At 41.1% G+C, this 72,089-nt stretch overlaps 4 protein-coding genes across 4 annotated transcripts in view; 2 read left to right on the top strand and 2 right to left on the bottom strand.

Annotated features, from left to right (window-relative positions):
- LOC124121144 overlaps positions 1 to 2,355 on the top strand; it is a 4,664-nt gene extending 2,309 nt beyond the window's left edge. Inside the window, exon 4 of the mRNA XM_048401035.1 lies at positions 1,493 to 2,355. Within this exon, the coding sequence (XP_048256992.1) occupies positions 1,493 to 2,293 (801 nt within the window). The 3' untranslated portion in view covers positions 2,294 to 2,355. The remainder of the gene's footprint in view (positions 1 to 1,492) is intronic.
- Positions 2,356 to 2,362: 7 nt separating this feature from the next.
- On the bottom strand, positions 2,363 to 3,812 carry LOC124121143 (the record flags this gene model as incomplete). The annotated part of the gene is made up of 3 exons (XM_046484125.2): positions 3,435 to 3,812; positions 3,052 to 3,176; positions 2,363 to 2,396 (listed from the first exon to the last, which is right to left on the bottom strand). Coding segments are annotated over exons 1-3 (360 nt in total), but the record flags the coding sequence as incomplete, so codon positions are not given.
- A 12,131-nt stretch (positions 3,813 to 15,943) lies between these two features.
- On the bottom strand, positions 15,944 to 16,885 carry LOC124110881 (trace amine-associated receptor 1-like). The gene has a single exon (XM_046470348.2). It carries the CDS (start codon positions 16,883 to 16,885, stop codon positions 15,944 to 15,946), a length of 942 nt encoding a protein of 313 aa, XP_046326304.2.
- Positions 16,886 to 36,664: 19,779 nt separating this feature from the next.
- Positions 36,665 to 70,957, top strand: LOC124110876 (the record flags this gene model as incomplete). Its single annotated transcript, XM_048401034.1, has 20 exons — positions 36,665 to 36,775; positions 38,766 to 39,064; positions 41,461 to 41,688; positions 44,061 to 44,252; positions 46,084 to 46,308; positions 48,916 to 49,134; positions 49,434 to 49,997; positions 51,417 to 51,472; positions 51,712 to 51,855; positions 52,315 to 52,397; positions 53,302 to 53,470; positions 55,606 to 55,798; positions 57,819 to 58,025; positions 60,157 to 60,378; positions 62,534 to 62,754; positions 67,055 to 67,131; positions 67,606 to 67,801; positions 68,500 to 68,635; positions 69,282 to 69,512; positions 70,712 to 70,957. Coding segments are annotated over exons 1-20 (3,940 nt in total), but the record flags the coding sequence as incomplete, so codon positions are not given.
- Between the last annotated feature and the right edge of the window lie 1,132 nt (positions 70,958 to 72,089).

Genomic DNA, 72,089 nt, shown 5'->3' with positions numbered 1-72,089 from the left:
ACTCGTGATGTGTGCGAAATACGCATCAGTCGGAAAGCGCACGGTAAATCTCAAAAGTAACTAACTAACAAACTAACTTGTGATGTCCGTGTGCGAAATACGCTACAGTCGGAAAGCGCACGTTAAATCTTCTATATCAGTCAGACTTGAGATGTGTTTCATTCCCGGTCGCCTTATACACGGAGTATAGGATTTTGGGTTGATTTTTAAGGCGTGTACAGGGGGGTCGTCTTATACGTGGGGTCGCCTTATACACAGCGATATACGGTACATGTACTGTGTCTCAATTTACTTCTTTCTGATACAAGGAGGCATGAAATTTGTCAGAAAAGAGCAAACATACCAAATTTGATCAATTGCAGACATCATTGATAGCTGAATGCGGCCACTGAGAATCTTGAAACTTTTGATTCTGCGTATAGCTCTTTCGACATGTACTCTGTGCCCAGCAATCTTCTGAGTGAAGATGACATCTTTTTGGCTCATCTGTACACCAGACTTAGCAAATGGTGGTATATTCAGTCGAAGCCCTGTTTTCTCTACTTCTGCTTCAATATCAAACCCCTTATCTGCCATAATTCCATCTCCCTCCTCCAGATAACCAATCTCAAGAAGATCAATCAGTGTTGACTGAAAACCTGACTGCTTAAATATTTCTTTGTCTGACATTGCCCCTGAGAACAGCATAGAAATAAAAATAACTGAGCCTCTCGGATCTACAGCCACTAATGCCTTCAATGTGTTAGTGGACTTGTAATTGCTGTACGTTTGAGTTTGGGTATTTAGTGAAGATGGTTTTTCAATTCTAATTTCTGTGCAGTCAACAATAGGAAATGTACTTGGAAAATCTTTCCTATAGTCCTCTGGCATCCTTTCATACAAGACATCTCTGTGGGGCCAGATGCCTAACTCCCCAAACCTGAGAAACATGTAATTTATCCAGGAATTGAAGATAACACCTGCAACTTGCTGAGTAATTGCAAATCTAAAAGCCAAATCCTGCAAGTGAAAATTATTCCTCAGTTTGCAAAGCGTCAAAAACAACTGATTTTCAAGGGAAAGTTTCCTAATTTTGGACAATTTTCCTTTCCCAAGATACCTAAGAGGACATGATGGAGGATCTGGAACTAAATACCTAAATATGGCAATGAAGGTTTCTTTGTTAAAGCCTGTGTAGTACCGAATAAGCTTAGCATCTTCCAACATAACATCAATTGAAAAAGTAAATGTTTTTTGCTTTTTTAAATGTTCACATTCCTCTTCAGTATCTTTCAGCTTTCTCTTGACATCTATAAGCTCCAAACTGCATTTTGACAGATCTCTCTTCAGGCTCTCATTCTCTGCAATAAGTACTATCATATCCATTGGGTCGATCCCTGAAACATTTAAAAGTAAAAGGAAATCAATTCTGCCAAATACAAATTGATGTTATAATGTAATGACAAACAAACATTGTTAATTTGATCTCATGTCAGTTTGCTTTTTATTTCAGGCAAAGTTTTTTGAGACTGAGCCAATAAAATCTGTTGGCACTAGATGTGGCAATCTAGCTTTTCCCCAGGCCGCCACAGTGACCCTTGGAGCAGAGTACCACATCGAGGATATGACACAGGAGCAATGTGAGCAGTTAGAGCAACAAACAAGGGACCAGACCAACAGTCAGATGTGGTTTCAAGCCAGGAAACACAGGCTGACAGCATCCACATTTGGGATCATACTCAAAAGAAAAACCATCACAGAAAAGTTCATCAACAACATCATAAATGAAAAGGCTTTCACATCTGTTGCAACCAGCTATGGCAAAAGTAATGAAAGACAAGCTATTGAAAAATACATTAAGCAGTCAGGTAATCATGTTCATGATTGTGGTCTTGTAGTGAACAGAAAGTTTCCATTTCTAGGAGCTACACCAGATGGGAAGGTGTGTGAAGATGGTATTACAGGCATCATAGAAGTAAAATGTCCATACTCAGCCCGAGACATGTCCATTAGTGATGCCTGCTGTTTATTGCCAAAGTTCTGCTTGCAAAATACAGATGGGATAATTTCAATCAAGAAAGCTCCCCATTATCATGAATATTTTTATCAAGTTCAAGGACAACTCATGATTTCAGGTGCTGCCTTTTGTGACTTTGTTGTTTTCACAAAAAAAGACCTTTTCATACAAAGAATTTTTCCTCTTCCTGTGTTTATGCAACAAATGTTGGATGAATTGAGTGCTTTTTACTTTCAGCATGTTAAACCAGTACTGTGTTTGCCAAGTTCTCATAATGTGTGTACACTTACAGCATGAGTCAGTCTGACAATCAGTTGTCACGGTTGAACTTGTATGCACAGCAGTGGCAGAAGGTAAAGATGGATTGTCAGATTTAGCTATCTTTTCTGTTGGCTCCAATCTGCAACAATATTTGAAACTATAAACTTTTACAAAGTTACTATTGATTGTTGTTTGAGAAGATAAAATTAAACCAATATCAAATATTTGTGTGTCTGTTATTTGAGTTCATACAGTATAATGTGCATGAGTGTCATATAACAATGTTTAATAGCAAAAGAGGATAAAGTGTGACCCATATAGGTGCTGACTGGATTCATACATTACCTTATCAAACAATTTCACATCATACTGGGTGTTAACGAGAACTAAAGACACTCAACAAATCTAATAAATTTCCACGTGTGCTATCTCAACTTGTATTACCTTCCAATCTCTCCAACTTTTTTGCTAACACTGAATTTTCACATTAGCCAATATCGTTATCAAACTTTTATTAAATGAACAAACAATTTAAAGAACAAAAGCCATACCTACCTACCCTATTTATTGTTTGTTACATGCAGAACTCATTTATTTTTATTTCATCCAAATTAACAACATACATTTCCCCTGGGCAGTATTCATTACAAGATGAGAAAATCTTATTTATGAACTTATGTGAACAAGATGGAACAACTGAATCAACTGTAGAAATTTTACAAAGTATTTGATCATGTAAATGGATAATCAACTTGTAATGTACCAATCAATGGCTTCTTACAGTGTACACAAACCTCTGAGTTCCATCATGGGTGGGCTTTCTTTTTGTAGGGGGCTTCCTACTTAGTCCAGCCTTGTCAAAGTGATTGGCAGGTAATGGGTCTGGATGTTGCTCACATGGAAAATTGTTGACGAAGTGCTGAAAATCAAATTTAACACAATAACCTCTATTATGTGGATAAACCGATGTATAATGTATATAAACACAATGAATTCAAAAGTTTTCAATAAGTTTGTGAAATCTTTATATATACATAGATCTATATGTTCGACGATTACCAACCCAGGTAATTTATATTCACTACTTGGCCAATGGTAATAGGAAAACTGATCGCTGCCAAACAAAACTTAATGACGTATCCATCTATAAAATTGATTAAATGTACGGGAAATGTACCTTTGTGCAAACATATCTATTGCAGTTGATGTTTGACGGATTGAGCTGATTATGCGGTCGTCCACAAAGTTTTATCCACCGTAGGCACTTCTCGTAGTCAGTCTTCGGTTTTGGAAACGGTATGAACTTGACACCGCCTCCTAGTCGTTCAGGGTACCTGTCATCACTATTGCACAGACCGTGACTGCACCTCTTTACCATTTTTGCTGGATAAGTTGGCCGATAGAAACGATTGCGTAAAGCGCGCCAGCCAAACTTAGACAAGCTTGTTTGTCTAAGGAAGTGACTGCAGTCAAAGTATGCGTGCGCATACTGTCAGAGCGACTCGCTGATTGGTCAAGTCAGCTGTCAATAAAATTCGACGGAGAGGTCAATTATTAAATAATTCTAACATCCTAAGCTTTTGTGGCCAATAGCACTGCATCTTCTGCGTACAGTAATACAAATATTGTGATAATATTTTCGAATCGATCATAGAATTCATCTGGTTTAAATTGAACACCTTTACATAATTCATCTGGTTTAAATTGAACACCTTTACACATTCATCTGGTTTAAATTGAACACCTCTACATAATTCATCTGGTTTAAATTGAACACCTTTACACTGTTTGGGCCAAAGTTCTGATCGCCAAACTGTTTCAAATGCTTTTTGAAAATCTACAAACGCACAAAATAATTTCTTTTTCCTAGCTTTTCATATCTCCATGAGGTTATATAGAGCAACAATGTGATCACTGGTAGAATAACCCTTTCTGAAACCTGCCTGAGATTCCGACAATATGGAGTTCGTTTCGATGAGAGTTTGCAAGCGGTTATTTTAAAACTGCTGTAAATAGTTTACCCAAACAGCCTAGCAGGTTGATAGGGGTGTAAATTTCGGGGTTTTGTGGGTCACCTTTACCCTTAAATGGGTTTGATTACACCTACAAACCATATCAAGAACCATGTTAAAATGTTTGATATAAATATCTATAAAGACACCAATGATGTTTGAAATGTATTCTTTAATTATATTATCAGGACCAGCAGCTTTGTTATTTTTTAAATTCTGCACACAGTTTATAATTTCACCTCTTGTTATAGTTGCATTAAGTATTGTGTTTTCTAAAATGTTCACTTCACGGAGATTATCAATACCAAGGTCGTCATCTCCCGAAACTTCATTTAAAGATTTAAAAAGCTGAATAATTATTCACTACCTGGTAGGTTTTCATCACCAGACTGCCTTTGCTTAAGAAGTTTCCAAAATGAACGTGGGTCATTTCTTTCAACATTATATAAATTGCCTTGAAGTTTTTTTAAATGCATATTTGAAAATTTATTAATGCAGTTTTTATAATTTTTACTTGCATTAACTAGTCGTTGTTTATTTTGGAATGTTTGACTTTTGAAATATCTCTTGGCCTCAGAAATATCCCCTTTTTCCACGGGCGATTTTACAATGTTTACCAAACTAAATTTTAGAGCGCTTGTGGGATGTTGATTTTCTCTGACTCTTTTAACAAATCCGAACACTTTGCCAGCTGTATGAAGAAGCGCATCACTCATTTACGTTTGTTATCACATCAATTGGATTACAATAATCACCCCAAAGCAGCTCAGATTCAATGGATTGTTTAACTTCTTTGTCAGTTTAGTCGACATATTCAGAAGCAAGCGTCCTGTTTCATTTTTAGGTGGGGGTTTGTGTCGTTCTCTTCTCTTAACGCTTGGGGTGAAAAAGGCTTATCGATGATTTTTGTTAGTGTTACAGCGCCAGGTGAGTAGATATCTGAGAACAATGGTTCAAAATCTAGGACCTCGAAATCTTCTTTTGTTGGGAAAACATTAGCACTCGCTACAGCTTAATCAACCAAGACTACTCCTTTACAAGTAACTTTGCCATGCCCAACTCGGCCATTGACAATGTATATATTATTGCTTTTACATAAATCAACTAGCTTATAACCATGTGAGGTTGGATTCCCCACGTGGAGATGGAAGGAAGCTCGGCATGTCCCTGCAGCTTCATTATCGTAATTGTAATATCACCAAGCATTGTTCAGTGTGATTATTCAGTTAACAAAGGTCTGGTCAGACAAAGGCTGCATTTCCTTCAATAATCACAGCTGGTGACTTTCTAATCTCCTTTTGAATAATGCAATTATTAGGCCTACTAACGAACGCGCACTTGTTTGTCAGATAGATAGAGAGAGCTAGTTTATTTACGTGACAGGTGTTATAATTGTCGTGATTAATAAACTAATAGGTTGATTACATACAAATGTACCGCCCAGCTTTTATTCACTCAAACTCATACCGGAACTTCCGGAAGCAAAGGCAGACGTCCTATCACACTCGCTAAGTGCACTTCCAGCCATCAGTGGCAGAAACTCAAACTCCAGACCAAATACAGTCAACAATATTCTATACGAATATACAGCTGAACTATCGGACCAAGGGCAACATGTGGAGGTGTGTTGGATCCCCTCTCACATAGATATTCATAAAAATGAAAAAGCAGACTCACTGGCGAAGCTGTGATAAAAATCACTGGATTTTCTGGTCTGGACTCAATTATTTACAGACCGCCGTCAGATAGTTGAAATATTGCTGAGAGCGGCGTTAAACAACAAACAAACAAAACAAATCAAATCAAATCATATTGTTCTATGCCGTAAACATTACAATAAGTGCTCCCTTTTCTGCACAGCAGTAGAGCACAGGTCGATGTTACCGTCATATGCATATGTGTAGAGTGACTGAAATATTCAAGGCAGTAAACAAAACGCCAAAATATTTCAGTAGATTTACAATTAGGTTTTCGTCTGATTAAGTTATTAAAACTTAAATAGGGCTTTAAAACATCGCAATAATTCTCGGATTAGAAGCAAAGAATATGTAAAGAATATACATTGACTTTCGTTTTCTTTCCTCTCATTTTCAGTCACTGGGTGATGAAATAGATCATAAAAAAGTTTGCAATTCGTTATCATAATATAATAAAGGGAAAAATAATTGTAAAATGACAGAATTATTTTCGCGTTTGTAAGATGCCAACGTGAAAATTTACGTCATATTTCCACATTGACTGTAACATACATATGTTCACGATTCCTGCATTCAATCAGTAAATAAAGATCTGTCAACACGTTTATTTGTATGTTTGTTTGTTGTTTAACGCTGCACTCAGCAATATAACAGTTATTTGACGGCGGTCTGAAAATAATCGAGTCTGGACCAGACAATCAAAAGATTTACATCATGAGCATCGATCCATGTAATTGGCATACTAGGGCATGCATCAGTGAGTGAGAAGGTTTGATTTTACGCCGCTTTTAGCAAAATTCCAGCAATATCACGGCGGGGGACACCAGAAATGTGCTTCATACATTGTATCCTCGTCGGGAATCGAAACCTGGTCTGACGTGCGAACGCTTTAACCACTAGGCTACCCGACCGCCTCGTGACATGCATCATCAACCAAGTCAGCGAGCCTGACCACCCGATCCCGTTAGTCACCTCTTACGACAAGAATAATCGCCTTTAACGTTAGAGACGTTCATGCATGCACGCTGAAACAGATTTGGGTAATTGCGCAGTGTTGTCGAACTATTGTTGTTGTTCCATTTGCGCATTTGTACCGAGGCAAATAAAAATTAGTTGAAAAACTAAGAATTGAAGCGTTTCATGGTTTTTTTTCCAAGCCTTTGAATACACATGCTTTAGAAATATCGAAAAATATTATTTTAAACGCTTTACTTGCGAAAACAACAATTTATGCCAGAAATATATAAACCGCATTCTCAAAATTAACATGAACGAATGAGTATGGTTTTACGGCGCTTTTAGCAATATTCGAGCAATATCACGGCGGGGGACCCCAGAAATGGGTTTCACACATTGAACCCATGCCTGGAATCGAACCCGGATCTTCAGTGTGACGAGCCAACGCTTTAACTCCCTCTCCCACGCTTGGATCAAATATATAAAAACGCACGAAATCAACGAAAACGATGTTGATGAAATTTTTATGCAAATGTAAATTTCCGATTTGATTATTATAAATTGGTGTACAAGGGGTATTTGCCATGTAAAGGTGAGGTGAAATGGGGTTTACCGTCGCGTCCAAGATTATTGCACTTATATAGCGACGTGCATGTACGTGTGTGTGTTTGTGTGGCTGTTTTTACTAGTCCGGACTGATGCCGATTTATAGTGCTAGCTCACTCAGATACCATTCCGCAGTTTAACATGAATACCCCACTCAGACAGTATACTGACTCCGAGCCGACCAGTCTTTGTTTTAGCCCGTAATGCCGAACGCCAGACAGGGTAACAACAAGTACCATCTTTTAACTTCTTTTGGTATGACGCGGTCTGGGATCGAACCCCGGACCTTCCGCTCTCCGGGCGGACGCTCTACCACTAGACCACGGAGGCGGTCTTGCCATGTAAAGGATTTACGTGACTCGAACGGCCGGCCATCCTAAGCCATGGAAAGATCTTGTGCACGATGCAAATAATCTAAACACAATGCCATTGAACATATCGTCTCCATGGCTTGATTTACTTAATACAAGGGGCGTTCGGGTAGCCTAGTGGTTAAAGCGTTCGCTCGTCACGCCGAAGACCCGGGTTCGATTCCCGACATGGGTACAATGTGTGAAGCCCATTTCTGGTGTCCCCCGCCGTGATATTATTGGAATATTGCCAAAAGTGGCGTAAAATCATACTCACTCACTAAATACAAACATAGGTTCTAGTATATTATGATAACTTTATTTTATCATCTAACTTTCCAGAAATCTGTGAGAAGTTGGAACACGAATCAAACAATCAAATTCATTGGAAATATGTATTTTTACAATGAAGAAAATCTACAATAAATATAAAACGATTAACATTCAAATTCAAATTCCTACACAAAATTATATACACTAAAAAGGAATTGTTAACGATGAACTTGGTTGACAACAACCTATGTTCATTTGGCAATTAAGACAGTGAAAACATCGCTCATGTATATTTAAAATGTTCTTGTGTTAAAGAATTCTTGGACGAATTTAATACCTTCATAAATGTTATTTTCTGTCATGTTATTATTACAAAACAAGCTATCTATTTTGGAGGTACAAACAGCATATTAAATCACATATTGATATTTGCAAAAAGACACATTTACGTAACACATATTAAAGGAACAAAACCATGTTTTAAGTCATATAGAAATATACTGAAAGATATTAACCATGTCGAGTTGTTCCATGCAAAAAGGGGCGGTCGGGTAGCCTAGTGGTTAAAGCGTTCGCTCGTCACGCCGAAGACCCGGGTTCGATTCCCGACATGGGTACAATGTGTGAAGCCCATTTCTGGTGTCCCCCGCCGTGATATTGCTGGAATATTGCTAAAAGCGGCGTAAAACCATACTCACTCACTCACTCACTCACTCACTCACTCACTCACTCACTCACTCACTCACTCACTCACTCACTCACTCACTCCTTGCAAAAAGAAACGGAACAATAATTTCTTTCACAAAAAATGGAGCAAAATGAGGAAAACCATAACGGAGACGGATTAGCTTCCTTAATCTATATCTCTTACAATTATTATACTGTATCAAAGGTGAACTTACTTCGTGTACATTTTCTCATGATATTTACCATGTTATTGGATGCCTCTTATGATACGAGGACTACGTACCCTCTGGAATGAATAAAAACGATTTAAAAAAAATAAACATCAACCAAGTCAGTAAATCTGACCACCCGATCACGTTAGTCGCCTCTTACGACAAGCATAGTCACCTTTTACGGAAAGCATGGGTTGCTGAAGACCTATTCTACCCCGGATCTTCACGGGTCGGGTGTAAATCGCTACACGGCTTTGTGTGGTGGGTCCCTTAGGTGCATGAATGCCAACATCTTCAGAATGTTTGCACGTCCATTTCACTTAGATTTGCATAACAGTGGGTTTTGTTCTAACACACAATTATGTAAAAATTGTTAAATTCAAGCTCACGTACTCTCCATTGCCGTATGCATGACGATTATACAAATCAATATAATCTGCATTTTTATATGCAAACGTGTTTGCGACCAGTGACAACCGGTTCTGTCCGGAATATAGAGGCAGGGTTTGGGCCTGATTTTGTCTTGTTTAGGAAAGGGAAATAACTCGTGTACAAATATTCCACGGTGGATCTTGTGGAGGCTAAGGTGAGGTGAGGTGAGGTGAAATGGGGTTTAACGTCGCATTCAGGATTATTGCTCTAATATAGCGTATATGTGGGTGAGGGGGGGCGGTGGTGCTTCTACTAGCTCGGTTTTATAGTGCTAGCCCACTGAGATACCATGCCGCAGTCATAACATGAATACTCCACCCAGACAAAGACTCCGAGCCGACCAGTCCTTGTTTTATCCCCTAAATGCCGAGCACCAGGAAGGGTAACGACAAGTACAATACATTAACGTATTTTAGTATGACGCAGCCGGGTATCAAACCACAAACCTTTCGCTGTTCGGGCAGACGCTCTATCCACGAGACCATGGAGCCAGTCGTTATATATCTGAGAAAACACTTTCCCTCGGTTTTGGTAGACAGAGCATGCCCTGGGGAGAGGGAAAAACCCAGGGGGCGAAGCATGTGTGTGTCTGTTTTTTCCCCGGAATAATCTTTCTTTGAAAGATGACCCTTAAAAATTTACGGAACCGTAGTAGGGCCACGGTGCAACATTTTTTGTCTAAGTATCTCCTACGTAGATCTTACTATCTCCTACGTAGGATACTATTTCCTACGTAGAAGATAGTAAGTCCTACGTAAGAGATAGTAAGTCCTACGAAGGAGATAGTAAGTCCTACGTGGAGGTAGTAAGTCCTACGTAGGAGATAGTAAGTCCTCCGTAGGAGATACCAAGTCCTACGTAGGAGATAGTAATTCTAGGCCATACTAAGTCCTACGTAGGAGATAGTAAGTCCTACGTAGAAGATACTAAGTCCTACGTAGGAGATACTTAGACCAAAAAAATCACCGTGGCCCCACTACGCTTCCGTAGGAATTACTTCGTGATTCGTTACATCAACATGCATCAAAATGCATCCAGCACCATAGGCATTGAGTTACAATTGTTTTGGTTGCAAAGCTCTCATTACAGTAGAGTATAATTGGGTATTTTATATAGGACCTGAAGCATATGCTGTGAGCTTGGCTCACACGGGTGCTATAGATGTCCCCGGCTACCATTTTTCAGACAACGTCCACTAGACCACAGAGGCGATCGTTGTGGAAGGAATAGATCATCCCGGCTCTTCTTGTGTCCGTGAGTGGATATATAAGACGTCCACTAGACCATAGAGGCGAGCGTTGTGGAAGGAATAGATCATCCCGGCTCTTCTTGTGTCCGTGAGTGGATATATAAGACGTCCACTAGACCATAGAGGCGAGCGTTGTGGAAGGAATAGATCATCCCGGCTCTTCTTGTGTCCGTGAGTGGATATATAAGACGTCCACTAGACCACAGAGGCGAGCGTTGTGGAAGGAATAGATCATCCCGGCTCTTCTTGTGTCCGTGAGTGGATATATAAGACGTCCACTAGACCACAGAGGCGAGCGTTGTGGAAGGAATAGATCATCCCGGCTCTTCTTGTGTCCGTGAGTGGATATATAAGACGTCCACTAGACCACAGAGGCGATCGTTGTGGAAGGAATAGATCATCCCGGCTCTTCTTGTGTCCGTGAGTGGATATATAAGACGTCCACTAGACCACAGAGGCGAGCGTTGTGGAAGGAATAGATCATCCCGGCTCTTCTTGTGTCCGTGAGTGGATATATAAAACGTCCACTAGACCACAGAGGCGAGCGTTGTGGAAGGAATAGATCAGCCCGGCTCTTCTTGTGTCCGTGAGTGGATATATAAGACGTCCACTAGACCACAGAGGCGAGCGTTGTGGAAGGAATAGATCAGCCCGGCTCTTCTTGTGTCCGTGAGTGGATATATAAGACGTCCACTAGACCACAGAGGCGAGCGTTGTGGAAGGAATAGATCAGCCCGGCTCTTCTTGTGTCCGTGAGTGGATATATAAGACGTCCACTAGACCACAGAGGCGAGCGTTGTGGAAGGAATAGATCAGCCCGGCTCTTCTTGTGTCCGTGAGTGGATATATAAAACGCAGAGTTCAAGGATTACCAACAGTGGTAGTAAACAAACAAACAACACAGGACGTTTAGTGTATTCTGCACATTAATATAGAAATATATGTGGGACTAAGCTCATCCTGGTATAAAGAGCAAGCCTCGCACTCTCTGATTTCATTTCAGGACTGCCACGCGGTATGTGTGCAGCTCCGTTAGATGATGTTACATGGCTTTCTGTTTTGTTTGTTTCTTTGTTGTTTAAAGCCGCACTCAGCAATATTCCAGCTTTATGACGGCGGTCTGTAAGTAATCAAATCTGGACCAGACAATCCAGTGATTGACATCATGAGCATCGATCCACGCAGTTGAGATACGATGACATGCATCAACCAAGTCAGCGAGCCTGACAACGCGATCCCGTTAGTCGCCTGTTACTGTTTTGCTTGTACTGGTTGCTGATTCACACCTCAGTAAGCTGTAAAACACATACCAAATAATGTCGGGATATCTGAAGAATTCACAAACCTATTAACGCAAGTGAGGGGGGATCAGTTCGCTGAGCAGAGGTACGACTGTACACGACGAACCTACACAACAACACAAAACCTGGGTAAATAAACAGTGAGTTTATTGGGCAGCCACAAAGTCTTTCATATAATCAGTCAACAATAGAAAGTTAACATTCAATTATTAGAGAATGTTTACAATCAGTTATAGAAGTGCATGTATGCAAAGTACATCAGATGAACAAGATATATAACGGATGGTTTCTGTGGTCAAAAGAGTTCTTGAACATCAAAAATATCATAAAATGGTTATTATTAACTTAACAGTCATATTCATTTATTATATGTGTCACTTTTCACAATGTCTGAAAATACGTATTTCATTTCAATTTATCATATTTTATCGATAGATTTATAATCGTTACTATTTAAGGCACTGTTATTGAAAAATCCATTCTGGGACACAAGGTTAACTCATAGAAACCGCCAATTCGTATCCACAATTTACAATGAATTCGTCGAAAATTCAGGACTGATTACGTAACACTTTTTTATATGTGAATTGAAATAATAATAACTAATATTTTCAATCCAATAATACTTAGCGGAGCAGAAGGCAGAAGGCATGTGAATGTTGCGTCATGATTGATACATGTATTTTAAATTAAAAGAATACGGTAATTATTAGTATTTTTTTTGCAGGATCCTTTGTATTTGTTTGTTTGTTGTTTAACGCCGCTCTCAGCAACATTCCAGCTATATGACAGCGGTCAGTAAATAATCGAGTCTCGACCAGACAAGCCAGTGATTGACATCATGAGCATCGAGCCACCCAATTGGGATAAGATGACATGCATCAACCAAGTCAGCGAGCCTGATCACCTGATCATGTCAGTCGCCTCTTACAACAAGCATAGTCGCCTTTTACGGCAAGCATGGGTTGCTGAAGACCTATTCTACCCCGGATCTTCACGGGTCTGGATCCTTTGTAAATACCATTATTAAAAAACATAACCCGGTAAGTATATCCAAGCTGAGCAGAAGTAGTGAGTGGAGAAGGGGATTTGGGTACTAAAACTGTTTTGATGGGAGATTAGAGCTTCGAACCGTTTCTATCTCTATAAAGATTACTGGCAGAAGTGGCAGAACACTGGATTCCAAATGGCGAACTGCGTTTCATGCGAGAAAGAAGTAAGATAGAGACAGTATGCACTTCCTTGTGGTTAGAACTATATCACAGATTCATCACATCACATCATACTGCATCACACATTTATTGTCATAAATTTTAAGATTAGAAATACATGTATAAATTTAATAAATAAAGAAATAAATATAATCAAAACTGTTTCTCAAAGTTTTCAAACTTACATTTAAGTTGATATTTCCATCTTTTCGTTTGACTTTTGTCGCCTCGGCTTTTAGGCTCCGACACGATGTTCATTGCCAAAATATATGCATGAGAAATTTTTGTCACAGGTCATACGTCCTATATTTTATATCCGTCGCTACTTCCTGTTTAAAGCATTCAGAGTAACACGATTTAACCAAAATCCTTTTGTCTAAATCTGAAATGCATCTTCCGCGAGTATGGTATCCTTTAATGTAATTTGATTGGCTGCCTAAGGTCACATGCGTAAGTTTGACCAATCACGATCCTTATTGCAGATTACGATAAAAAATCGTCATTAGAAACCAATTTCTACCCATTAAAATCACATGTTACATCGACGAAAATGCAGCTGGTCAGGTTATTGTAATATTATTGATGTTCGGAGCTTTCTAACGATGACGATATTTTCGCATGAAAATGAGCGGAAAGCCACCATCCTCGGGCAAGGGGTGATTACAGATAGTAATTTAAAATGCTGTTTATCTTAATGTTTCCGATTCTGCATACAATGAAAATAACAAGGTGTATATTATGAAATCTTCAGTTGTCGCTTCAAATTTCGCTTCATTGGTGAGTAAGTGATCATGAGTGAGTGAGTTGAGTTCATCGTCACATCGGCAAAATTTCAGCCATATCGTGACGAGACAAAATTTGACATTAATAATATATATTTAAACTGTATAAAATTCTGCCATCGAAGGACAGTATAATAACTAAAATATCACAGATTTACGAAAAACTAGTTTGACAGCATGTAAAAATAAATTACCATTCAACAACAAAATATAAAAACGGGCTATAGATCGTCACCAACTGCAGGTAGATCACCGCGCTGGGGACCATGGGGACCTACAGTACTTTTGCTACCTGCATGGACCCCAGCAGGATTTACATCATCCCTTCAGTTGTTGGCGATGGCTGACCAATTTAGCCAAACATTAAAACAACACATATATATGCTACGATTAAAAACGTGGCAGAAATAAATATACTAAGAAATATGTGGTCTTACATACCCTCTCAGGGGGACAATAATTTTAAACTACTTTAAGCCCCTTCAAGGATATAGCCAGTAACAATCTCAGTTACCGATCCATTCTACCAACTGTAAAATACCAGTGAAGATTCCGGGGTAGAATAGGTCTTCAGCAACCCATGCTTGCCGTAAAAGGCGACTATGCTTGTCGTAAAAGGCGACTAATGGGATCGGGTGGTCAGGCTCGCTGACTTGGTTGATGCATGTCATCGATCCCAATTGCGTGGATCGATGCTTATTTTATTAATTACTGGATTGTCCACGCAAATGGGATACGATGACATGCATCAACGAAGTCGGCGAACCTGACAACCCGATCCCGTTAGTCGCCTCACACGACAAGTATAGTCGCCTTTTACGGCAAGCATGGGTTCCTGAAGACCAATTCTACTCCGGATCTTCACGGGAATAGTTTTAAGAAGTGATTTCCATATTGAAACACGAAGTTTAACGCAGAAATCGGAAATGACAAAACAAGATCAATAATTTATCAATATATCATATTTAAACACAATTATCAAAGGTATCAAAAGAAAAAAAGGTAATAAATAACACATAAAAAAGCCCAAAAACATGTGAGTGCTTATATAGGTACTGCCAGCCATGTTTATAAACAACGAGGGACATATGTACGGATTTTAACCAGATAAAATACAGCAAAGACGGTTTGGGTGATCCTGGCACAGTCAGGCTGGTTAGGCTCATCATCAGCTCAGGTCCCTTGCCCCCTCTACACACAGCCCAGACAGCGAATGGGACTTCTCCCAGGAAACGCTTCCTAATCGAACCCACCGAGAACTTTTCGGAGAGTGTGAAGACTCCCAAACACTGCAGCCTTCTGCATTACCAAGATTGTCAGAAGGACTGTATTCTTGGCAGCAAATCCGGGTACTCTCCCAATGTCAGTCAACAGATTGGGAGGTACCAAATCTAAGGCACCGAGAACAATGGGGAGTCGGACAACTTGGTACTTGGGATGCAAGCGTGACATTTCGAAAGCGAGGTCCGCATATTTGCCATGTTTTTCCTCAATCTTGTCAATCACATTAGTGTCAAAGGGGACAGAAAATGCAATGATATAAATGATTTCATTGGATTTATCAAAAAGAACAAGATCAGGTTTGTTGGCCTGGATACGTCTCAGGCTGTAAGCGGGCCTATTCCAAACATTTTTGTATTTATCATTTTCCATAACATTTTACATTATTATCATTGTTGTTGTTGTTGTTGTTGTTATTGTTATTATCTTCATCATTATTATTGTTGTTATTGTTACTTTTTTCTTCTTCTTTTATTATTATTATTATTATTATTATTATTATTATTATGACTATTATTATTGCTGTTGTTATCTCTCCAATGACATATTGAAAGTAAAGCTGATAGCAATATTTCAACTTGACAGAAAAATAATAAAGTCATAACGAATGGTAAAGCGAAACGTATTACAGCGTAATCAATGCAGTGAAAATATCTCCCGTTGCCTTTTCTTTCTGAAGTATGACCTGCAGAACAGACAGAGCAGAGCCTCCCTGAATGGCTTGTAGGTCGCGGTGTAGATGAACACATTCCACAGGCTGTTGGATAGGAAGGCCACTGAAAGTATCTGAACAAGGGTGGTAGGCACATTGTCTTTTCCGGACATGTAATTTGTAATAATACCTATTGTATATGGAACGTACGAAACGCAGAACACACTTGTAGACACCAGACACATCATTGGAAATTTGACCTGACCCTCTGGACTCACGTGGATTCCTCCAGGGTGTACCTGCTTCTTCACACGTCGCTTCTTAATGAAGATCATTACAAAACTGATGCTAATCAAACACAGCGTGACGATTGGAAATCCAACAGATGCAATTACAGTTGGCGCGGTATCAAAGTCTACAATACACAATGCAGCATCTTCACGGAAGTAGAAATCGCCATCAGGGACAGCTATCAAAATCAGGCGGATTAGACTAAGTAACAATGAGATGGCCAGTGCTATGATGAAACGCTTGAACGTGACAATATGGATGTATCTCAATGGCCACCACACGGCAATGCAACGTTCCATGACGGTCAAGGCAATGTTGAAAACCGTTTGACCAAATATATAGGTAAATAAACAAGAAGCAAGTCCGACTAGGGCATCAGAGTACGCAAATCGGTTAAGAAAAGCAGAGGGAACGATGAAAACCAAGGTATACAGACCCATGAGGAAATCAAAGACGGCCATCCAAGTGATGATCCAGAACGTTGGCATTTGTAGCTCCTTTGTCTTGACGACGACGAAAACGACGACTCCGTTGGCGGACATGACCAGCAAGGATACAATGAAATACACAACACCAAGGGTGAATATACCCTCATCTGTATTGGGTCCCGTGTCCGGAAGGGTCGTTGAGTTCATTATTCTATAGGGAGCCTTGATAAAAATCTTCTAAGTATGTGACAATTTGTCTCAGAGACCCTATTCTAATGATCGTGTATACACATGAATACTGTATCCATATCAAGTCAATGGTGCATACGCATAAATACTCATAGAAAGTCAGCTGTGCATACGCATGAATACTGTTTCCATATAAAGTCAATGGTGCATACACATGAATACTGTCTGATATATAAAGTCAATGGTGCATACGCATCGATACTTACTCCATATAGTCAATGATGCATACGCATGAATACTGTCTCCATATAAAATCAATGGTGCATACGCATGGATACTGTCGCCATGAAAAGTCAATGATGCATACGCATCAATACTGTCTCCATATCAAGTCAATGATGCATACGCATCAATACTGTATCCATATAACGTCTACGGTACATACGCAAGAATACCGTCTCCATATAACGTCAGTTGTGCCAACTAGATCATGTTAGAGGCAGTCGCATGCTTCATGCGCCAGAAGACGTCCCAAACTTACACACGCTATAAGATCAACGTTAGATGCGTCAGTTAATACCACGTATATAATTAGACTATTGAATGTGATAATGAAGATGGACTTGTATTATGAAACTGGCTGTGCCCCCTTTCACACACATACGACGCTCACACCAATGGAATATTAATGGACGGTGTTATTTCCCGATCCCCGCCCTCGTCTCACGCATGTTGCACTACAAATACATGTACGTGTAGCTTCTGACTGTCGATATGCATTGCGAGTAATGTTTATTCCACATTAAAGGTTTATCACACGACGTGAAGGGTCAAATGTTTGACGCTACAGTGTCCATTGATAACAACGTTCCGTGCTGTTTTCGTTTAGATGGTTCATCCACCCCCTGGTCAGATGTTTAGGACTGCCTTTTGTCCAACGTTTAATGATGTGTTATGTAAATGTGTTGGCTCTGTAGACAACTCCATCATCAACTCGCCTTTGCTGATGATGTTGTCCTAATGGCTGAATCGGAGACAGATCTTAACATCATGCTTGACTGTATTTGTAGTGAGTGAGTGAGGTGGGTTTAACACTGCTTTTAACAGTATTCCGGTTATATCACGGCGTGTCAGCTTCATGTAGGAGGAAAGCCCGAAGTGATGCAGGTCTTAGACGTTTACCACTTCGGTGAAACCCACGAGCACGGGTATGGTGCTGACAAACCTAGAAACATATTCGGTGCGAACCGGGATTCGAACCAACAATCATAGGTTTCTGGCGTGTCCAAGGGACGCAACTCTGCACAGCGAATCGCGGCGCCTTAGACGACTGGGCCACCCCTGCCCCACTCTGTTTGTAAGTTATAATAATCAAACGTCATCCATTTTAGACCGCAATCGGAGTCGAGGTCGAACTGCGCATTCACTTTGGTAAACGCATTTCCAGAAGTGTAGATCCTTTCTACTTTTTAGGGGCATTGTCAACAGAATAACTAGATTATACACATATATCACATACAGCTGCGTGTTCATTTAGCACTTTAGACTTTAGTGTCTTATAGGCCATTCTGGCCGGGCAATTTTATACTGTACAATACCTGACACTCCAATAAAAATCTTCTTCTTCCTATGTTCCGAGCTCACAGAAACATTTTGATAAATTTAGATGTGGCACCGCTCCTATCCAAAACGTTTGTTTATTTGTTGTTTAATATTCCAGCTATATGACGGTGATCTGTAAATAATCGAGGCTGGACCAGACAATCCAATGAATACAATTTAGAAGAGTCTCTCTTAACTTCGTACGGAGTGACCCATACATACATGTATATTTTATTGGGTAACAGTTTTGTGATGAATTGAGACTGTAAAAATACATATGTCTGTCTGTGTTTGTTTGTTGTTTGTTGCTATCCGCGGCATCAGAAGTACAAAATTATTCCAAAAACATAATACCTATACATATCAGTTTAGAATATGTACAAAAACATCTTGGCCGAGCATGCAAGCATATTAATACAGATTTAGCAGAGTAGCAATATATGTGCAATTCAAAAAGAGGGGGAGTTACTTGATAGGTTTAAACAATGACATGATGATTTTACAGAATTTGTACAGTTTTCCCAATGTTCCTAGTCGTGAATTATTGACCAAAAAAATCATTTTATGCATATTGGGTTTGACGTAGTAGAATATGTGTAAAAAAGATTGACAAATTAACAAATAAAGGAATTCATCACCTTTGCAAAGTTGGCATTTCCTTTCTGTTAAAGGTATTTTTCTCCATCTCCCAATTTCAATAGGTAGATAATGATTACAAGTTCTAAACTGAAGTAAGACTCGCCAAGCTTCATCAAAAGTTCGTTTGATATATGTAATCCATTTATTTTTACATTTTCCACATAAGTCGTCATTAAATAACAACTTGTATGCAAGAAAGGATATTTCCCAAAAGTAATTTTGCCCAAAAACTTATCACTCTCATTTTGATAGAGTCTTCCAAGTTCCCCATGTACCATGAAATTTGGAGACTCGGTGCATTTTCTTAATGATAAAAGATATTTTAGGAAACGCAAATGTACACCTTCTGTTTGTTTGTTGTTTGTTTGTTGTTTAACGCCGCACTCAGCAATATTCCAGCTATATGACGGCGGTCTGTAAATTATCGAGTCTGGACCAGACAATCCAGTGATTGACATCATGGGCATCGATCTGCGCAGTTGGGATCGATGACATGTATCAACCAAGTATGCGAATAGAATTCATCTGGTTTAAATTGAACACCTTTACACAATTCATCTGGTTTAAATTGAACACCTTTACACATTCATCTGGTTTAATTGAACACCTTTACACATTCATCTGGTTTAATTGAACACCTTTACACAATTCATCTGGTTTAAATTGAACACCTTTACACAATTCATCTGGTTTAAATTGAACACCTTTACACAATTCATCTGGTTTAAATTGAACACCTTTACACTTTCATCTGGTTTAAACTTAACACCTTTACACAATTCATCTGGTTTAAATTGAACACCTTTACACAATTCATCTGGTTTAAATTGAACACCTTTACACAATTCATCTGGTTTAAATTGAACACCTTTACAGATTCATCTGGTTTAAATTGAACACCTTTACACAATTCATCTGGTTGAAATTGAACACCTTTACACAATTCATCTGGTTGAAATTGAACACCTTTACACATTCATCTGGTTTAAATTGAGCACCTTTACACATTCATGTGGTTTAAATTGAACACCTTTACACAAATCATCTGGTTCAAATTGATCACCTTTACACAATTCATCTGGTTCAAATTGAACACCTTTACACATTCATCTGGTTTAAATTGAACACCTTTACACATTCATCTGGTTTAAATTGAACACCTTTACACATTCATCTGGTTTAAACACCTTTACACTGTTTGGGCCAAAGTTCTGATCGTCAAACTGTGTCAAATGTTTTTCGAAATCCACAAACGCACGAAATAATTTCTTTTTCCTAGCTTTTAATAATTCCATGAGGTTATATAGAGCAAAGATGTGATCACTGGTAGAATAACCCTTTCTGAAACCTGCCTGAGCTTCCGACAGTATGGAGTTCGTTTCGATGAGTGTTTGCAAGCGGTTATTTAAAACTGCTGTAAATAGTTTACCCAAACAGCTTAGCAGGTTGATAGGTGTGTAAATTTCGGGGTTTTGTGGGTCACCGTTACCCTTAAATGGGTTTAATAACACCTACTAACCATTTTTCTGGGAATGTACCAGTATCAAGAACCATGTTAAAAAGTTTGATAAAAATATTTATAAAGACACCAATGGTGTTTGAAATATATTCTTTAATTATATTTAAATTTATCAAGACCAGTAGCTTTGTTATTTTGTACATTCTGCACACAGTTTATAATTTCACCTCTTGTTAAAGCTAGCTGCATTAAGTATTGTGCTTTCTAAAATGTTCACTTCACGGAGATTATCAATACCCAAGTCGTCATCTGCCGAAATTTCATTTAAAGATTTTAAAAAGTTGAATAATGATTCACTACCTGGTAGGTTTTCATCGCCAGACTGCCTTTGCTTAAGAAGTTTCCAAAATGAACGTGGGTCATTTCTTTCAGCATCATATAATTTGCCTTGAAGTTTTTTTAAATGCATATTTGAAAATTTATTAATGCAGTTTTTATAACTTTTACTTGCATTAACCAGTCGTTGTTTATTTTGGAATGTTTGAATACGTTTGAAATATCTCTTGGCCTCTAAGTATTTCCCACGGGCGATTTTACAATGTTTACCAAACCAATTTTTTAGAGCGCTTGTGGAATGTTGATTACTTACTTACTTTGGAGATTTAACGTGCGCTTTCCGACTGATGCGTATTTCGCACACGGGCCCGGCCAGGCCATTTAATGTGTTTCCGAAAGGGGCGAAAGTGGTCTGTGCAACCCAAGAGGGGGGTTTAGGGGTTGCTTATATAGAATTTGGGAATCTTGAGATTTGGAATAGATGCTGATGGGGTTGGGGAGGAGAACTAAGGGAGCTGGGTATGGTGGATGTTTGTTTGTTTATGTGATTCTGATTTGGTAGGTTATTGTGTTTTTAGATGCGTTTTATTAGTTCCGTTTTTATTAAGAATACTCCTTAGGCCTTGAAGTTTTCTAGTTTATTTTGTGGGTTTAGTATTGCTTCTAGAGTGAGAGCCTTGTTTAGATTGAGGGTGGTTTGTAATGCGGTTCGATGTATTAGGTAGTGTGTGCAGTGGATGAGTGCGTGTTCTGGGGTTTCTGGTTGTTTGCAGTGTGGGCAGTTACCTGTAGTGGGTTTTTTTTAAATTTTTAGGTGGTTATTTAGGTTGGTGTGTCCTGTTTGGAGTTTAGTGATTACACTGTCGATTTTATTTGATGGATGGAGAATTTTTGGTTTGGTTAGTGGTTTGCTGAGCACTTTTTTTATTTGGCTATTTGAGTTTAGATATAGGTTATGCCATTTTTTGTGATTTTTTGCTTGTTTACACTTTTAATTTCTGATTTTGAGATGGGTAATTTTAAGCTTATTTCTGGGATTTTGAGGGATAGTTTAGCTGCTTTATCGGCGTTTTCATTACCGTATATTCCTACGTGGGCGGGTATCCACAAGAAGGTTATTTGTTTGCCTGCCTTAGTTAGGTCGTTCGAGCTTTTAAGTATTTGATTTATTAATTTAGGTCGGTTTTTGGTATTTTTGTTTTGGAGGGCTTGCAGTCCACTTAGGGAGTCGGTAAGTATTAGGATTTTTTTGTGTTTTTTGGATTCTTGATTATGGAGGGCTGAGGCCATGCCCATTAGTTCTGCCGTGAATATTGATTGGTTGTTTGGGAGTCGGAAGGATTGTGTGGTTTTAGTTGGTTGTGTGGTATGGACTCCGAAACCTGTGTGTTTGGAGGTCGGATCTGAGGATCCGTCCGTGTAAATGTGACACCAATTTGGCCAATTTTCGTGTATGTATGCTAGTGTGGTAGTTTTAGCTATGTTTGGGTCGGTTTGTTTATTTATTTGGCTAGCTAGTGTTGTGTCTATTTTGGGTATTTTAAGTTTAGGGGTGAAGATATTTGATTGTTTGCAGTTTTGTTTAAGATTTTTAATTTGGTGTTCATTTAGGTAGTTGGTTATTCTTTGGGATATTGGGGTAAGTAAGGGGTGTTTACGAGCTAGAGCTTGGTTTTTGCGGCTGATGTTTTGGTTTATTAAGTTTTGGATGAGAGGGTTTGATTGGGACGCGGCCCAGAAATTTAAGCTTAGCTGTTCCCTGCGTAGACTTAGTGGCATTTCTCCTGTTAAGGCCTGAAGTGAGGTGTAGGAGGTGCCATGTTGGGTGCGTGTAATTAGTTTGAGAGCCTGATATTGTATTGAGTCAAGTTTTTTAGATAGAGAGTTGTTTAGGGTGTTGTATATGGCGCAGCCGTAGTCTAGTTTTGATCTAATTAGTGATATGTAGAGAGAGAGGAGGGTATCTTTGGAGGCTCCCCAGTTAGAGCCAGTTAGGCATCTTAGGGTGTTTAGGTCTTTACTGCATTTAGTTGTTAGGTTTTGGATGTGAGCGTCCCAGGGATGTTGATTTTCTCTGACTCTATTTAACAAATCCGAACACTTTGCCAGCTGTATGAAGAAGCGCATCACTTATTTACGTTTGTTATCACATCAACTGGATTACAATAATCACCACAAAGCAGCTCAGATTCAATGGATTGTTTAACCCCTTTGTCAATAGAGTCGACGTATTCAGAAGCAAGCGTCCTGTTTCATTTTTAGGTGGGGGTTTGTGTCGTTCTCTTCTCTTAACGCTTGGGGTGAAAAGGGCTTATCGATGATTTTTGTTAGTGTTACAGCGCCAGGTGAGTAGATATCTGAGAACAATGGTTCAAAATCTAGGACCTCGAAATCTTCTTTTGTTGGGAAAACATTAGCACTCGCTACACCTTAATCAACCAAGACTACTCCTTTACAAGTAACTTTGCCAACTCCTTTGCCATGCCCAACTCGGCCATTGGCAATGCATATATCATTGCTTTTACATCAATCAACTAGCTTATATAACCATGTGAGGTTGGATTCCCCACGTGGAGATGGAAGGAAGCTCGGCATGTCCCTGCAGCTTCATTATCGTAATTATAATATCACCAAGCATTGTTCAGTGTGATTATTTAGTTAACTAAGGTCTGGTCAGACAAAGGCTTCATACGCTGCAATAATCACAGCTGGTGACTTTCTAATCTCCTTTTGAATGATTAGGCCTACTAACGAACGCGCATTTGTAAAGTTCAAGTTCAAGTTCTTTATTAACTCAAACCGCCGACCGGTGTATATGAGCAACATAATAGCGTACACATATACAAAAATACAATGTGATCAAATGGCAACAGTGCTTTACTTTAGTGCAGAAAGTAATATTTTTACAAATTTAGACAGTTTTTTAAGATTGTAAGTTCTCATATTTGACATCAAATGCTTAAAGAAAATAATGTTTGACCAGTTTAGATATCTATTATCAATTAATGTTTTTCTTTGCTGGTCAAAATATTCACATCTAAAGAGGTAGTGGAACTCGTCGGCTATGGCAGGGGAGGTACAAAGCTTACATGTGCGATATTCGCGTGGGATTCCCTCCCAGTCACAATCGGTAAATTATTATTTAGGGTTCTTAATTTTAAAATTGGAGTAAAGATTTCTGGTGATAAGAGAAGATATTGTTCAAGTTTGAAATTTGTTTTGTAAATTCTATAGTTGCAAGCTTTGGAGCTTGTAGTTAAATCGACATTCCATTTTTGAATATATTGATTTTTTAAAATGTTTTTCAATTTTTGAGACTATCCAGCCGTGACTTACAGAATCCGGTTGATTGAAAACTACAGAAAGACCACACCTGTTTAATAAGCTCTTAATTGACTCCACCCAGTTGCTTCTATTGTTATTATTATTATTTATATAATTTATGTATTTCAATATTAGGGTTGAAAATGTTAAAACAGGTCGATTATTACTTATATGGTCGTGCCAAAACCAGATCATTCTCTTATATATGAATATACTTATTGGAAATCTCCCAAATTCACCAAACAACATATAATCGGGTGTTGAGTTTCTAAGATTGAAGGCAAGTATAATGAATTTCAAATGTACTCTTTCCAATACTGAATGGTTTTCGTATCCCCAAGTTTCACAACCATAGGTTAGAATAGGCAAGATTAGAACATCAAAGGTTTTGAGAAGGCAACCAACAGGTAGATTTAAATTCCGTGCTCTTTTTAATAAGCAGAACATGGCTTTTGTAACTCTGTCAGCGAGGTTTTTAATTGCACATACAAAACGACGGTTTCGATGGAATAAAATACCAAGATAGACATAACTATTTACAATTTCTAAATCAACGGAGTTAAAATGAAACTTCAAATTCTGGGGTATTTTGGTGCCTGGTCCAAATATTAATATTGTAGTTTTGCAGGTGTTTACCTCTAATTTCCATTTTTTGCAATATTTGTGAAATGAGTCAAGGGACTTTTGAAGTTCAGGTGCGTTGTCAGCAAATAAGACTGTGTCGTCGGCGTACAGGATAATACGGAATTGTAAAATTATATCGAAATGTTCTTCTGGTTGTCAAGCTTTACACCGTTACAATTATCCGCGGATAGGTAATTTTCCAAGTCGTTCAGGTAAAGCGAGAATAGAAGTGGTGATAAGTTTTCATTTTGTCGCACGCCGGAAGTGGTTACAAAATAGTCTGACAAGTTTTTTTAATGAGCAAACGCATGATTTAATATTTCGGTACATATTTTTGATAACATTCAAAAAAATTGTTTTTGTAATTTATGCCATAGGCCGACTCTCCAGACTTTGTCAAACGCTTTTGAGAAGTCGATAAATGCACAGACTAGCTTTTTCTTTACTTGTTTAATTGTATTTATCAGCATGTGTAAAAAGAATATATTATCCATGGTTGAGTGGTCCTTACGAAATCCGGCTTGTGCTTCACTTAGGATTCTATCGTTTTCAATAAATTTAGTAAGTCTTTCATTAAGTACGCTCGTAAATAGTTTCCCGAAACAGCTGATAATAGTAATTGGACGGTAACAGTTTGGGTCAAAACGATCTCCTTTTTTCTTATATACGGGTTTTATTATGCCGCTCGACCATGCCTCTGGTATGTGGCCTGTATTGAGAACATTGTTAAAAATCAAGACATAAAGAGGACCCAAAGAATCTATAGTATCGATCAGATAGTTGTTTTCTACGAAATCAAGAGCTTTAGCTTTGTTCCTTTTTAGTTTTTTAATGCAATATTTAATTTCTTGCAATGTTATTTCATTATTTTACGTACTTATATCATAGTTCTTGAAATGATCATTATTTTCATTTTCAAAGTCATTTTATGTATCATGTACATCAGTATTCAAGTTAGAGAAGTATTCATAAAATACGTCTGCATTGGGTTGCGTTTCAGTATCTTCTTTAGATTTTGGGTTTAACAGACTCCAATATTCTTTTGGGGAATGTTTAGAACGATCACGTAACAGCTGACTTGATGTAGTTTTCTGTTTATTTCTGGATTTGTTGATAATTTTCTTGTATGATTTGGCATGTTGTCTAAAGTTAAATTCATTTTGGAGGTTTCTTTTCTTTAAAAATAGTTTCCTTGATTTCTGATATTGTTTGCGCGCTTCTCGGCATTCGTAACCAAACCACGGTTTATGTTGTCTATTACTCGGTTTAGAGCCAGTTGCCTTCACACGCCGGTAGATTTCACACCGAAAGTATTGCGTGCGGCCTCGCAAAGCACGTGCGCGGTGTCATTGACAAGACTGTCGATCACATTCTTATCCGGGTCACCGTGACCTTTTAGCGCTGACTCAGCCCTTTTTGTTATTTTATCAATCACCGTCAAGTCAATATTATGGATAAAATTGTCAGTATTATAACGTTTTAGGGCATGTGTAAGTTGATCTGAATGTTGATTATCGTTAGCTGGGGTTTCGTGATTCATTGTGGAAGATTTAAGGTAACATAGTATGGGAAAATGAACATCTGAGTACAAAGGGTTATGGTCTAAAACTTTCAGGTTTGTAAGTAAAGATAAGTATGAGTGACTACACAAAACATAATCAACTGTACTTTTGTCACAACATGTTACACTGCCTTCCGAACCGTCATCACCTATTATTCCATTGCAAATAAACAAATTCAGGTTTTTACACATATCAAGAAACTTGTATCCATGATTATTAATTTTACCTAAATCCTGAGATTTTCTTAATTTAAATTCACTAGACAATTCAACCAGATCCATATCAAGCTCGTTGAGAAGATTTTCATCGAAACTAATAAAATCATTTAAAGAACCTGTTTTTGCGTTAAAATCTCCAAATAAAATAATATTTTTGCTTTCACTAAGCAGATCCAGAATATCCTTTTCACATTCATAAAAAGCGTCGGAAGTATAATACTTTGAACCTTCCGGGGGAATATATACAACCCCAAGGAAGATATCCTTGTCTGTACTAAAGAATAATTTTTTTATTTGAAGTTTACACGATATACGGCTTTTCCATTGGACGAGAGGTCGGTCACATGACCCCGAAATTGACGTTCATAAGTGTATGAACGACACAATTTGACGTTCATACGTTTTTCACGAGACCGTGTTCTTGAAATGACGTAAACACTGACGGACTACTTCCACATTCCTGGGGAAACCCCTGGGAATTCCCTAGCACGAAAACATGCATAAGCGTTCTTTCTGATCAGTTAGAACCTTTATCCATGGTCTCAGCGTTTCAGTATACTTTGAGAAATGTCAGAGAGCGTGACTGCATGATTGTTCACGAATATCCTCGCTACGGCCCATCCTAATGAATAAACGAAGAAATGCACATCTAAACTATCGTAGTATCGACTCGATCCGTGCCTAGGCTAACATTGACCGTCTCCAGCAATCTATGAATTTACCTTTGTGTCTGTTTGACGGATCTTTATTCACTTTTCAATGATCGGCCAGTTGATAAATGATGACTAACACATGTAACCGCCAAAAGTTCATCAACAACTTCGGAAATCTCTCCCGTCACGTTTATCGTGTCGGCCATTTTGACGTCTTGTACTTGATGTAAATGTATTACGACGCGCTGTCATTGTGACTGACTTACTGAGGTAGTTCTTTACAGACCTTTCTCATCTAATGAGGATATGATTTGAACACATGTGCTGCGTAGGTTGTTTCTGGAGAGCAAGTTGTGCATCCATACGTTCATGTCACCTCTCTTTTTGAGGAACTATTTTACTCCGCTATATAGCTGGTTGTTGTATGGCTGTCAGTGTAAACATGAAGTCACACGTACTAAATAAAATCTTTTGAGGTAAGAAATTGTGATAAAAAAATTATAAGAATTGACCTTCACTTTGTGTGAGTTCATTGGAGTATGAACCTTCATAGAGTGAGGGCCAAACATTGTATGAACGTCGTCGCAAGCTCCGACGTTCATACAGTTTGGCCCCCACTCTATGAAGGTTCATACTCCAATGAACTCACACAAAGTGAAGGTCAATTCTTAAATATTTTTTATATTTTAACCCACAGGATATACTCATTTCTTTTGTCAAGTACTGATACGTACTTAGAATAGCAATTTTTGACAGCAATGGCGATTCCGCCTGATCTTCTCCTAGCATTTTCTCTATGTTGAGTAAATAGAGAGTAACCTTTTATCTCTTAATTGTCTAAAAAGCCTGTTTTAGTTTTTTGTAAACCAAAAATATCTTGTCCCTGGAGCAGTTCAACACATTCTGGGTAGAACAGTCGCTTTCGCAACCCGCAAACATTTAAACTTAGGAGATTAAATGTATTTAAACCTTGTGAGACTGAGTAATTGTCAAAAGGATTTACCATATCATCATCATCATCATCATCATCATCATCATCATCATCACTGCTATCATCATTGTCATCAGTATCATCATCGTCGTCGTCGTCGCTGTCATCATCGTTATCATCTACATCGTCTTCAACATCGCTATCATCATCATCCCTATCATCATCACTGTCATCAGTATCAATTATGTGTTCAACATTATCGAATGGGACATTGTCATAAGTATAAGCCCATTTGCTCTTAGGATTGAAAACCTTCGGATTGTTATTGTTTTCACAGGTTGAGACAGCAATAGGTTCATTAATGTTATTTAGAGTAATATATTCAGACAGATATTTGTCATCGGAATAGGTATGGGTCTTAATAGCATAAGATGCACAGGAGGGAGTATCGACAACATCATTAACTGTCTGGTGACTAGGACCAGGGCTATCAGAATTAACACCCTAATCAGGTCCGCCCAATATAATCCCATCATCATTAGCCTTTTCACCACCGTCGTGTCCTCAGCGGGGGTCCTGTTTTACCCTGGGTGGGGCGATATGGGGGTGGGGCTATCGATGTTTGGAGACCTTTGTTGACATACAATTTGTCAACACTGATGAACGCCATCTTGTTTTGTTATATGGCATCTTTTAGTGCAGGCACCAATACATCACGCCTGTACTGGTTTACCTCATCAGGGAACTGTTCATATATAGAGAAGGGTTTATCCTTCAGGCGCTTACCAGCTGACTTAGCAGTATCCCTCTCTTGTGTGTAGATGAATTTTGCTATAAGTGGGCGAGGTCTGTTGTGTTCTGTGCTTCGATTGGGTCGGCCGATCCTATGCACTCGTTTGAAGTGTAGACAATCACTATTGATATCTTATTCTGTTTTTATGAAGTCCTTCAGCACCTTTTCGCAGTTTTCAAGTGAAGGGGACGCCTCTGTTTCAGGAATATTTGAGAAAATGAGGTTGTCCCTCATGGAGCGACATTTCAAATCAATCACAGTTTCTTTTAGCTTCATGTTTTCTTGTTCTATGTCGTGTAGGACAGGGGCACATTTGGACATCTGGTCCTGTAGTAGTTTTATGTCACTTTGCATCTTTTTTTTCTCCCTTCTGAATTCATCGAAAGTTCCGCTTAGAAATGTAGTGCATTTGTCCATTTCATCAACTCGTGATCTTAAGGAGTCAAGCTCTTGAACTTTAATTTCAAGTCTAGCCAAGTTGCATTTGATATCTGACACATCCTTTTCAATCACATCTAGCTTAGAAAGTTCCGTGTCAAGTTTATCCAGTTTAGCCATGATGGCCGCTATCTCCATGGCAGAGGTAGCCTGCTGAGGCGTGTGTTGTGGCGGATATGGCAGAAGTGCAGGCGGGTATTGAGGCTGACCCGAAGCATACATTGGGTGTATAGGGGGGTAAGCTTGAGGAGTGTACACTGTTTCTTGCGACTGTCTTACCAGTTCGTCTGTATTCATTGTGCGTGGTTGTGGTAGTGGGGTGTCGTCTCTCGCTGCGTCAGAGTCTGTTGACGAGGATTTCTTCTTACGCTTTGATTTCTTTTTCGGAGGCACAGGTTCCGAATTCAGCTGCGTAGACATTTCGGCTTGTATACCAGGGAGGTGTTGGGAGATTTTGGGGACCTAGTATCCATTTATAGTGCGTTTGATGAAAGAATGCTTTTTCACTGGGTTTGAAAACCGACCTGCTGCCGCCATCTTGGTCAGACAGATAGAGAGAGCCATAAGGCTTATCCGTGTGCGAAATACGCATCTGTCGTAAAGCGCACGTTAAATCTCCAAAGTAAGTAAGTAAGTAATAACTAAAGGCTTATGCACTCAAACTCATACCGGAACTTCCGGCAGCAAAGGCAGTCGTCCTATCAGACTCGCTAAGTGCACTTCCAGACTTCAGTGGCAGAAACTCAAACTCCAGACCAAACACAGTCAACAATATTCTATACGAATATACAAAACTATCGGACCAAGGGCAACAGGTGGAGGTGTGTTGGATCCCCTCTCACATAGATATTCATAAAAATGAAAAAGAAGACTCACAGGCGAAGCTAGCTCTAGACAAAGCGGATATACAGCCTTCTCCCTTTAGTAAACTAGAGATAAAAAGCAAAAGCAAAGCCTCCATAGCAGAAAGATGGCAAGCCCCATGGGACACAAGTAAGATCGGCAGATGGCTATACAAAATTCAACCCAAGGTCCAACAAAAGCCAAACTCATACTCAAATGAAAGGAAAATTGAAATTGCCATCTCACGCCTCAGACTCGGTCACAAAAAGCACTATGTCAAGGTTCGTTCATCTTGCAATCAGGCTGAATCCCTTGCTCACATGTTACAGGAATATCAAGACCACGCCCCAGCCCGGGCTTGGTTAAAACAAGAATTGCAGTTAGATCCGCTATCTGTCATAGATCTCCTAAAGCCAAGCGATACAATAGCGAAGGCCAAACTAACTTTATTTCTGAGAGATGGACAGCTACTCGAACGTATATGAACAGAGCAGCCAAGGATAAAAATGAAATCATATCAATATAAGAAAATAGAAATCATATCATTCCAAACCAGAAATTTATGTGAATACCAAACTCACAATAGATATGTGTACCCAACTCACACACAGGAGTCCCAAAGAGGGAAAGGTCAGCCGAAATTGCTTAGGCAGAAGGCGACCTCTTAAACACTTCATAAGGCTTATGAGAGATGGTCAAAACACTAATACAAAATATGATAATTAATATAAAACAAGTATGTACACTTTCTTAATAAAGAAAACAGTGTTACATCATTGCATATGATAAAAGTTCATCCCTTAAAGTGTGAATAAAAAAGACACTTGCCGCACTATGACGGCGGTCTGTAAATAATCGAGTCTGGACCAGACAATCCAGTAACTGACATCATGAGCATCGATCCACCCAATTGGGATACGATGACATGCATCAACCAAGTCAACGAGCCTGACCACCCGATCTCGTTAGTCGCCTCTTACGACAAGCATAGTCACCTATTCTAACCCGGATCTTCACGGGTCTAAGGGGATAGTGAGCTAACGTTAAACCACTATGCCTATAGTGGTTCAACCTTGAACCGGTAACTATTTGGAGTTTTAACAGTGAAGGCAAGCATTGTTCGACAGCGTTTGAGTTAATCTGTCACGTTTCAAAGAAGAACAACATTCACACAACAGTCGTGGCGCTAGAATCACCTGGAACACTGGAAATTAACACCTGACAATCCTGCACTAGAGAGTTTCTTAATGATCTCTATGATCCGACGGGCATTAGAAATTTCCTGAAGGAGAGACGTACCTGACAATCAAACTGTCTCGCATTCCATCATAAAGGTGACACATGAGCCAAGTGAAACAGTTTTACTTTCCCACGCGTGGTTCTGGAAGTATAGATGCGCATATAACCTGTTGGCACATGTCTCGGGCATGTTATAAATCATGTTTGAAGTTGACAATAAAGACATGCTATTTGGGGCCTAAACATCTCTAGCATGGGCGTCAAACGATAAAGTTATGTAAATGCGAAACGTGTGTTTACATGGAGAAAGGAAAAAAATGGACAGCCTGACTGGAAATCCATGTTGAAAGGCAAACCTGGTAATCCAGAAGGCACCTTATAAAGTGAAAGAGTATGGTTTTACGCCGCAATTATGTTTTAAACATATTTATTTCACAACTTGTGAACTGGATTGGTAAACAAGCAAAAACGTATTTGAATACCGCTCCAGAATTAGAATACAATATAATATGACAAAAGTACAGTCAAGGAATACAATTATATACATGTTCTTATTATAGAAACTACGTTGAAACTACGTTGTCGGCGCTGTCAGGTCTCATTTTTAGTAGTAATAGTGTACTGCAATATACGGCAAGGAATAGTATTATAAATTTAAGATGCTATGTAAAATCACAAAACCTATTGGATAGCTGAATGCAATCTTGTACTGATTTAAGAATTTCTAAGTTTATTTTTGACGTCCTTTCAGGATTACCTAATAGAATTGAATTTAGATCATATCCCGTAACATAATAGTACATATTCTGTCTTTAATCATTGTAATTTGGGCATATGAGAAAGAGTGAGTGAGTGAGTATGGTTTTACGCCGCTTTTAGCAATATTCCAGCAATATCACGGCGGGGGACACCAGAAATGGGCTTCACACATTGTACCCATGTCGGGAATCGAACCCGGGTCTTTGACGTGACGAGCGAACGCTTTAACCACTAGGCTACCCGACCGCCCCCATATGAGAAAGAAGTGAAGTGCATCTTCAGTGTGATGGCCACAGCTACATCCAGGATTATCTGATAAATATCGTGCGACCCGGTCTGCATTAAGATCACTGCATCCAAGTCGAAGGCGGGCGTGTACAATTTGACAAAATCTGGACCCGTAGTTTAGATCAAAACTTATCATATTTTTTTAAAGTCCTCTTTATATGTTTTTTTAAAGTACTCAATGTATCTGTATGCCGCGATTATCATGATGGGGGAATTCAGAGTGAGTGAGTGAGTGAGTTGGGTTTTACGCCGCATTTAACAGTACTCCAGTTATATCACGGCGTGTCAGCTTAATGTGGGAGGAAAGCCCGAAGTGATGCAGGTCTCAGACGTTTACCACTTCGGTGAAACCCACGAGCACGGGTATGGTGCTGACAAACCTAGAAACATAATCGGGGCGAACCAGGATTCGAACCCACAATCATAGGTTTCTGGCGTGCCCAAGGGACGCAACTCTGCACAGCGAATCGCGGCGCCTTAGACGACTGGGCCACCCGTACCCCCTGGGGAGTTCAGAAGTGGCTAGCCCCGTCTAATAACACATATATGTAGACTTTATAACAACTGTCATTGAAGGACAGTACAATAACTAGAATATCACAGAGTCGATTTAAAACTAGTTGAGGAACATTTAAAAGCCGAAAGAATTGACAACACAATATAAAATGGGCTAGAGATCGTCAGGAACTAAAGGGGGATCACCATATCAGGGACCATGGGGACTTACAGTGCCTTTGCTTCCTGCATGGACCCGGCAGGATTTATATCATTCCTTCAGTCACTGGCGACAGTGTACCAGTTAAGCCAAAGAATAACATGAGGAATATACTACGTTTGAAAGCCTGGCATTCATAAAAATACTTCGAATGATGTGGAACTAACATACCCTCTTAGGGGTACAATAATGTTACGCTACTTCAACCCCCCTCAAGGGTACAGCCACTAACAATCTAGACCCGTGAAGATCCGGGGTAGAATAGGTCTTCAGCTACCCAAGCTTGCCGTAAAAGGCGACTATGCTTGTCGTAAAAGGCGACTAACGGGATTGGCTGGTTAAGCTCGTTGACTTAGTTGATGCATGTCATCGTATCCCAATTGCGAAGATCGATGCTCATGATGTCAATCACTGGATTGTCTGGTCCAGACTTGATTATTTACAGACCGCCGTCATATAGCTGGAATATTGCTGAGGGTGGCGTTAAACAACAAACAAACCAAACTAACTAACAAGCTAAGTTACAAATTAGCATTACCAATATTTAAATAACACACATTATGTACATCAAAATTTATGAACTATTTCTATTTCCTTTAAAAAGCACAATATGAGATGAGCATTTACATGACTTACAACTGTTTTAGAGAAGTGAACTAGAGAAGTCAATAGGTGGTGGAACAAGCTGCACCAAAGGAAATATTCAATGAAGTGATGCAAAAGTAAAAGTTAAGGGTCGTAGTGATCACACATACTTTCATTGTCAGATTCCTGTATGAGAGAAATACTATAAGTCATACAGCAGCAACGGGTTCATAAATATATGATATATTGTCATCACAATTGTCAATTTTTCTTAAACTGCTATTAAAGCAGTTTGGTTAAGTTGTACATTTTTTGGTAAATATTGTACCAGGTTCGTTGAAAGTCCTTGTTGAATGTGCATTATGCAAGTGCCTTGAATCTGATTTGCACATCTGATTTCAATGTGTATTATACATTTTATCCATATTTGACTTATTGCCTAATGATCTTCATTTTACTGTAATATGTTTAAATTCTAACATTCAAATCAAACAATATACTATTTTATTTAGGATCCAGTCAGCTTGTCAGAACTGTTTAATCCTTTTAATCCTTATTCTTACTGTACATCTGGCTTTATTACCTGTGTGCTTTATTACCTGTGTGCTATGTGTTATTCTTACTGTACATCTGGCTTCATTACCTGTGAGCTATGTGTTATTCATACTGTACATCTGGCTACATTACCTGTGTGCTATTTGTTATTCTTACTGTACATCTGGCTTCATTACCTGTGTGCTATTTGTTATTCTTACTGTACATCTGGCTTCATTACCCGTGTGCTATGTGTTATTCTTACTGTACATCTGACTTCATTACCTGTGTGCTATTTGTTATTCTTACTGTACATCAAGGTTCATTACCTGTGTGCTATGTGTTATTCATACTGTACATCTGGCTTCATTACCTGTGAGCTATTTGTTATTCTTACTGTACATCAAGGTTCATTACCTGTGTGCTATGTGTTATTCATACTGTACATCAAGGTTCATTACCTGTGTGCTATGTGTTATTCATACTGTACATCAAGGTTCATTACCTGTGTGCTATGTGTTATTCATACTGTACATCAAGGTTCATTACCTGTGTGCTATGTGTTATTCATACTGTACATCAAGGTTCATTACCTGTGTGCTATTTGTTATTCTTACTGTACATCTGGCTTCATTACCTGTGAGCTATGTGTTATTCATACTGTACATCTGGCTTCATTACCTGTGTGCTATGTGTTATTCTTACTGTACATCTGGCTTCATTACCTGTGAGCTATTTGTTATTCTTACTGTACTTCTGGCTTCATTACCCGTGTGCTATTTGTTATTCTTACTGTACATCTAGGTTCATAACCTGTGTGTTATTTGTTATTCTTACTGTACATCAAGGTTCATTACCTGTGTGTTATGTGTTATTCTTACTGTACATCTGGCTTCATTACCTGTGAGCTATTTGTTATTCTTACTGTACTTCTGGCTTCATTACCCGTGTGCTATTTGTTATTCTTACTGTACATCTAGGTTCATAACCTGTGTGCTATTTGTTATTCTTACTGTACATTTGGTTTCATCCATATGTGTATGCTACTTGGTATCTATAACCGTTGTTGCCAATGTTAATCTGCTGCTTATCGCAACATGTGATGCATATATACTTCTCATCACTTGGTTGTTGTCACTCCAGCTTGATGGTCGTGCAAGAATCTACATTGAAACCTCGCTATATGCAATAAACAAGAAGTCTTGTCTGTGTTTACATTCTGTGTTTACATTATTATTTTTTACATTTTTTCACAGTGCACTGATAGACACTGCAGGTGAAGCAGGATTATGCAGGCCGACAGCAACCGGGTGCACACCTGCTGTCAAGAAGTTTGTTTTGTTTTTTGTTTGTTTGTTGTTTAATGCCACACTCAGGAAATATTCCAGCTATATGACGGCGGTCTGTAAATAATCGAGTCAGGACCAGACAATACAGTGAATAGCATCATGAGCATCGCTCTACGCAATTGGGATACGATGACATGAATCAACTAAGTCAGCGAGCCTGACCACCCGATCACGTTAGTCGCCTCTTACGGCAAGCATGGGTTGCTGAAGACCTATTCTACCCCGGATCTTCAAGAAGACCTCTTCTTCCCGGGTGGCTATCAAGAACTGTTTGTCTTGGGTTGATCTTGGATAATTCCATACAAATGAAAGCTTTTATTCTGAGTGAGTTACAATTTAACAAATCGTCAATGTCGCAACAATATATAAGTCGGTTTACAAGACGTATCAGCATCGAATCTGTGATTTTCCAAAATGAAATCTGAGGTAATGCTGATATTCTTGTGTTAATTAAAAAACATGTTGAGAAAGATTCACAGACATATTGTCTTTGCATTGGTTTGTAACGTTGACCCGCAACGCAACGATGACAAACTAACATAATATAAAAAAAAACATGAATATTATATGCATTTTCCAGAACGAAATGAAAATCAAATCATTTATAATTATTCTAATAAACTAATTATGCACTATATATTACAAATACTGAAAAGGCCACAAATTTAAAGTGCTAACCTGCACGAGAGTCAAAACTTCAAAGAACAAAGTTACCCTTATGAAAACAATGAGTCTTTCCTGCCTCACAAATGCCATTCAAACAGCAACACCTTATTATAACATTTGCTCCGAGAATACGCCTGTTGCATCGTGATGAAAGTTTGCTTCACACAAACAAAACTTAAATATTCATATGCATCAACGTTGCACGCGGGCGTTAAAAGGCGTGACAAGTGTTGCCAGATGCCCTGCAGCAAGAACTTCAGTTATCCACGAGACGGATGTTAGACGACTTGATAAGCAAGATGTCTTACACAAAGGCCGTATGCCAAACTCGCTGATGATAACCACAGACAGGTGAGTATTTTGGCGAAATGCATCCTAAATATATTTATAATGCTGTATCTGTCAAAGCGACTTGTCCCAAAATACGTACTAAATATTGTATGTGGTATTGTTGTGGATGTTGATGTACTTATTACAATAGTTATTCAACTTTATATATTGTATAGTTGTTGTGACATGTGCTGTCCCCCGTGGGGATTCCGAATAAGTATAGGTCCGCGCAGTCGATCCTTGCCGTACGAGCAACCATTAGGGGTTCGACCCGTGAAGATCCGGGGTAGAATATGTCTTCAGCAACCCATGCTTGCTGTAAAAGGCAACTATGCTTGCCGTAAGAGACGACTAACGGGATCGGGTGGTGAGGCTCACTGACTTGGTTGATGCATGCCATCGATCCTAATTGGTCTGGTCCAGACTCGATTATTTACAGACCGCCGTCATATAGCTGGAATATTGGTGAGTGCGGCGTTAAACAAACAATCAAACAAAAAACATTAGGGGTTCAGCATCGGTTGCTTGGTTCATTGCGTGGCATCGTACCCGGTGGCGTTAATCTTTGCTCACAATATCAATCACTGGTTTGTCTGGCCAAGGTTCGACGTAACAGAGACTGTCATGCGACATTAACACACAATCGAAGATTCAAGTCTTTATCTGGGGACCAAAATTTGCATTCATTACAAATATGTAATCCAATTATTCACCAAAACAAGTTCTTGGTGCTTGTTTTGAGTTTTTTAATGACGCACTCAAAAAATACCTGCAATAAGGCGGGAGTCTTTAAATAATTTACTCTGTACCAGACAAACCAGTTATTAACAACACGAGAATCGAATGTTGGGATTTCATAACAGGCATTCAGCGAAATCACCGAGCCTGACCACCAGATCCATTTGGTGTCATGTTGTGGCCATCATAGGTTTCTGGGAACCAATTCTAACCCGGAGGGAGTAAGTTCGTTTATGGAATGCAAATGTGCTTCAAATGTTTGTAATATGGTAGGTTGACCTTGAAACATTCACTGATTATTTAATAATCTCTGCTGACAGGATTTGGTTTGTTGTTTTATGCCGCACTCAGCAATATTCCAGCTATATGACGGCGGTCTGTAAATAATCGAGTCTGGACCCGACAATCCAGTGACATCATGAACATCGAACCACGCAATTGGGATCGATGACATGTATCAACCAAGTCAGCGAGCCTGATAACCCGATCCCGTTGATCTCCTTTCATGACAAGCATAGTCGCCTTTTAGGGTAAGCATGGGTTGCTGAAGATCTATTCTACCCCGGATCTTCACGGGTCTGCAGACAGGAACCCCATGAAACAATACTTGCTTTAATGTTTAATAATTGTTTGATCATTGTTACAACATCCAAGACCGTAGTGTAGACAAGTGGAGGACGCACCATTTCCAAATTTGACGCTTCAGTGACAAATATGATGTTCGATACAGTTCCCTATTTTGACTTCAACCATATGTTCTCGTGTTTTTTTAGGCGGAAAATTGACTTGCATTTGCATATGTTTGTGATGAGTTCAACTGGTTGGACAGGATATGCTCATATTTTCGAACACTTGATATCATCACTATGTTATAGTGATTCATAAACACATGCTGACGGTATAGTCGAACTCGTACAATCGACCTTACGTTTGGTTGATATGTCTTAAAGGGGGCACGGGTGGCCCAGTCGTCTAAGGCGCCGCGATTCGCTGTGCAGGGTTGCGTCCCTTGGGCACGCCAGGAACCTATGATTGTGGGTTCGAATCCCGGTTCGCCCCGATTATGTTTCTAGGTTTGTCAGCACCATACCCGTGCTCGTGGGTTTCACCGAAGTGGTAAACGTCTGAGACCTGCATCACTTCGGGCTTTCCTCCCACATTAAGCTGACACGCCGTGATATAACTGTAATACTGTTAAAAGCGGCGTTAAACCCAAAACACTCACTGATATGTCTTATGATTGTAGAAAGGCTGTTGTTGTTGTTATTTACAGGATAGTTTCAAACAGGGTCACGATGAAGTCGTTCAGACGGACGTTGATGCTGATGGTGCTGTATCTGACGGTGGCGTCGACCAGGAAGAACGGCTGGGCGCCGCGTTGGATGGTGAACCTGTTGTGCACGGAGACCTCAGCTCTGACTCAGGTGCCCTGGGACTGCACGGGCTACCTCCACTGTTACACCCAGGGCATCACGACGTACGGCGTCTGGGTCAACTGTCCCCCAAATCTCCGGTTCGATCAGATATCGGGCAACTGCCTCCGGTTTTCTCCCGCTTGTGTGGATATGGCCAGTATGTAGATATACAGTGAGTGAGTGAGTGAGTTTGATTTTACGCCGCTTTTAGCAATATTCCAGCAATATCACGGCGGGGGACACCAGAAATGGGCTTCACACATTGTACCCATGTCGGGAATCGAACCCGGGTTTTCAGCGTGACGAGCGAACGCTTGTATGTATACAGTCAACACTATCAGTGAGTGTGTGAGTGAGTATGGTTTTACGCCGCTTTTTTAGCAATATTCCAGCAATATCACGGCGGGGGACACCAGAAATGGGCTTCACACATTGTACCCATGTCGGGAATCGAACCCGGGTTTTCAGCGTGACGAGCGAACGCTTGTATATATACAGTCAACACTATCAGTGAGTGTGTGAGTGAGTATGGTTTTACGCCGCTTTTTTTTGCAATATTCCAGCAATATCACGGCGGGGGGCACCAGAAATGGGCTTCACACATTGTACCCATGTCGGAAATCGAACCCGGGTCTTCGGCGTGACGAGCTAACGCTTTAACCACAAGGCTACCCGACCGCCCCTTCAACACTATCATGATTTGTTGTTTGATTGTTGTTTAACACCGCTCTCACCAATATGCCAGCTATTTTACGTCTCTAAATAATCGTGTCTGGTCCAGACAAACCGATGATTGATATTGTGAGCAACGATCCAGGTCATTGCGCCTGACCACCCGATCCATTTGGAAGCCTCTGGGGATCTATTCTAACCGGGTTCTAACGGGGTACGCTAACTCTAATACAAAATTCGTTTGATTCGTTCTATTCAAAAATCGCTTTTTACATAAAACATTTACCATGAATCTTTAACTCACTCACACATAAACAATAGCATTTACTCGGCCATAGTGGGGACTTGGTTCCATCATTCGTCACCACTCGCCCCTTTCCGTAACCTGCTAGAAGACTCCATTCGTCACCACTCGCCCCTTTCCGTAACCTACAAGAAGACTCGTCCCCCTACATTCGTCACCACTCGCCCCTTTCCGTAACCTGCAAGAAGACTCCATTCGTCACCACTCGCCCCTTTCCGTAACCTGCAAGAAGACTCGTCCCCCTACATTCGTCACCACTCGCCCCTTTCCGTAACCTGCAAGAAGACTCGCCCCCCTACATTCGTCACCACTCGCCCCTTTCCGTAACCTGCAAGAAGACTCCATTCGTCACCACTCGCCCCTTTCCGTAACCTGCAAGAAGACTCGTCCCCCTATCGATGAATGCTATGTGCGAAAATATGACAAACCAATCAGAATGCGCGTATGACTTCAAGTTCTTCGATCAACGAATCCCTCAGGAATAAGTTTTGATTTTATATATGCCTTGCATCGAAAAATATACCCAAGATACAGTTAAATGTTTTCAATCATATAGTATAATGCCGCATGTCCCGATGTGCTTTAAATTGCATCTGAAATATATATAATATATGGGGAATATACGTGAATCATTACGCAACGAGTTAACAATTCTTTTATCTATCCGCGTTTGCGCTTAGACGGAACCCGGTCGCAAAATGGCCACGACAGGGGTACGAGTCGCTATTCGGCTTGTCCCGGATTAACACGAGTTGGTCACGAATGTTAGTTCCATATAACTGAGTCATGGACACATGTTTATGATGCAGTCTGAATTGTACAGTCGAGGTTTCGTCACTTTATTCCATATAATTGAGCCCCAGTACTGTATATTTGTCGAACGAGACGGGTGGTCAGGCTTGGTTGTCATACATGTCAAAGTACCACGACGGCTTGAGACGTTTCTCATAATATCAAACGACCCGTGAAGATCCGGGGTAGAATAGGTCTTCAGCAACCCATGCTTGCCCTAAAAGGCGACGATGCTTGTCGTAAAAGGCGACTAACGGGATCGGGTGGTCAGACTCGCTTACTTGGTTGATGCATGTCATCGATCCCAATTGGGTGGATCGATGCTCATGATATCGATCACTGGATTGTCTGGTCCAGACTCGATTATTTACATATAGTCGTCATATAGCTGGAATGTCTGCTGAGTGCGGCGTTAAACAACAAACAAACAAACAAACGAACAGCATTGACCACAGCACACAGATCACAAATCAGGTTATGCAACGTTGGTAGCGGAGAGTAGTTGGATGGGTGGACTCGGAGTTTCTTGAGCCTGCTCTCCACTGAAGCCCAAGTGACTTTGCTCAAAATATGCCTCTCAATGGGTACCCGGTAGAATGAGATGGCAATGTGACTGTTTCCTTCTTGTGCCTCACAGGCAGCTTGTGTTGTTTTCTCCACAGGAAACTGAGAATAAAAATATGGCACACAGTGATCCATTGACGGGGTAACAGCGTAGCGCTGTGAACATGCTTTGATGTGTGGATTTGGCGAATTATTAATATGCACATTATTGATTCTTTCAGAAATAGCAAGCAAATATTGCCCGTTCTACCCCCATCTGACGTTTCCCCACCCAGAAAGCTGCGCCATGTTCTACGACTGTTCCAGGAAAACTCCCAATGTAACATACGGACTGAAAATCTACGAGAACGAATGTCCCTTCCCAACACTATTCAGCACAACATTAGAAACATGCACGGACAACCTGACCGACAACAATGTGCGATGCAACAATGCCCCAGCCACAAAATGTAAGTATTTATAAACAAAACGTCAAAAATCGCATTTCCACTGTGAGTGAGTGAGTTGGGTTTAACACCGCATTAAACAGTATTACAGTTATTTCGCGGCGTGTCAGCTTAATGTGGGAGGAAAGCCCGAAGTGATGCAGGTCTCAGACGTTTTCCTCTTCTATGGTGCTGACAAACCTAGAAACATAATCGGGGCGAACCGGGATTCGAACCCACAATCATAGGTTTCTGGCGTGCCCAAGGGACGCAACTCTGCACAGCGAATCGCGGCGCCTTAGACGACTGGGCCACCCGCATTACAACTGTAGTTCTGTGACATTGATAGTCCACCCATTTGCGACTAAAACGGAAAATGAAAGTATTTAGAGTGTTTTTTAATGGAATTGAAAATTGAAAGAACTTCAGTTAAATGTGATAATGTCTATTTAACTATCACACTAATCCCGCAACAGTTTGTATAAAGTATGTGGCTGGGTAATTTTGTTACAAAATAAATTGTTTCAATGAAGACAGAGGTTATAAATGAATTTGCAACCACATGACCTCTACCATTTTGAAATGTACCGAAAAAAGCAAATGTATTAATTTTAAAAGATAAGATGGCTAAGATTCCCATGTTTAAAGTTTTAAATCAATTTGTGTGTTAAACAGTGAAACCATCTAGAAGTATTCTTTGAGTGCTAAGTAAGTGCCAGTACAGTTCATCTGTTTGGATATAATATCGCTAACTTAAAATATTTTCAACTGAACATCAAACATGATTAAATCAGATGAGAGGTTTCTTTTGCTTTTCAGTATATAATAGACGTTAATCAAAAGGGGTATCCCATGTGGGTTTAGGCTAAAAATAGATAAGTCGGTTTTGAAAGTGACGTAATACGTATAGGACCACGCCCTCGATTATCTCTATCTATACTATTCAACATTTGCTAAGGACCAAAGCTTTCGATGGCACGTTGTAGTGTATCATAACGATGTGTTGTTAATGTCGTTATAATTTTTTAATATGAAGTTTACACGATATACGGCTTTTCCATTGGACGAGAGGTCGGTCACATGACCGCGAAATTGACGTTCATAAGTGTATGAACGACACAATTTGACGTTCATACGTTTTTCACGAGACCGTGTTCTTGAAATGACGTAAGCACTGACGGACTACTTCCACATTCCTGGGGAAACCCCTGGGAATTCCCTAGCACGAAAACATGCATAAGCGTTCTTTCTGATCATTTAGAACCTTTATTCTTGGTCTCAGCGTTATCGACTATCTACCCAGGAAACTATACCAGTAGATAATTGATGTCATCACTAGCATCTTTGTTTTACATTGACAGACTACTTTCATTTGTAGTGAAAGGTTTGGTAGAGAAGTATAGTCTCATAGTGAGTGAGTGAGTGAGTATGGTTTAACGCCGCTTTTAGCAATATTCCAGCAATATCACGGCGGGGGGACACCAGAAATGGGCTTCACACATTGTACCCATGTCGGAAATCGAACCCGGGTCTTCAGCGTGACGAGCGAACGCATTAACCACTAGGCTACCCGACCGCCCCTATAGTCTCATAAGTGTATTTAAATGGAATAGATGCATTGGACCAACTTGTAATAGGGACTTCCTTGCATCCTCTACCACATTCGTTACACCGTCAGGATGGGGTTTGTAGTCTTTGCAGACTCTCATCCGAAAATGACACCTAGAAAAAAGGTTTCGTTTTTAGTGTTGAAAAATAACAATAGATAACTTGCAGTGGAAACGGAAATGTTTGCAGTACCAAATGTGTGTGGGGCTGACTCAGTGAAGCATTTGTAGGCTTAGGTTTGTAGTTTAAATTCAGTTCTGGTTTTTGAGGCAACCGATGCAGCGACACCAGAGGTGCAACGGTTCGACGAGACTCGATTATTTTCAGGGCGTCACCATATAAATGGAACATTTCTTGAGCAGCGTTAAACAACAAACAAATCATCCTCAAAAGATCGTGAAATGTGGTAACTTTGCATCAATTCAAATATCAAACATATACAACAACAAATAAATGTACATAATATAATAGGTAAACAATGTATGAAATATGTGTGGTCCTATTTAAACTTTCGAGGATTAACCTACACATGTAATGGATTTCTATTGAAGCCTTTAGGGCCATTTTTTTCGATACTCTCTTGAAATATCAAGATGCTAAGTTGATATGATTATCTTGAAGTTTCAAGTTAGTATCTTAAAATTTCAACTTCTGTATCTTGAAATTTCAACAAAAAATCTTGACATAGTATCTTGAAATTTAAAGGAAAAAAATGGTCCTAAAAGGCTTTCGTAGATTTCCGTGTGGACACATGTTAATCTTATAAAATGATTGTCATGTGTTTCTAGGCGACTACAGAACAGAGTGTGTTATTGAATCCCGTGCATGCGTGCAGGATGGCTATGCGCCCACACCTGGCACTGTCTTGTCCGCGGATTACATCGAGTGTCAAGCTGGAAAGATCAAGGCCACTCTCAAGTGCAAATCATCTTCCGAAATTTTTGATCCGTTACGGAAATTATGCACGTCCAATATTTCACGTAAGAATGTTGTGGTCATTTTATTGGTGTGGTTGAGTGGATTTGGTTAGCGCAACTTTGACCAGAATTCTTGTTATGTCACGGCGTGTCAGATTGATGTGGGAGGAAAGCCCGAAGTGATGCACGTCTTGCCCGCTTTGGCGAAACCCACGAGCACGGGTATGCTTCTGAAAAAACTAGAAACATGATCGGGGTCCCGTGGTGAACCGGGATTCGAACCCACGATCATAGGTTTCTGGGTATGGATATGGTGCTGACCAATCTGGGTTTCGAATGATGCATGCATGGTGCTTGGGTTGTATACTCCCCAGGGAGCTGAGAATGAAAATCGAGTGCTCACTGATCCATTGACTGGGGTAATAATGCAAGCGCCATGAGCACACAAGCTGGTACGGACTCATTATTATTATTATTATATCAATCCGAGTCCCCGGCTATGGACTTACATGCCTTTGCATGTGTTTGTGACGCGTGGCAGGATACGCTCACCTTTTCGCGAACACCTGGCATTATTACTATATGATAGTGATTCATAAACACATGCTCGTGATATAGTCGGAATTGTATGCTTTATGCAGCTATATCTATTGGATATGGAAAGGGTTTTGTCGCTTTATTTACAGTATTCGGACAAAATGGTCAGATAATATGTTACATATGTCAGTAGCGGTGTGTTCGGGATTCTGGTCAAACTTGAGGACGGCCACAGTGGCCAAGTTGTAGAGCGTTCGCCAGGAGAGCGGAAGGTTTGGGGTTACGATCCCCGGACGCGTCATACCAAAAGACGTTAAAAGATGGTACCATGCCTGGCGCTCGGCATTAAGGGGCTAAAACAAGGACTGGTCGGCTCGGAGTCAGTATACTTTGTCTGAGTTCGATGTCCATGTTAAACTCAGCATGGTATCTCAGTGGGCACTATAAAATCGGCATTAGTCCGGACTAGTACAGGCGATGCGCGTCGATATATAAATGCAACAAACCTGGACGCGACGTTAAACCCCATTTCACCTCACGTGTATGGAAACGCGGACTCAATCTGTTTCGGTGGATAATCGAGAGTGATTATTCTCTAGCGCCAGCGTTTTATATTCCATCCCAGAATAGCTGCTTTTATAAGGCAGTAGATATTGAAAAAAAAAATTCTGATGATTATCAGTGGCAAGAAAATGATGCACTCATAAAATGTCATATTTTCTGTTTGTACTACTAGGATGGCCTTTAATGGTACTCCCAGGGTAACACGTTAGGTAGAGTGACTTCCCTTGGTGTATAGTTACATGTGCAACAATCTCATTAAAATCAGATCAAATAAATCGCTGCCGCTAAACAAAGATCTGAGGACATCCCATCACCACTGAAACGAATAACAAGAAGTCGATATCAGCCAATGAGAAAGCAGCTTTCTCGAGCTTTACAGCACTCGTTTCAACCTGGCGACTTCCATTTCAGACTACGTTTGAAAAATATGTTGACACAGTTCTCGATTAAAATTTTGAAAACTGAACAAACTGCAACGCCTCCTTCGTTCAAATGTGTATCCCACGGAAGCGAGAGTCGTACGGGTCGTAACTGTCGTTCGGAATACCCCGTGTTAACGTTTTCGAGGTTGCATGATTAAAGAAACACATCCGGACTTTCACTTTCATGATCTGGTAAGCGACGCTTTGATTGGTCGGATGAAAGGTCGTTCTGACGTGACCCGTAATGGAATGTCCCCAGATCTTTGTTAGCGATAGCGAAACTAAGATCTGATTTTAATGAGATCGCATGTGCAAGTATCGGAAAGTTTGTTCGCCTGCCCTGATGGTAATCGTGTACGTTCACATTCCAGAGTTAGTGGACGCATATTGTGGAGCCAACCCGACCGCCAAGTTTTCAGACCCTGTCAACTGTGCTCGCTACTACGACTGCAGCAAGCAAGTCCACTACACTGGCCTGAACCCGTACCAGTCGGAATGTCAATACCTGTACCTGTTTGAGGAGTCCAGTGGCACGTGTATCTTGTTTTACATGATGAAAACACCATGTGGAAAAAAGCTGGAACCAAAAGCCCCATGTAGGTTCATGCAATTTGCTGTTTTCATACATTCCTTCGGAAGAGAGTGAGAGAGTGAGTGAGTTTGGTTTAACGCCGCTTTTAGCAATATTCAGCAATATCACGACGGGGGACACCAGAAATGGGCTTCACACATTGTACCCATGTCGGGAATCGAACCCGGGTCTTCGTCGTGACGAGCGAACGCTTTAACCTCTAGGCTACCCGACCGCCCCTCTTCGTATGAGAGAACTGGAAGAAGAGTGTAGAGCAAGGGTACCCGAAGATTTAACCATGGTTTATCTATAATGTAATTATTCCAAGCTTTTTAAGACAATTATTAACGCAGAAAACCATTAAATACACAATGCCATTTAAAAAGTGGTCAAATGTAACAAATGTTATATTTGGGACAACACTTTCTTAGCAAAGTACAGATTCTCGTACTCTTTTGGGGTTGAGAACCGTCCGGGATTCGAACCCACACTTGCCAGAGTGAGGCACCTAATCGCCAGCACCACTTTCTAAATGGCATTGTGTTATTCATAGCTTTCGGCCATGGGAGCCGTGCCAATTTACACTTGTCAGAGGGGTACACAAAGTACGTGATCTAGACTACCAGTTGTCGGACTTTCATTTTTGTGGAAGCCTCGGTGGCTGAGTGGGTTAGATCGCTGGCTTTGTGTGCTGGCGATTATGTGCCTCACTCTGGCAAGTGTGGTTTCGAATCCCGGACGGGACTCAACCCCCCAAAAGTAAGAGAATCTGTACTTTACAAAGAAAGTGTTATCCCAAATATAACATTTGTTACAGAAAACCATTGTTTGATATCCATTTGGAAAGGGTTAGATTACTTTAGCGCAATGTAGATGCAGCCCTCACAGATCTGATTGAAGTAGGTAGACATAGAAACATAGTTTGGGATTTGAGAATTTGTGATTTTAATTTGATTGAAGATGTGTTTAATTTTAGTATGTTCAAAATACGACTATCTAAGAAGTAAATATACAGAAATACCTTTTTATGTACATTCCACTTGGACCCATACATATCCGGGTTAGGATGGATCTTCAGCACCCCATGCTTGTCCTTAGAATGGACGATGTTTGTCGTAAGAGGCGACTAACAGGATCAGATGGTCAGGCTCCCAATATCTTAACCACGCAACCTGTACGTAAAATTTAGTGTGAAACCAACAAACAAATAACAAATGGTATACATCAACATTTGTATCACACAATTAACTAGGTTTACAAATCATTACAAGTTGCTGCACATCAATAACAATGATAGTATACAATAAAGTGGTAGTAGAATACTCAATGACATTATCAAAGATAGAATATTGCTAAGTACGGCGTTAAACAACCAAAAAATATATCCCCCTTAACGCATATTTATATCGATTATTATCAAAAACTATCAATGTTTATGTTCAGTGCTATGTTAATTAGAATATAAACTGTTAAACAAATTTGCAACCGCTCCTGAAAATATAATTATACTGTGGGCATACACCGTGCGTCTGGAACAGCCGAAGGTTCTTGCAATACGGGTCTGTGACGCTCCTATTCTGGTCAAACCAATGACTCTCTCTCTCGCTCTTCCAAAGATAAACGTGGCATTTCTCTTGTGTGCATTTTGCATTCAGCATATCAAACAGTTGTCTTGCCATATTTGTTTCAACATTTTGCACATGGATTTTGTGTTGGGTCCGAAAAACATGTTTTACCATTTTTGTGGTGTTCTGAGAAATGCACAAACCTTTCGCAGTAATGTCACACCTAGAGAGCGTTGTAGTGTTTGGGCGAACGTTGTCAGACAGGAAACATTTAAAAAACTGATAAGGATTCGAACCAATTAATTTGTTAAAAGTGGGAAGTTTTTTGGGGTTTTTTGCGCGTCAGTATATATTTCCAGCAACAACAGTCTGATTTAATCCGTACAAATAATCACATGTCCGAAATGATACATTCATTTTGCATTCCATAATGTGGCTTGTTTTATCATATCCTTTCTTTATAGTTTACTAAACAATGATAATTAGGAGATAAACATACTGTGTTTTCAGTTTAGAGCTAGGTTACCTGTAGATTTAAGCGCGCTAAATTGAATTTGGAACCGAATGCGCTGTTTTTGTAACTTTTCACCAAAATTCTTAAGTACCTCATTCTTTCCACACAGATCAATCCCAATCCATACAGAAATTTAATTTTGTATGGATATCAGCAATACTCTTTTCTGCAGTAAATATTAATAGTATCACCTTATCAGACAAAAAAACACTTACTTGTTCAGGCTAATTGCGTGAGTGGCTTGTGCTAACGGTAGTTCACCCTTTTCGCGAACACCAGGTGTCATGACTGATTTTCAGTGATCCATTCATTATTGTTACCACTCTTCTGCCGTTTACACCCAATGGAATCTGTTTAGTATGGAATACTGTAAGGGACATTCTCGCGATCTCGCATTCTCGCGATCTCGACCTTTGGAAACGAGCTAAATATGCCCAACACACGAGAATGCGCGAGATCGCGAGAATGTCCCTTACAATATTCCATAGTTTAGGGCGATGCTCAAGATTGATAATTCTCTCACGTTGATGTTTCATACTTCCCCTCTGTTAAGGTGACTACAGGATAGGACAGTGTCTGGGGCGGCAGTATTGTATGGCGTGTTCCGCTTCCTGTATTGGGCAGCCTGATGGGAAGGTTCAGTATCCCGGCATTCCAAGCACGCGCTATCATCTCATTTGCAGAGACGAGAGGACGATGGACATTCAAGAATGCGCAAAGGGCTTTATTTTCGATACTAAAATCCGAGGATGCTTACCAGATGTTGACGAAAGTATATCATTAAATACATTGTTTTTTAATTATCAGTGACAAAGGACAGTGTCCATCACTTATTAGATATTTGGATATTACATAATGGCGATATTCAAAGCATTCCAAACGATCGAAGGTTGTATTAATATAGAGAGTTAACTTATTATTAATATTTCGCTTAAGATTAATGATCGTTTGACAAGATGCGTCAATTTGACCTAATCCGCAGTTGTAACATGAGACAAATTTTCGACAAAGAGCATCTTTCAGCTGAGGTGGATGTTCATTTATGATTTGATGTCTCTTTGTGGGGATCAGTACTAACGACGGCAGGGGTAACCACGACAGCATCAACAACAACCCCGGTGACTACGTCTACAACAGACCCAAATACCTCGACAGATGTTACAACTACTGTGGCAGCAACGACTACCACCGCTTCGGCTGGGACAACATCAACCAGGGCATCAACGGATGTTACATCTACTGTGGTATCAACGACTACCACGTCTTCGGCTGGGACAGCATCAACCACAGCATCAACGGATGTTACATCTACTGCTGTATCAACGACTACCACGGCTTCGGCTGGGACAACATCAACCACGGCATCAATGGATGTTACATCTACTGTGGCATTAACGACTACCACGGCTCCGGCTGGGACAGCATCAACCACAGCATCAACGGATGTTACATCTACTGTGGCATCAACGACTACCACGGTTTCGGCTGGGATAACATCAACTGTGGCATCAACGTCTACAACTGCGACCCCAGTCCAGGATATTTGTCCCTGTGAGAATTTTACTTCGTTATCAGAAAGACTGGATAACTTGACATCCATCACCAGCTCTCTGGCGGAGCAGCTTAAGGCGACAGGTAGCCTGGTTATAGCTTTTTTAAATGCTTTTTTAAATGAACAAGGTTTCGCCATGCAGTAAGACGATGCGGGTTTCATATCTCACTGGACTCGTGAAGATCCGGGGTAGAATAGGTCTTCAGCAACCCATGCTTGCTGTAAAAGGTGACTATGCTTGTCGTAAAAGGCGACTAACGAGATCGGGTGGACAGGCTCTCTGACTTGGTTGATGCATGTCATCGATCCCAATTGCGTGGATCGATGCTCATGATATCAATTACTGGATTGTCTGGTCTAGACTAGATTATTTAGAGACCGCCGTCATATAGCTGGAATATTGCTGAGTGCGGAGTTAAACAATAAACAAACAAACAATCATATCTCACTGAGATTTGTCTGATCAACAACTCTGTTCCGACTCGTATCGACGCGAGAGTTAATCAAACAATTAACTCTCGAGGGCAGGAAAGTGATTAAGCAGCCAATCAAAGTACGTATGTGTAGATGTGTATGTATCTTAATAGTGAATGAGTGAGTGAGTTGGGTTTAACGCCGCTTTTAACAGTATTCCAGTCATATCACGGCCTGTCAGCTTAATGTGGAAGGAAAGCCCGAAGTGATGCAGGTCCCAGACGTTTACCACTTCGGTGAAACCCACGAGCATGGGTATGGTGCTGACAAACCTTGAAACATAGTCGGGATGAACCGGGATTCGAAACCACAATCATAGGTTTCTGGTGTGCCAAAGGGACGCAACTCTGCACAGCGAATCGCGGCGCCTTAGACCCCTTGGCCACCCGTGCCCCCTATCTGAATATGTTCATCGTCTATGAAAGCCTATATTGGATGATGTATACACGACTAAATCTTCTTAAATCACCAGGGCCATTTAACATACACTGGTTTATCATTTCTTACAATATTACATCACAGCAAATACGGATTCGTTCGGGTATATGAAGATACACTATGCTAAACACTGCAACCCACATACATCGACAATATCTATAATTATGTTATATATTGAAACACACACACATCTACAATATCTACATGCTACACACGGCAACCCACATACATCGACAATATCTGCATGCTATATACTGTAACTCACATCGACAAATTCTACATTCTAAACACTGTAACCCACATACATCTACAATATATACATGCTATATACTGTAACTCACACACATCAACAATATTTACATACTATACACTGTAACTCACACACATCGACAATGTAACATGCTATATACTATTGTGGCGGGTAGGCAGCGTGCTCAATCATTACGCCGGGTTCGAATCTTTGGTACAATGCCTGAAACCACGGAGCCCAAACTGTGATATGGAATAAGACGTTTGTTTTCGAACACATTTTAGAGCAAAACTAACTGTATTATATAAACACATAATATAGTGAGGAGTCACTTTTTCAGTGAGGAGTCCATTTGACTGCGTAGCGCCACCTATGCCCGTGGGTACTGTAGCTCAGGTATGTTTATAAATATATAGAAAATACTGAAGCTCAAGTATAGTGTGTTAATGAATTTATTTTCGTGAAATACTGTCCCTCCCATGTATAGTGTGCCATGACAGATTGTATTTTAACAAATATTTTTGGGGGTTACGAAATCTCTTTTGATTATAATTATAGTAAGCGTTTCTGTACATTCACGTCAACTCATTAATTCACTCACTCACTCATTCTCGCTAGTTCTCTAACCTTTTTAGATCTACTACGAAGGCCCCCTTGCCGTGGCACGATATACTTGTGCAGTGAAAGACGAGGTCTTTTGTGCCGGGTCCGGCGTCAGCAGGTGCGCAGGGAGGGACACTTGGTCCCCGGTATCTAGGTGTGGTCGCGCAATGTGGCAGGTGCGTGGCGCTAGCGGTCAACCATCTAATGTCTAAGAAATGTATAGCACACGGATAAAATACATGTGACATCTTATAAGTACGAATTGCGTTGATCTATGTTCATGATATCAATCACTGGATTGTCTGGTCCAGACTCGATTATTTACAGACCGCCGTAATACAGCTGGAATATTGCTGAATGCGGCGTAAAACAACAAAGCAACTAACGAATAGTAAATGATTAAAATGCAAATCTTTAGAAGCCAAATTCGGCGACATCAAATTATGTATAGATATTGGATGGTCATAATATCAATCACTGGTTTCTCTAAATTGTTATAGGACGAAGTGATGGATATTATTGCGCTGTTATCGACTTATAAACAAACAAAACATGTGGTTCTCAGTCCACAAAAAATGACATGAAGAGGTTCTTGTCTTGCGAAACAGGAACCGTTAACTCCATTTATGTTTCAGAATGTGACGAACAACTCCATCACTCTCGACTGCCCTCCCTCGGATCAAGGCTCACTCTCTTTCACAGTTGAGGGATTGAATGAGTAAGGTTGAATTTCAATTCTTGAACATGAATCAGCTTTGCTTGTTGGTTTGACAAAGTGAATGAGTGAGTGAGTGCGTGAAGATAATCAATTCTCGACCTCACAAACAAGGGGTTGAAATAATGAGCAACGTCCCTTGTCCGATATATTGCAAGGTTTATACATGACGTCTAAGGGATTGTGGCGCTGTGACTGTTGTCTTAATATTGTTTACTTTTGAAATATGAGACACTGACGCTAAAGATCACAAACTCACCACCCAAATCGTCCTTTTATCGCTCTTGTATAGGTACAGAACAGCCACCGCCTCCGTGGTCTTGTGGTAGAGCGTCCGCCCGGAGAGCGGAAGGTACGGGGTGCGAATTCAATCCCCGGCCGCGTCATACCAAAAGACGTTAAAAGATGGTACTTGTTGTTACCCTGTCTGGCGCTCGGCATTAAGGGGCTAAAGCAAGGACTGGTCGGCTCGGAGTCAGTAAACTGTGTCTGAGTGGGGTATTCATGTAAAACTGCGGCATGGTATCTCAGTGGGCTAGCACCATAAATCGGCATCAGTCCGGACTAGTACAAGCAGCCACACACACACACACACACTCACACGTACATGCACGTCGCTATATAAGTGCAATAATCTTGGACGCGACGTTAAACCCTATTTCACCTCACCTCACCTACAGTACAGCCAGCCTTCTAGAAACTGCCAGATCACGAAACATCTAGAACGATCTTTGACATGTTTATTTACACCAGGGGCGGTAACTCTAATCAAACTTCCTTTTGAATCGGACCGCTGCAGCACAAGATTTTTACCAGCGCTTCAATCCTTTCCTGCCACTAACAAATCAAGACAAAGACACTTCAATCTCTGATAAAGAAACTAAACGTTATTTGTTATGTATTTCAGTTTCAGGGTAGAACTAAAAGAAGATGAGGCCATCCTCCTAAGCTTCCGGGTAAACTTGACGGAAGGAGTGCTTGTCGTCGTCAACGGTACAGGAAACGCGACGTTAACTGCGTCCCAGAGGTCGTCAGACACCGACTGGAGAATCAACTTCAACAACGACACGCTTGGGGTGAGTTCAAACTTCAACCTGAGATTCCATTGACACTTGTGTTGTACCAATTTTTGTGACCGAAAATTTAAAAATATGTCACTAATAACTGCTTTATATCTACAGAATATGGTAAAAAAAAAATATTACTTTGTAAAAGTTTGACTTTGGAAGGGAGGCTACAGACATACTGATTACGCCCATGGCACCATCACAAGAATACTGATGACGTCCATGGCTGTATCACAAGGGTACTGATTATGTCGCTTGCTATACAATTGGGACAGCAATTACGTCACTGGTCGTAAGAGGCGACTAACGGGATCGGGTGGTCAGACTCGCTGACTTGGTTGATGCATGTCATCGATCCCAATTGCGTGGATCGATGCTCATGTTATCAATCACTGGATTGTCAGGTCCAGAGTCGATTACTTACAGACCGCCGTCATATAGCTGGAATATTGCTGAGTGCGGCGTTACACAACAAACCAACCAACCATCATCACTGGTACATCAGAGGACTACCAATCACCTGATTTGGTTTGTCACAGGAATACAGATGACGTTACGGTTCTCATGAAGGAATACCGATTTTGTCACCTTTTCTACAACAGGAATCATTTGTTATATTAACTGTTCCATCATTTGTTTAAATGCACTGTTTTTGTGAATGCACGTGAACTATATAAATTTAAAGAGACCTTGTTATATGTATTGAATATATTGATATAACTTACAACTTTTTGGTGTACAAATGTTTCAGTTATAAAAATAATTAGTAAATATATAAAGTGTAAATATATAAAGTTGAAATAATGTTATTTAGAGTGAGTGAGTGAGTTCGGTTTAACGCCGTTTTTAACAGTATTCCAGTTATATCACGGCGTGTCAGCTTAATGTGGGAGGAAAGCCTGAAGTGATGCAGGTCTCAGACGTTTACCACTTCGGTGAAACCCACGAGCACGGGTATGGTGCTGACAAACCTAGAAACATAATCGGGGCGAACCGGCATTCGAACCAACAATCATAGGTTTCTGGCGTGCCCAAGGGACGCAACTCTCCACAGCGAATCGCGGCGTCTTAGACGACTGGGCCACATGTGCCCCTTGTTACTTTAGAGCTGCCTCTGCCACTGTCATCGGTACTACTTAAAGTGGTGTTATGGAATAAACAGTGATTGGTTGATGTAACAGGAATACTGACGATGTCACTGACTCTAACGAAGTACTAGTGATCACGTCACTGGCTATTACGATGTGTGTTTGTTTGTTGTTTAACGCCGCACTCAGCAAATTCCAGCTTTATGACGGCGGTCTGTAAAATAATCGAGTATGGACGAGACAATCCAGTGATTGACATCATGAGCATCGATCCACGCAATTATGATCAATGACATGCATCAACCAAGTCAGCGAGCCTGACCACTCGATCCCGTTAATCGCCTCTTACGACAAGCATAGTTGCCTTTTACAGCAATCATGGGTTGCTGAAGACCTATTCTACCCCGGAATCTTCACGGGCCATTGTGAAGGAATTCTTGTTAAGCCACTGGCCATTATGAAGGAATAGCATTACTTCACCAGTTCTTTCACGGACCTTGTCCTTGTTCACAGTCATTAGTTCGTCACAGCTAAACTGTTGACATTTCTAAAAATGTGTGGTGATCAATACTTAGGCCCATCCAGACATTTCCGATGATGCATAACTGATTTGTTAGTACATAAAGACATAAGCAGGTAAACAACAAACTTGTATAAAACAACTGAAGGGTTGACAATAAATAATTAAACAAAATCACAAAAGCTTAAGGGGACACGGGTGGCCCAGTCGTCTAAGGCGCCGGGATTCGCTGTGCAGAGTTGCGTCCCTTGGGCACGCCAGAAACCTATGATTGTGGGTTCGAATCCCGATTCGCCCCGATTATGTTTCTAGGTTTGTCCCGTGCTCCTGGGTTTCACCGAAGTGGTAAACGTCTGAGACCTGCATCACCTCGGGCTTTCCTCCCACATTAAGCTGACACGCCGTGATATAACTGGAATATTGTTAAAGGCGGCGTTAAACCCAACTCACTCACTCAAAAAAGCTTAAACAAATTAATGTGGCATAATTATGTAATTTAACCCACACTCATGCGATCCTCCCCTGTCATATTGTAGCTCTCCCTGAGTGGATTCAAGCAGGATGATGTTTTCTTCCCGCCAACCAACTTCTCCGGTTTCTGGATGCTGACGGTCACTGGTGATGTGGAGCTCAAGGAGGTTCGGCTCACAACGTCTGGGACCCCAGCACCCGTCCCCCGCGGTAAATCGGGCGTTGAAACGCGCGGCGCCATCGACTCAGTGAACACTGGTAGTACATTTGCCTTAAGTCTAAAGTATAGAATACAGATGAAATATTTGCCTGATGGGTTTATGTATCAATGTTCGCCTTTTAAACCATCTCACCCTTTCTAGTATCCTACATTTAGAATGTTTTATATCTACATGACCTACATTGAACTACATGACCTACATTGATCTACATGACCTACATTGAACTACATGACCTACATTGAACTAAATGACCTACATTGAACTACATGACCCACATTGAACTACATGACCTACATTGAACTACATGACCTACATTGAACTGCATGACCTACATTGATCTACATGACCTACATTGATCTACATGACCTACATTGAACTACATGACCTACATTGATCTACATGACCTACATTGAGCTACATGACCTACATTGAACTACATGACCTACATTGAACTGCATGACCTACATTGATCTACATGACCTACATTGAACTACATGACCTACATTGATCTACATGACCTACATTGATCTACATGACCTACATTGAACTACATGACCTACATTGATCTACATGACCTACATTGATCTACATGACCTACATTGAACTACATGACCTACATTGAACTACATGAACTACATTGAACTGCATGACCTACATTGAACTACATGACCTACATTGATCTACATCACCTACATTGATCTACATCACCTACATTGATCTACATGACCTACATTGAACTGCATGACCTACATTGAACTACATGACCTACATTGAACTACATGACCTACATTGAAATCATGTCAAGGCAACGTTAAACCCAAGTCAGTCCCACAACTGTAACGCGATGGGGTTCTTTGTGACATATGATCCTGTGTAAGTTCAGCATCGTTGGTGACGTTGGGGACATTGTTCGACGGCCTATCGCTTGACAGTTTTGGTCCTGTCCACACTGAAGCATATGTAACACATGGGTCTCCTAAGACCCGTGAAGATCCGGGGTAGAATAGGTCTTCAGCAACCCATGCTTGCCGTAAAAGGTGACTATGCTTGTCGTAAGAGGCGACTAACGGGATCGGGTGGTCAGGCTCGCTGACGTGGTTGATGCATATCATCGTATACCAATTGCGTGGATCGATGCTCATGTTATCAATCACTGGATTGTCTGGTCCAGACTCGATTATTTACAGACCGCCGTCATTTAGCAGGAGTATTACTGAGTGCGGCATTAAACAACAAACCAACCAACCAACCTTAGGCAAGTGATATTCCTTTTAAACAAACTGTTCACCCATCAATGAATGGATACTTGGTTCGCAGAGATGGTAGCGTGACTGTTAACCCCACTTCTGGCGTAAACAATTTTTTAGATCTACATGACCTATTTTTTCTCAACTTCCCGGCAAGGGTGTTAACTAACTACAAAAGTCCAGTTTCCGCCCTTGCCGAACTACGCTGGAATTTCGTGGTTCGATCGTAGCGCCACCAGTTGCTATTAAGAGTAATTTCCCTTCTGTGTCTCTCCTATTGACCAATCAGATTCCACCTCTCATATCACTTGCATTTGCTTCAAACAAAATGGCGGCGCCCGGTCACGACGATCTGATCGATAATCAATATTTATATTGATATACAACGGCTTCCCTCACAAAGTCAGTCAATCCATTTGAGCACCTTGATTGAAAACATGAAAAGCTTTAGACGATATCTGTCGACGTCCAGTTGACACATGCTTTGATAATCCTGCAGACGACGAAAATCTGCAATTTGAAATTGTTTACGAACCGGATGTCTAGATCGTTGAGCGACTTTGATTGGATTATACTTCGGAATTCCAGCCTAGTTCGGCAAGGGTGGAAACTGGACTTTTACAGTCAGTTAACTCCCTTGCCTCAGGAAGATGGTTTATGCTATGAGAATCTATGAGAAGCGTAGTTTCGACGAATTGGTATGTGTAACATGGTCTTTGTACGTCCATTTTGAGAACTCTAAGCTCAACTTCATTTGGAAATATCAAGAAGGAATGTTTTAATGCATGCACCGTCTATAACATTTTACAGTCAATCGGGCTCTAAATCAACAAGTGTTTGCCAGTGCGTACATGAACTCTCTCTACAAACTGGAAACAGTGGTTGACGGCAACAACGACAACAACGTGAGCGACAACCACTGCTTCATGACGGCGGTGATGGAGCCGTGGGTGATGGTGGACCTGGGATCCCTGTATCACGTGACAGCCGTCATTTTAACCAGGAGCGACTCATTCGGTGGGTCCTGTAGTCATCTTGGAGTCACAGTGTTCTGTGTGTTCCGTACAAACCGCTCTGAGATAAACGAAAAATATTTGAAGTTTCCTAAGTCTTAACAAACCGCCTCCGTGGTCTTGTGGTAGAGCGTCAGTCCGGAGAGTGGAAGGTCCAAGGTTCAATCCCCGGCTGCGTCATACAAAAAGCTTTAAAAGATGGTACTTGTTGTTATCCTGTCTGGCGCTCGGCATTAAGGGGCTAAAACAAGGACTGGTCGGCTCGGAGTCAGTATACTGTGTCTGAGTGAGGTATTCATGTTAAACAGAGGCAAGGTATCTCAGTGGGCTAACACTATAAATCGGCATCAGTCCGGACTAGTACAAGCACACACACACACACATACACGTGCATGCACGTCGCTATATATAAGTGCACACTAATCTTGGACGCGACGTTAAACCCCATTTCACCTCACTTCACCTAATTCTAACATGTGATGACATTATTTCTAACTTAATCTCATTTCATTCCAAACGCGCAGCTGAATGCTAGAGTATTTAATCTCCTTGATTTATAATGTAAAGGGTTATTGATACCGTTCCGAGAAGGGAAAGAGTGTGCAAACTGTTGGGAACGAACTTTATTTTCTGTGCAGATATAATCAATCAATAAAAGTCCACATATGGACAAATTAGAATCTCATCCCCCAAAGCGAAAACTCTGGAATCTTTCTAAATTTCTTCATGTACAGTTTAAACATGTTTCCTGTCATTTTGCATGTATTGAATATATATATGTCTGTTCATGTACTATCGTTGGTGTGTTTTCGAGTATTGAATTGAATTAATTGAATTGATAGTAGCAGTCATATGTATTCAAATAAACAATGCTATGGTGGCATTTACCTGTACTCAAAGGCCCAGCATTGTTGCCAGTCACCTGTATTTAAACGTATAGACGTTGTCGACAGTGGCATTTACCTGTACTCAAAGGCCCAGCATTGTTGCCAGTCACCTGTAATTAAACGTATAGACGTTGTCGACAGTGTCATTTACCTGTACTCAAAGGCCCAGCATTGTTGTCAGTCACCTGTATTTAAACGTATAGACGTTGTCGACAGTGTCATCTACCTGTACTCAAAGGCCCAGCATTGTTGTCAGTCACCTGTATTTAAATGTTTAGACGTTGTCGACAGTGTCATTTACCTGTACTTAAAGGCCCAGCATTATTGCCAGTGAGCTGTATTTAAATGTTTAGACGTTGTCGACAGTGTTATTTACCTCTACTCAAAGGAACAGCATTGTTGCCAGTCACCTGTATTTTAATGTATAGACGTTGTCGACAGTGTCACTCCGTGTATTCATCCATGTGGACAACGCTGTTAATCTTATTTAAGGATGTCAAGGTTTAAGGTGTCAATAGTGTCATTCACATGATCGCAGGGGGCACGGATGGCCCAGTCGTCTAAGACGCCGCGATTCGCTGTGCAGAGTTGCGTCCCTGGGGCACGCCAGAAACCTATGATTGTGGGTTCGAATCCCGGTTCGCCCCGGTTATGTTTCTAGGTTTGTTAGCACCATATCCGTGGTCGTGGGTTTCACCAAAGTGGTAAACGTCTGAGACCTGCATCGCTTCGGGCTTTCCTCCCACATTAAGCTGACACTCCGCGGTAAAACTTGAATACTGTTAAAAGCGGCTTTAAACCCACCTCACTCACTCACTCACATGGTCACAACTGTACAATATCTCCAACAGTTTCATTTGTATCATGTAAGAAAATACTGGAAAAATTAACTTGAACAGCTTACACTCCGGGCATTTATTAAAACAAAACAAAACAGCAGATTTTGATAATTACAATGCCCGCTTGTGCCAAACACAATAGGACTTGCTTGCCGTAAAAGGTGACTGCTTGTCGTAAGAGGCGACTAACGGGATCGGGTGGTCAGGCTCGCTGACTTGGTTGATGCATGTCATCGATCCTAATTGCGTGGATCGATGCTCATGCTATTAATCACTGGATTGTCTAGACTCGGTTATTTACAGACCGCCGTCATATAGCTGGAATATTGCTTAGTGCGGCGTTAAACAACAAACAAACAAACATATGTTCTTGTAGCCAACTGTGACGTCTCTCCATCATCAATTTCAGAAAGTCGACTCCGAAATATCGAGATTGTGGTGTGTACCCAGAACCCGGAAGTGATCCCCACAGCTGTTGTCAAGTCGTGTGCATCCAAACCAGGCCAGTTATCGTATCAGGAGAGGATTCAGTGCACAGCGCCTGTCATCGGGAGGTTCGTCAGAGTGCAGTACATGGCTGGTGTCCGAGATATACTCACTGTCTGCGAAATTGAGGTGTATGGAGCCGACGGTGAGATAAACATGAGATAATCGCGCCCCCTGGGGATACAGGGGGTCGGATGGTCAGACTGTTGTAAAGGGAGGATCGGATGGTCAGAATGTTGTAAAATGAGGATCGGGTGGTCAGACTGTTGTAAAATGAAGATCGGGTGGTCAGACTGTTGTAAAATGAGGATCGGGTGGTCAGACTGTTGTAAAATGAAGATCGGGTGGTCAGACTGTTGTAAAATGAGGATCGGATGGTCAGACTGTTGTAAAGGTGGGATCGGATGGTCAGACTGTTGGAAAGGTGGGATCGGATGGTCAGACTGTTGGAAAGGTGGGATCGGATGGTCAGACTGTTTTAAAGGTCGGATGGGATGGTCAGACTGTTGTAAAGGTCGGATCGGATGGTCAGACTGTTGTAAAGGTCGGATAGGATTGTCAGACTTGTAAAACGAGGATCGGATTGTCAGACTGTTGTAAAGGTCGGATCGGATGGTCAGATTGTTGTAAAACGAGGATCGGATGGTCAGACTGTTGTAAAACGAGGATCGGATGGTCAGATTGTTGTAAAACGAGGATCGGATGGTCAGACTGTTGTAGAGGTCGGATCGGATGGTCAGAATGTTGTTAAATGAGAATCGGATGATCAGACTGTTGTAAAGGTCGGATCGGATTGTCAGACTGTTGTAGAGGTCGGATCGGATGGTCGGACTGTTGTAAAACGAGGATCGGATGGTCAGATTGTTGTAAAACGAGCATCGGATGGTCAGACTGTTGTAAAATGAGGATCGAATGGTCAGACTGTTGTAAAATGATTATCGGATGGTCAGACTGTTGTAAAATGAGGATCGGATGGTCAAACCTTTGTAAAATGAGTATCGGATGGTCAGAATGTTGTAAAATGAGTATCGGATGGTCAGATTGTTGTAAAACGAGGATCGGATGGTCAGACTGTTGTAAAATGAGGATCGGATGGTCAAACTGTTGTAAAATGAGTATCGGATGGTCAAACTGTTGTAAAGTGAGGATCGGATGGTCAAACCTTTGTAAAATGAGTATCGGATAGTCAGACTGTTGTAAAATGAGTATCGGATGGTCAGATTGTTGTAAAACGAGGATCGGATGGTCAGACTGTTGTAAAATGAGTATCGGATGATCAGATTGTTGAAAAATGAGTATCGGATGGTCAGAATGTTGAAAAGGTGGGATCGGATAGTCAGATTGTTGAAAAGCGGGGATTGGAAGGCATAGCTCTCTTGTAAAGGGAGGATCGGATGGTCAGACTGTTGTAAAATGAGGATCGGATGGTCAGAATGTTGTAAAATGAGGATCGGATGGTCAGATTGTTGTAAAGGTGGGATCGGATGGTCAGACTGTTGTAAAATGAGGATCGGATGGTCAGAATGTTGAAAAGGTGGGATCAGATGGTCAGAATGTTAAAAAGCGGAAATTGGAAGGCATATCTCTCTTGTAAAGGGAGGATTGGATGGTCAGTCTGTTCTTAAGCTATATTTCAGTAGCCAATTACTAACCTAGTGACACCTGCGTGTCCAGAGCCGACCAAAGGTGGGTATGTTAGTCAAGACCTTTGACTTGGGACTTGTTCAAGCTTTCAGTCTTACATGGTTTGGCTGGTCCAATATCGATAATTTACAGGCCTCATTGATTTCGCTGAAATATTGCTGACTGCGGCGTTAAAGAACATTGACTGTCTTGTGTTCATTCTATCAAGCTGTATTTCAGTCACTAAATAACACGGAGGCACGGGTGGCCCAGTCGTCTAAGACACCGCGATTCGCTGTGCAGAGTTGCGTCCCTTGGGCACGCCAGAAACCTATGATTGTGGGTTCGAATTCCGGTTCGCCCCTATTATGTTTCTAGGTTTGTTAGCACCATTCCCGTGCTCGTGGGTTTCACCGAAGTGGTAAACGTCTGAGATCTGCACCCCTACGGGCTTTTCTCCCACATTAGGCGTTAAACCCAACTCATTCACTCACTAAAGAACACGTCTGTTGGTAGCGAGTTCGACTCCAAGATTCAACCTCATGACACTTGAGACCTCATGAGAACAGGACCTCTCTACTTGTGGGATTCTCACCACCCTGAGATCTGCACTTCATTAAGCACACACATTGTATCCGCGCTTTCGTCTGTGAATATTCTGCAGTGATATCTTCCAGTGACTGGCTGGAACCCCTTCCTGTGTCCTGATCCCCCTTTACTGGACAAATCGATGGTGGATGTCCACTACTCGCTGACCGCGGCTGTGGCGGTGTACTCCTGCGACGACGGCTACTCCGGCGGTTGTGACGACAACAACCTGCTCTACTGTACCAGTGTCGCGGGCTGGGAGGGCCGGCCCCAGACTTGCATCAAGGTGGACGCTGGAACAGAGAAGACAGTGAGCACATGTTGGTGTTGTGTAAAAAACCCTCACTTATGAGGTACAATCGTACGAAAGCCTAATGGTGCCACTTTAGTAGCATTAATTTATTTAAAAAATTTTAATTTGAAGTTTACACGATATACGGCTTTTCCATTGGACGAGAGAGCGGTCACATGACCGCAAAATTGACGTTCATAATAATGACGACACAATTTGACGTTCCTACGTTTTTCACGAGACCGCGTTCTTGAAATGATGTAAACACTGACGGACTACTTCCACATTCCCAGGGAAACCCCTGGGAATTCCCTAGCACGAAAACACACATAAGCGTTCTTTCTGATCATTTAGAACCTTTATTCTTGGTCTCAGCGTTTCAGTATACATTAAGAAATGTCAGAGACTGCATGATTGTTCACGAATATCTTCGCTGCGGCCTATCCTAATGAACAAACGATGAAATGCACATCTAAACTATCGTAGTGTCGACTCGATCCGTGCCTAGGCTGACATTGACCGTCTCCAGCAATCTATGAATTTATCTTAGTGTCTGTTTGACGCATCTTTATTCACCTTTCAATGATCGGCCAGTCGCAAGCTCCAACGTTCATACAGTTTGGCCCTCACTCTATGAAGGTTCATACTCCAATGAACTCACACAAAGTGAAAGTCAATTCTTAATAAAAATCGAAATTTCTTAATATTTCAAATATTTTTTTCAAAATTTCGAGTACTTTCTCGCTACTTCGAAATGTTTTCTCGTTGCTTCGGTTATTTTATCGCTTAAATTACGAACATATGATCGAAGAAAACGAGAGAAAAACTCGAAATTTCGAGAAAATAAAAAATAATGAAATAGCGTACAATCGAGCGTGTTCTTTCAGTGTGAAGTAGTTTGGTCAGGGTTTCAGTAGTTTTTATGGTGGATGTGATGGACATTTCCAAATTTGACGCGTCGGTGACAAAAATGATGGATGTCCGATGGAATTATCTCTTTTGACTTTTGAACAACTGACCTTTGTATGTGTTTGTGACGCGTGTCACCGGCGGGGCAGGATATGCTAAAATATTCCCGAACATGTGGTATCATCACTCTTTGACAGTGATTCATAATTAGGTGAGGTGAGGTGAAATGGGGTTTGACGTCGCGTCCAAGATTATTGCACTTATATAGCGACGTGCATGTACGTGTGTGTGTTTGTGTGGCTGCTTGTACTAGTCCGGACTGATGCCGATTTATAGTGCTAGCTCACTGAGATACCATGCCGCAGTTTAACATGAATACCCCACTCAGACACAGTATACTGGATCCGAGCCGACCAGTCCTTGTTTTAGCCCCTTAATGCCGAGCGCCTGACAGGGTTACAACAAGTACCATCTTTTAACGTCTTTTGGTATGACGCGGTCGGGGATCGAACCCCTGACCTTCCGCTCTCCGGGTGAACGCTCTACCACTAGACCACGGAGGCGGTCGATTCATAATTACATGTACATGCTCATGATATAGTCGGATTCGTAAAATGGATTTTTCCTTTTGGAAAGGGTTTAGTCGACTATTATTGTGTTATTATATTCAACGTAATTGTGAAAATCATTCCTTCGGAAACTGCGTGTGGGGATTCCGGGTTAAAACAGATCCCTAGTGGTTGCATGTGGTCTTGTGTACCGTACACAGGCAACACACCAGCCGAACTTGTTCGCGGAGGTCATGGGTTCTCTTAACCTTCTAGCGCATGATAGGCAATTTGGGTTGTATACTACCCAGGGAGCTGAGAATGATATTTTGAGAGCATACTGATCCACTGCCAGTGGTAATAATGATTCAACGCTTTGAGCTTACACTAGTATTGGATTTAGCGCATGTTTATAAATCAATTCATTCTTTGTAATACTTGTGCGCAATAAGCAAAATCCTGCCATAATGTGGCGTTAAACAAGACTCACCCTCCTACTTATTCGATTCTTAAAAGGTGTATTGGATGGTAAGGCTCTGTTGTAAAGGGGGGATCAGATGGTCAGATTGTTGTAAAATGAAGATCGGATGGTCAGGCTCTGTTGTAAAGGAGGGATCAGATGGTCAGATTGTTGTAAGGGGGGATCAGATGGACAGATTGTTGTAAAATGAAGATCGGATGGTCAGATTGTTGTAAGGGGGGATCAGATGGTCAGATTGTTGAAAAATGAAGATCGGATGGTAAGGCTCTGTTGTAAAGGGGGGATCAGAAGGTCAGATTGTTGTAAAATGAAGATCGGATGGTCAGGCTCTGTTGTAAAGGGGGACCAGATGGTCAGATTGTTGTAAAATGAAGATCGAATGGTCAGGCTCTGTTGTAAAGGAGGGATCAGATGGTCAGAGTGTTGTAAAATGAAGATCGGGTGGTAAGGCTCTGTTGTAAAGGGGGATCAGATGGTCAGATTGTTGTAAAATGAAGATCGGATGGTAAGGCTCTGTTGTAAGGGGGGATCAGAAGGTCAGATTGTTGTAAAATGAAGATCGGATGGTAAGGCTCTGTTGTAAAGGGGGATCAGATGGTCAGATTGTTGTAAAATGAAGATCTGATGGGAAGGCTCTGTTGTAAAGGAGGGATCAGATGGTCAGATTGTTGTTAAATGATCGGATGGTCAGACTGTTGTAAAGGAGGGATCAGATGGTCAGATTGTTGTAAAATGAAGATCGGATGGTCAGACTGTTGTAAAGGGGGGATCAGATGGTCAGATTGTTGTAAAATGAAGATCGGATGGTAAGGCTCTGTTGTAAAGGAGGGATCAGATGGTCAGATTGTTGTTAAATGATCGGATGGTCAGACTGTTGTAAAGGAGGGATCAGATGGTCAGATTGTTGTAAAATGAAGATCGGATGGTCAGACTGTTGTAAAGGGGGGATCAGATGGTCAGATTGTTGTAAAATGAAGATCGGATGGTAAGGCTCTGTTGTAAAGGGGGATCAGATGGTCAGATTGTTGTAAAATGAAGATCGGATGGTCAGGCTCTGTTGTAAAGGAGGGATCAGATGGTCAGACTGTTGTAAAATAAAGATCGTATGGTCAGTTTGTTGTAAAGGGGGGATCAGATGGTCAGATTGTTGTAAAATGAAGATCGGATGGTCAGACTGTTGTAAAGGGGGGATCAGATGGTCAGATTGTTGTAAAATGAAGATCGGATGGTAAGGCTCTGTTGTAAAGGGGGGGGGGGGGGGGGGGGTCAGATGGTCAGATTGTTGTCAAATGATCGGATGGTCAGACTGTTGTAAAGGGGGATCAGATGGTCAGATTGTTGTAAAATGATCGGATGGTCAGACTGTTGTAAAGGGGGGATCAGATGGTCAGATTGTTGTAAAATGAAGATCGGATGGTAAGGCTCTGTTGTAAAAGGGGGTCAGATGGTCAGATTGTTGTTAATGATCGGATGGTAAGACTGTTGTAAAGGGGGGATCAGATGGTCAGATTGTTGTAAAATGAAGATCGGATGGTCAGGCTCTGTTGTAAAGGAGGGATCTGATGGTCAGACTGTTGTAAAATAAAGATCGTATGGTCAGTTTGTTGTAAAATAAAGATCGTATGGTCAGATTGTTGTTAAATGAGTATCGGATGGTCAGATTGTTGTAAAATGAGTATCGGATGGTCAAACTGTTGTAAGATGAGTATCGGATGGTCAGACTGTTGTAAAATGAGTATCGGATGGTCGGATTGTTGTAAAATGAGTATCGGATGGTCAGATTGTTGTAAAATGAGTATCGGATGGTCAGACTGTTGTTTTATGAAGATCGGATGGTCAGGCCCTGTTGTAAAGGGGGGATCGGATGGGTCAGGCTCTGGTGCAAATTGGATGTCATCGTACCTGACGGTTTTGGACATGGCACTGTCGTATCAACCACTAGTTTGCCTTGACTCGATGAACTTCAAGCCGCCGACATATAGTATGCAGCGTTACACAACGCACAGAACAAACTGAATCATGTGTCTGCCAAACAACATGCAATGGGTACCCCCCGAAATGATCTGACACGACAAGGCGCATAACAAAATGTTTTTACCTTGCAAAGTTAATGGACTTCACGTGGCATTTCAAGCCATGTTGTGGTGACATTTTTGTGTTGCTGCCAATTTCACCTTCATGACCTGTTCATTGAAATACTTCCTTGTGTTATTTCTTAACATCCTTATCTGTTCCTTAAAATAACTCTGTGTGTTATTTCTTAACGTCATTATCTGTCAATTGTAAATGCCCTGTCCGTTGTCTCTTAACGTGTTGATCTGTTCATTCTAATACCTCCGTCTGTTATCTCTTTACGTCATGTATGTCCTTTTTTCCCTAGGTTGGCCGAGTTGAAATACCTTGCCCACTTCAGATTGGTTTTGCACATGAACTGTGGCTTGAATCGAGAGAAAGCGGGTAACTAACGCCGCTTTGAATAGTAGATATGTAATATCACGGCGTGTCATATTGACGTGGACACAATTCACAAAACGATATATTTCTGTCGATTTCGACGAAAACGTTTCCGATAGCATTTTTCGTTCACCTGTCGGAAAGTCAAATGAACCCTAATTTATTCAAACGCTTCGAATGTAATTTCAATATGGCCGTTGTGTGTCGTCAGTATTTTGCAGAAAATATTCTAATATCAATGCTGACAGTTTTGTGGATATGTCGTGCGAATACGTATACAATGGAAACCTTTCTAACTCGAACACTTTTAACTCGATACAATGTTAAAAACGATATATCTAAATCATTGCGAAAGAATTCTCATCGGCACTTGGTCGTAGTCCTCTTGTCTCGAAGTACGGTTGTTCACTGATTCGTGGAACCTCGACTTATCCCGGTTTCGCTACAAAGCAATAATTGATTTTACTTTTGTTGCAGGTCTTATATACTGTTCCAGGCGGGAACGGACGTATTGTTGATGATCAATATACAGTGGGCCCAAGGAGGGGCTGAAGTTACCTTCCGTAACAGAATTGATGGGCGAATAGCACCGATAGAGGCGGACGCCCCTGAGTTGTTCAAGAATGGCACCTTAGCCCACGTGGTGGTGCTGTTCCTCAGTGATCATTACCAGGTGCGTGTGACATCCCCCCCACACACACACCAACACCCACACACCCACATACCCACACACCTATACAACCACACACCCACACACCTACACACCCACACACCCACACACCCCACCCTCGGGATTCAGTTTTTGGTTTTCAGCAACCTCTGAGGTCTTTGACGAGAACGGCTGGTCAGGCATGGATGATGTGTGCCAAAGGCTTGCATTATACAATTTTTATTCCTGATATAGTTTTTTACAATACGATTTATATGTTCTGAGACGTTGTTGTTTAACGCCTCACTCACAAATATTCCAGCTATATGACGACGGTCTGTAAATAATCGAGTCTGTACCAGACAATCCAGTAATTGTCAGCATAAGAATCGATCTATACAATTGGATACGATGACATGCATCAACCAAGACAGCGAGCCTGACCACCCAATCCCGTTAATCGCCTCTTACGACAAGCATGTGTTGCTGAAGTCTTCTAACCGGAATATTCACGGTACTTCTACAATACGGAAACACACTCAGCTAAATGTAAGAACACTGGCACTGTTTCAATTTAACACACGCTGAATAACTGACTTGGCAAAAATTGAGGAAACTCTTCAACGAGTCCTGCCAGTGAAGGGGCACCTGACCCTTGCAGCTTAAAGCTGTGGTCTACAATCGGTATAAGACTAATTATGGTAATTATATGTTCATTGAAGTTTCTGGTAGATAACCACCCACTCATCGCCGTCCCCCACATGACGTCATCGCCGAATATTGACCTCATCGACGGAACGGGAATGTTTATCAAGAAAGTAAAGTTGAACCAGGACTGGCGACAGCGGGTTGTTAAAGGTATGGACAGCGTCACGTTATATTTAGCTGCGAACGCTAAAGCTACTGTACAACCAAGTCAGTTGCACCCCCTTTCAAGATCTGTTCCAGCAGTAGAGTGAGTGAGTGAGTGAGTTGTGTTCTGAACATTATTTGAATCTGTAATATATCATCTGGAACATGTTAAAGGTTGGTTGGTTGGTTGGTTTTTTAACGCCGCATTCAGCAATATTCCAGCTTTATGACGGCGGTCTGTAAATAATCGAGACTGGACCAGACAATCCAATGATTGACATCATTGGCATCGATCCACACAATTGGGATCGATGATATGGATCAACAAGTCGGCGAGCCTGACTATCCACACAATTGGGATCGATGATATGGATCAACAAGTCGGCGAGCCTGACTACCCGATCCCGTTAGTCGCCTCTTACAACAAGCATAATCGCCTTATGCGGCAATCATGGGTTGCCGAAGACCTATTCTACCACGGATCTTCACATGTTAAAGGCGTGTGCCGGTTTGGTGAAACTAACGAGCAGGTACATGGTGCTAAGTAACATGGCGATGTGAATCGTTGCTCATGTTGCCAAACACTCAGTTAGTTATATCAGCACTCGGTTATATTGGACTATTCCTGATTAAATATCGTTCTTGACTTCAGACAATTATGCAAACTATTCCTTCAACAAGTCAACATTTGCAACATCCAACCTCTTGGCTAGTGACGGCGTGGTCGATGGCAACGTGACGTACACAACACTGTCGTCGACCTGCTGGCAAGCTGCTGCTGCGGATGAGGCTCCCTACTGGCAGGTGGATACGGGTGGCTACTACCACATCAAACGTGTGATGGTATCCGCCAGGAGCCGGGACGGGTGCTCTGGGAACTGTGGTAAGCTGGAGCCGACAATTCGATATTCTTTACCCTTTTCGCGAACACCTGGTGTCATCCCTATATGCATTTTCACAATACTCCCGTCATCTTGACATTCTTATCATATTATGAACTTATATTATACTTCTTTTTTTCTTTTACCACCGTTGGTTGGTCTTTCTGCGAAATAAACTCAACTTGAACTTGATCTGATTTTCAGGGATCCATTTATCTGATTTGCCTATGGCGTCAAATGGATAATCAATACTTGCTATTTTCTTGCGTTGATGTTTTATATGTACCAGTTAACACACGAATGAACACATCTATAATGACAGTGAAATTGGCAGCAATGCAAAACGTCAAAACAATATGGACTGACATATTATTGAGCAATCCATGTTCTCTCGCGTTGACGTTTTATATTTAAAAAACATAATTTAGTTAAATATCAAATAAGTTATCAAATACTTGATCAAGCTAGTTTTGCCTCAGGTTTTATACAAACAGATGCCAGATGTTGATGGACAAGTCACTTCAAATACAACGAAAGCAAGTTCATGACAACTACTTCATGTCCCAAAACAACAGAAAGTTAAACTCACCTTTTCACAAAACATACTCCTTGTATTTTTTGTCCTGAGTTAGCAGACCAGTGAAGATCCGGGGTAGAACAGGTCTTCAGCAACCCATGCTTGCCGTTAAAGGCGACTGTGCTTGTCGTAAGAGGCGACTAACGGGATCGGGTGGTCAGGCTCACTGACTTGGTTGATGCATGTCATCGATCCCAACTGCGTGGATCGATGCTCATGATATCAATCACTGGATTGTCTAGTCCAGACTCGATTATTTTACAGACTGCTGTAATATAGCTGGAATGTTGCTGAGTGCGGCGTTAAACAACAAACCAACCAACGAACCCGAGTTAGCATTCATAATCTGTTTAAAGTCTATATTCGTCATAACAGGTGGAAGCCATCTGATGCTAACGGGCGTGCCCAGAAATTGTGCATGAGGCCCACAGAAATGAGTGCCCCCCCCCCCCCCCCCCCCCCCCCCCTCCTTGTATATAGACTCTCTGATAATACCAACTAGATGTTACTCTCCATACAGAAACATGCTATCAACTAACACCCAAACCATTCTGTTTCCCCTCACGTTTCTGATAAGCCTGTTGTAACTCCATTCCTTGTAACTGTGGATTCAATTCCTTGCAGACTCCGGACTGCACGACTTCGCCCTGGACCTGTATATGACCAATCCGTCGTCGGATCCAGATGCAAAAGCGAGGCTGTGTCAGTTTTACAATGGTTATATCCGCTTTTCCACCAGTGAATTCATCCAATGTCGCAGGGACACCGTGGGGCGCTATGTCGTCTTGCGAGCGACGAGAAAAACAAGTGCAAATGATCTTTTGACTGTTTGTGAAGTTGAAGTGTGGGGAACAAAGAGTGTCATGAAAGGTAAGTCATTGTCACAAGTTCAGTGACAGAGAATATGCACAGTGGGAGCAGTGGGTGATTTTATCCCCGCGTCTTTCACTATTCATTTATATTATGACGATCGGTTCAGTGTTTGATAATGTCGCGATTAAATCAGGGATGTGTCAGTCTGCGGTTCATGTGTGTACACGAACGTCCAGCTGAAGCTGGTTTCAAAACGAAAGGTACCATTGTATGAGGATAGGCCTGGACCGGGAGGTATCGTAGGTTACAACTGGCTGTGTTGTGTTAGTGAGTGAGTTGGGTTTAACGCCGCTTTTAACAGTATTCCAGTTATATCACGGCGTGTCAGCTTAATGTGGGAGGAAAGCTCGAAGTGATGCAGGTCTCGGACGTTTACCACTTCGGTGAAACCCACGAGCACGGGTATATGGTGCTGACAAACCTAGAAACATAATCGGGGCGAACCGGGATTCGAACCCATAATCATAGGTTTCTGGCGTGCCCAAGGGACGCAACTCTGCACAGCCAATCGCGGCGCCTTAGACGACTGGGCTACCCGTGCCCCCCGAAAGAGTGATGAGCTGCTTGAACAACATTTAATATATATCACGGCGTGTCAGCTTAATGTCATCTTCCCAAGGCAAGGGAGTTAACTGACTATAAAAGTCCAGTTTCCACCCTAGCCGATCTAGGCTGGTATTATGGAGTTACATTTTGGCTGGACTAACGAGTCTATGCATAGTCCAATCAAAATCGTGCATCGCAATCGAAATCCGGTTCGTAAACTGTCGTGCAGATTTCGGTCGATTGCAGGATTTGCAAAGCATGTGCACCGCTAACTCGTTGTCAACATATAATTTCCAAATCTTTTCATGTTTTTAATCAAGGTGCTCACGCATTTCGCGATGTAAGACCCGTTTTATCACAATACAGACCTTGATTATCGATCAGATCGTCTTGACTGGGCGCCACTGTTTTGCTTCAAGCAAATGCAAGTGAGACGAGAGGTGGAATCTCACCGGCGCTACGATAGAGCCAAGGAATTCCTGCCTAGTTCGGCAAGGGTGGAAACTGGACTTTTAAAGGAAGATGGCTTAATGTGGGGCGAAATCCATCTTCCCGATGCAAGGGAGTTAACTGGCTGCAATCG

This window comes from Haliotis rufescens, unplaced genomic scaffold (genome assembly GCF_023055435.1).
Source record: "Haliotis rufescens isolate VD_foot unplaced genomic scaffold, xgHalRufe1.0.p SCAF_203, whole genome shotgun sequence".
In the NCBI taxonomy this organism is placed as follows: Eukaryota; Metazoa; Mollusca; class Gastropoda; order Lepetellida; family Haliotidae; genus Haliotis; species Haliotis rufescens.
This window is presented reverse-complemented; position numbering and strand designations above follow the sequence as displayed.

Coding starts and splice junctions, on each gene's coding strand:
- LOC124110881 (XM_046470348.2), bottom strand. CDS start 16,885: ATGAACTCAACGACCCTTCCGGACACGGGACCCAATACAGATGAGGGT.